The sequence below is a fragment of the Amphibalanus amphitrite genome, unplaced genomic scaffold, assembly GCF_019059575.1.
Source record: "Amphibalanus amphitrite isolate SeventyFive unplaced genomic scaffold, NRLGWU_Aamphi_draft 000609F_arrow, whole genome shotgun sequence".
NCBI classification, from domain to species: Eukaryota; Metazoa; Arthropoda; class Thecostraca; order Balanomorpha; family Balanidae; genus Amphibalanus; species Amphibalanus amphitrite.
The window spans coordinates 238,397-299,344 of NW_024882103.1; the positions used below are offsets into that span (position 1 = coordinate 238,397).

At 46.9% G+C, this 60,948-nt stretch overlaps 2 protein-coding genes across 3 annotated transcripts; one reads left to right on the plus strand and one right to left on the minus strand.

Moving 5' to 3' along the window:
• Positions 1–7,516: 7,516 nt before the first annotated feature.
• On the plus strand, positions 7,517–12,545 carry LOC122363192 (nose resistant to fluoxetine protein 6-like). The gene is made up of 2 exons (XM_043332163.1): positions 7,517–7,815; positions 9,733–12,545. Exons 1-2 carry the CDS (start codon positions 7,548–7,550, stop codon positions 11,991–11,993), a joined length of 2,529 nt encoding a protein of 842 aa, XP_043188098.1. The 5' UTR covers positions 7,517–7,547; the 3' UTR covers positions 11,994–12,545.
• A 15,095-nt stretch (positions 12,546–27,640) lies between these two features.
• LOC122363195 (sodium-dependent dopamine transporter-like) lies at positions 27,641–60,619 on the minus strand. 2 transcript variants are annotated; one of them, XM_043332166.1, is made up of 12 exons: positions 60,273–60,619; positions 44,361–44,525; positions 43,762–44,095; positions 40,511–40,644; positions 39,838–39,977; positions 39,042–39,145; positions 38,693–38,817; positions 36,959–37,071; positions 35,520–35,660; positions 34,187–34,387; positions 31,461–31,631; positions 27,641–29,176 (listed from the first exon to the last, which is right to left on the minus strand). In XM_043332166.1, exons 1-12 carry the CDS (start codon positions 60,394–60,396, stop codon positions 29,078–29,080), a joined length of 1,851 nt encoding a protein of 616 aa, XP_043188101.1. In that variant the 5' UTR covers positions 60,397–60,619; the 3' UTR covers positions 27,641–29,077. The 2 variants fall into 2 exon arrangements, with proteins under 2 accessions (XP_043188101.1, XP_043188102.1); XM_043332167.1 differs by lacking the exon at positions 60,273–60,619 and adding an exon at positions 47,553–47,908.
• Between the last annotated feature and the right edge of the window lie 329 nt (positions 60,620–60,948).

Below are 60,948 nucleotides of genomic sequence, written 5' to 3' on the forward strand. Positions count from 1 at the left end.
TTGCGTTTTAGGCAAGCTGAATTTACTTTTTTTAAATTTTTTGACTACATTTTTGGTAAAAGCTTCTCAGATCATGATTTCATGTAATATGGACACATAAACAATCGGTGCACACATCAGTATAAACACAGACACACACAGACATACAAACACATATTATTGACCTTGACCTAACTTGACCTGAGATGACCTCAGCAGCAAAAACCTGGTCGGGTAGTGTGACAAAGAGGTTCTAGCTGGCTTGGCACCAGAAAACGGCATCGTCATCGGTATATGACAAGCAGCGCGCTTGATATCCAACGGTGACCTAAAACAGCAACATTTTTTAGTTTGACCTGACCTGGAAGGTCAATGACTGACCTGAGAAGGTAAAACTGGGTATCATTGGATTCGTCTCTTCCCAAAGAATCTTTTTGGTCCTTACCGCTAAGCTCTATCTCCAACAGGAACGAAATGGCGCGGGGGGTGGCAACCCCTCCCCCCATGTGCGTTCTAGGATGGGAAAATGGCATGTGCGGGCGAGGGTTAAACACTGCTGTCGCCACCCCAGCCCTTATTCAGTCAACGCAGCTCACTGCCTTGAGGAGCAGAGATCAAGTCTTGCAAATAAATCGTTCTAGGACAATCCTAACCAGCAAATTTAATATTTAAGAACAATCCTGAGCATTAGAATCGTACCCGTCCTCACTTTGAGCCCAAAATGCTCGCAATTGCCCGTGCTGTATAATTCCCATTGGCCCATGATGGGCGCTTTGCCCCACACCAAAGTGGACGTATTACCGCAACAGCATATTCAAAACAAAATTTACCAAAATTAAGCCTGTCACAATGGTGTTGCAAGCAAATAAATGCTCAAGCCTCAAAGCATAACTTCAATCTGCAGGTTCGAAATAGCTAAATTGTATTGCCTTCTTCAATCTCTATCACTTATCAGACAAAAATTTAGCACTAATAAAGTCTGTACGAGTCTCGTAATTCGTTAAAAAACGTCAGAAATATACCAATTTTTATCTTACATCCAGAAAATCCCACTTATGGAACCAAAAAAAGGGAGTACAAGCAGATTCTTGCGTGTTCTTGAAAATGGCTGTCAAGAATTCTTGGAAAAGTCGAGCATTTCACAAAAAAAGACAGGTGGGCTTTTTATCTATTATTATCAAGTGTATTATCAAGTATCAAGTAGTATTATCAAGTGTAGAAAGTTTAGTTCATTCACCCGGTGAAGTGGCGCGCAACTTACGCTATGACTTATGCTGTCATGACAAATTAATAATGCGTCACTCGTAAAACCGAGTAGCCCATAAAAGGCTCTCGTGCCCCGATTGACGACAAATGCTATTTTTGCCCAGCCGAACATGAGTCACTCCTACACGTCAGCTAGGCTAACTACGTGAAACGTATTGCCTCTTCTAATGCAGATAAGGGATATCAGAGCCTGTGACGTATGGTGCAATGCTCTTGAGTCAAGAGCATTGCACCATACGTCACAGCAAGCTCGTGCATGTAGGTATGCGTAAAAAATTGTGCTCAGCCTATGCAGCGAAAGCACTGTTCACTTAATAACCTGAATTTTCATGCCCTGCAGTGGTGGAGGATGAATAGAACACCCATTCTAACTCCGCTCAGACCGCGCATAGCAACACGCGGGATAGGCGACGTAAACCTTCGCCCAAGTTGGGAGAGAGGGGGCATATGTTACCATGTACTGTCGCGTTTTTTGCGTTTGAATAAAAAAAAAAACTGGGGCGCGTAGCGCCGCGACGCTTGGGGTAGCTTTTTGAACATCAATTTTGGACAATTGTGAAATTTTGGACCCCAGGTCATGTCAGGTCTGGTCACCAGGTCAAGTTAACTGACCAAGCCTAAAAAAGTTTGCAATCATGTCCAGCCTGCAGTATTTGTCAGAGAGGTTTTGAACTTTGTGGATTGGATGATGTTATGGGCACCTATAATTTGTATACCTATCTCGGATTTTATATCCTAAGATCAGGACAGTGGCGTGACCTTTCCATTACAAGTCAATGGAGAAAAATGAAAATGCCTCTAGATCCGTGTGTACGCATAGGAACAGTCCAAATATTTCAGAATCACAATGATTTGGACTACCCGTGACGACCAAGGTGTCTTTTTTGCTGATAGCCTCTAGAAAGGTCATCCGAGGTCATTTGAGGCTCCAAACAGATTTTTGTCAATAACTCTCGATTGGAAAGAGATAGAACGCTGAGGATGGCTTCATTGTGTTTGTCTTCTCGAGACGCATCGAAGGATGTGCAATGTGCAACATGACCTATTTGGGTCACCACGTGACCTTGACCTGAGGTCGAAATTTGACCTTGACCTTTCCAGGTAAAAAATATATGTTTCGAAGCGACTAAAGGAAAGAAACACGATAGTGCCATTGCCAATTATTCATCTTTGCTGGTTCAAAAGTTATTCGTTAAAAAGTTTTATCCAAAAACAGCGGTTTTCACAATATTTGTCCTATGGAGGCTTAACCGTTGACCTGAGGTCAATTTTGATGATACCTTATCAAAAGCAGAGTTCAAAAGCTATCGATTGCTTTTCCATGCCTTTTCTAGCTAACATAGTTACTGAGATAACGGCATGTTTTCTGAAAAATGTAATGACATTTGGCAAATTTTGACCTTTGATGACCTCTGGTGACCCCAATATTGCTCTAAGATGAAAATGGCCGAAATACTTTCAAACGCACCGTTAGGCGGCACGGGCGGACATCGATAGCAGCGCCTCTATCGGTCACTAGGGAAAGCTTGGCTGTAGGCGACGAAATACCGGCTGAGTTGTCACACGTTGAATAGGTTTATAGACATCCGTCTTGTGAAAAAGTTGAACTTTTGCCTTCAATATTTCTACAGGCAATTTTAGAAGTGTCTTCACATAGATTACAAAACCATTTAGATTATTCTATTCACTTCAAGCCTTTCCTATTGTTCTTGACGAGATGCGGGAACTATTTCTAATTAGTGTTTTTAGCTTAGTAAAAGAACATATTATGCAAACGATGAAAAAAGCATAAATGAAAGATTTTATATGCAATTTTCTCTAACAATTAATGGTAAATTATCTACATATCAAGGAAAAGATGCATGCTAACTGATAATTTAAAGTTCTTGGGGCCAGTTGTTTTCCTCTTTTCTTACGTCGCCCCAATGGCCGCGAATACACTAGTGATAACGCCTATCGCGCATTGAGAGCTATCGACTGCTTTTTACCGCGTCTTTCTAGCCCTCTTAAGAGGTGGGTGGTAACATATGACCCCCCCCCCCCCCCACTATGGCGAAGTTGGCTGAGACCGCCACTGGGCCGTGGGTTAAGGCGGCGGCGTTTGAAAGAGCGTAAAAAATCATATAAAATCTGCTCCGGTCATTTCTGAGGTGATGTCACCACAGTTTATGCAAGGTTAACCCGCGCCCCGCTGGGGGGGGGGCAGAATCTGCCCCCCTCCCGTTTTTCGCCAATAACTTCTAAACGCGTAACGCCAGCAACGTCAAACTTTCAGTACCTTATTATACATCAATTTGACACGTTCCCTGAAAATTTGAGCGAAATCCGTCGGAAATTTTTTGAGAAATTGACGTTTTAGTGACGTCATGTTCGCCATTTTCGCCTCAAAAACGGTAAAATTTCAAACGCCGCTAACATCTTCATTTTTTAAGGAATCAAGACGTAACAAAAAAGGTTATACGTGATGCTACTTTGTCTATCAAATGGCTATCTCGGTTTTTGAAAATTTTGGATTTTGGCCCAATTTTTTTTTCAAAAAACTGACTTTTTTGGGAAAATAACTATAAAATCCAAAATTTTGAGTTTATCGAAAAAACCGGAATATATGTCAGAGAAGTGGTCTATGTGCACCTACATACCAATTTTTAGAAGAATCGGTTCAAAAATGTGGGAGTTATTCAAAATTTTATGACGTCACGACATACAAAAATTTTGAAAAATGATTTTTTTTTGGAAGTTCTAGACCTCGTACGGGAACAAAAATAGCACCATTCGATTCGCCGTGAAAAACTGCATCAGATAGACACCTTTTTAGGCCTTAACAACCAACTTCAAAATTTGACCTCACTTGACCTGACCTTGACCTGACCTCGACCTGAAATTCATCCAGAAGTGGTCCATATCACTTATTGATTGTGCCTTTTGAGTTCTATGAGTAAAATGACCCATAAAACATGTGTCGCACATGCCCTTTCCTATATTTTGTTTTTGGTGACCTGACCTGACCTGACCTGACCTTGACCTTGACCTTTGAATGACATTGTATGCAACGAATATTGTTTTGGTAGTCTAAGGACACGTTTTGGGCAATCAGGCACAGTCCATTCTTCGGCAACTACGGTGCAAGGCCGATACTGTAGAAGCTTGCATTTTGTACCCTTGACCTGACCTTGACCTGACCTCTGACCTACTTAAGCAAAAAATTTTGGGCTCTTAAGATCCGCCTTGTTAAGAGCTTTCGATTGCCGTTTTCCCCGTCTTTCTACGACCATCGGTTCGGAAGTTAGACAGGGGGGGGGGGCAGAATCTGCCCCCCCCCCCCCAGCAGGGCGCGTATGGCTGAATAGCCCAGCGGGGCGCGGGTTAAATTTAGAATATTTGACAATATCAACAAATCAGAGCATTGCTCAAATAAGCATTGAGCATTCAAATAAGCATTCAAATAAGCAAATAAGCTCAAATAAGCATTAGGGCTACAGAGCCACTAACTAGAAATGGCACCCGGTAGCTCTTTTTAATTCCTTCCGCCACGTGTCTTCAGATTTGATGTAAGGTCAACGGGCAAAGGGCAAAGACTCCGAAGTGCAGCACTTCAAAATTGATGTTTTGAGGAAAACGCGGTTTCCCACAAAAACTAATTAAAGCTTACTAAGTCATTGCTTTTACGGTCAACACGTACCCCTCGTCGAGACATGTCGAATAAACTATTATTTGACATTACCCGGCAGGCGGTGGGCCTCCCGGTCACCTTCCGCGCGGTGGGGGGGGGGGAGGGGGGCATTTTTTGCCCCCCCCCGTATCTCCGAAACTACCAGACGGATCCGTAAAATTCAAACGGCGTTCGATAGCCCTGTCAAATTTGTTGAAAAAAAAATCAAATTTCATTGACCTCAAGGTCACTGATGACGTCACAGGTCAGGTCAAAGATAAAATGTTTCACCGTTCACGGGTCTTCTTGGGAATGCACTATAACACCGAGTAAAACGCTTTTTGTCGAAAATCAGCGATAGGGCGTCAGTTGACTAGTATAGTACACATGATGCTATTAGAGGTCACTGATAATACCAGGTTAGGTCACAGGTCAGGTCACCAAAGGTCAGCACATGGACCCAACTTTACTAAGGTTGTGCGATGCATGTTTTATGGCCAATTTTTCATTTCCAACTCTATGGTGTTGGTTATAAGGCCATCAGGTACGGTTTAGGTCACTTTCTGGTGGAGGTCAGGTCAAGGTCAGGTAAAAATGGTCAAATTTCAAAGTTGATAGTTTTGCACAAAATTGGTATTGATTCGATGCAACTCGTCACGGGGAGCCTAATGGTGGTCTTTGTTTTGCGCCACGAGGTCTAGAGTGGCTAAAAATTGAGTTTGAAACGTCATCGTCATCAATTTTGAACAGTTTTTCGCTATAACTTGGCCAAAACAGAGGTATCGATCTCAAATTTGATATGTGCATGAAAAGCGATAGGGACGATCACATATATTTCTTTTGTTGAAGTTCAAAAAACTTTTGGATTTTTTGGCTGTTAAATTCAAAAACTCCATTTTTTATTTTTGGGGGTCAAAATCCAAAAAAATTGAAAATCCGAGATAGCAGTCTTGTAGCCCTGTTAATTCTACACCTTTTATGTCCTAAATATTTTTCTGTATCTCTAAAGCTGTAGGCCTGACAGCTCTTTCCGCGAAACCTTTTTTTGGGTCGAAAATGGCAGAAATGGCGTCACTCCGACGGCATTAGCGGCCAACCTATCATCATAGCCTTTAGAAAAATGTTGGTCACAATGAGCAATAGCTGTTCACGGGAGGGTACTGAAATTTTGGTGACGATCGGCGAAGCAGTTCTGGAGATATCGAAAAACTAAAGGGGGGCAAAAAAATCCCCCCTCCCCCACCGCCTGGAAGGTTAACCCTCGGTCGTATGCGGGAGGGGGTCGAACGGACCCCCTCCTTTCGGTTTTTCGCAAATAACTCGCGCAAAAAGCGGCCGATCGCGACGAACTTTTCAGTACCCTCGTGTTAATCAATTTTACACTTACCCTTAAAATTTCATGACCCTGACCCAAATGACCATTGACCTGTGACCTACTTTTCGAGACCATGTTTGGCCGGAATCGCGATTCGGCGTATGTGGGCTCGCATAAGCCGCGCGTTTGCAGTCTTTTCGTGGTTTCATGCCTTCAAACATGATATATAATGTAGCTCCCATGCATTAGGGTGGGTGTCAAGGTCACCTGAAAGTCAGGCCAGGTCATTGGCCTATGATGACCTCGCTTTTATTTTTCGAGTTTTACATGTTTCCATGCTAGTTTTTTTAGCGGAATTCAAATTTAGCAACCATATGAACATTTACGAAGTAGTTTTGGTGCCTTCGTAACGTATCATGTTACGAAGCTGTCGGAGGTGGTTGACACCTAACAGGTCCGACGTTCTAACAGGTCCCAATTTTCCCGACTTTTGGGTCATTGGACCTGGAAGGTCAACCGATGACCTAGGACCTAGGACCTTGTTAGCGACAGAGGGCTCTCTGTCGACCTTGGAAGGTCCTTTTACCTCCCTGTTCCCTGTTCGTCTCTTGGGCTCAATGGGCCCTCTGGTTGTCTCAGAGGGCCTCTAGTTGCCTCCAAGGGGCTTTCTTAGCATCATATGGTTCCTGGTGACCTAGAAAAGGTCCTTTTTAGCTTGAACAAAGCTTGTTGATAAGTGGCCAAACGGGCCCTCGAAGCCATTTTGATTTTTCAAATAGAAAACATAGAAAATATGCACCAGGGGGATGCCAGGATCCAGAAGATCCCCCTTGGATGCGCCACTGATGTGTTGCCGTAGGCATTCCGTATCTGAGGCTGGCCCTGGTCGCATAAAGTATACATTCTTGGGCCAGCGTCACACGTCATAACTTTACGGACCCAAGAAACAAAAACCACACGCCAATGTAACGGAGACCTGTTACCATGTAGCTACGATAACTTCTTTCAGAAAAGCTCATTATTACTACCGAAGGAATGCTCGATGAATGTTTGTGAAATGAAGACAGCATCTGAACTTTAAATTTACATGAGAAAAAAAGAGCCGAAGCTTAACAATGCCTAAATTTTATCACATTTGATGGAAGCTCCATCAGCCCTAATGTCTATTCCCAGAACAAGCGCGTGCGAACGAAGATAACGAAGGTACCAACAAGTGCTGCGAGATATCGCGCTGTCTCCTCCCATACTGCGTTATGATAACAGAAAAAAAACTGTGTAAAAAGCGCGGTGACGCCTCTCGCCCGGTCACTAGCGGCAGTGCCGGGAGCAGCGGCAGACATGACGGCAGCAGCCAGCACCGCACGGCCTCGGAGCCTGCTGCTCCTGCTGGCACCACTGCTGCTGGCCTCCCTCCTGACGCCCAGTCTGGCCGTCTCAGACCACGGGGTACCTCAGACCACAGTCCCAGTCGGCGCCGACTGGGACTGGGAGTTCCTGAACCTGTGGCCCAGACTGCTGCACATCCGTCGCCAGTTTGACCGCGACGGATTTCCGCTGCAGACGGACGGAGAGCCACCAGCGGTGACAGGCACCGGCAATAAGTCAGGTGAGGCTTCATTAGGCAGTTTGTGTGCTGATATTTTAGTCAGTGAGTCGGTGCGGCTTGAGAATAAGTCAGGTGGGATTTTAATAGCCAGTTACTTAATGCTGAGTCGTGCTCAGTACATTTTTATTTTTTAACACGCGCACCGACGGGGGGGCGGATATCAGCCCCCCCCCCTGAGGTTTTTCGCGAATAGCGGGAAAACCGCGTACGCGCCGCGAAATTTGGTACGACTATTCTCTCATCAATTTTACACATGGTGTGCAAGTTTGAACCTCCTAACTTTTAAGGTCAGGTCACCAGGTCACTTTGAATGACCCAACCTCAAGTCACTTTTTTGCAACTTTGTCACCGTGCCAGAGCTACAGTAGATGTCGGAGGCCTTTGAAAGTCGCAGGATGTTATAAGGTCATCAATAGCTACAATTTGTATATCTCGGAATTTTGATGTCGGTGACCTAAGGTCAGGTCAATTTCGCGACCTCCCCATTTTAAGTCAATGGGGGAAAAATCAACTTCCTGTTTTTACCACTAAAACGGGTCGGAATGGCCCCATATACCATACATGACTTCATATACGATCAACCTTCACTACCTTGAGGTCAGTTTTGCTGTTGGGCAGCTGTAAGGTCATGTGACGTCATCAAAGGTTACCAAAGGTTTTTTGCCAATAACTCCGTACAGGAACAAGATACAGCCGCGCGGATGGGATGGTCTCATTGTGTTCAGCTCGTCAAGACGCATCGAATGATATACATGATGACCTCGAGGTCACGTGACCTGAGGTTAATCTTTGACCTTGACCTTTCGAGGTCAACATACATATCATTCGATGCGGATTGACGAGAGGATCACGATGATGCTCTTAGTTTGTTCCGATCTTGACTAATTCGAAAGTTATTCGAGAAAAACTCTCCATATCTAGCGCCGCCATTTTGACTTTTTGACCCCTGTGACGTCATATTTGACCTGACCTGAAAATGACCTTTGTAAAAATTGTAGACCTTGTCCGTGCGTATCCGATGCCGTTTACCGCTTGTCGCTATCTTGCTTCGTTCTTGAGATCTCAGGGGGGCGTTCATCCCCCCCCCCCGTCAGTACGAAGTTGGCGCAGACCCCCGTCGGTGCGAGTGTTAAAGGAAACATTCCACAACTTTCTAGCTTGAGCTGCAACTAACACAAGGGCTTTTACGGCCCAGCGATCACCCTAGGCAAAGATAGTCCATTTTTCGTTCCGAAATCATTCTCTTACAAAGGAATTTTTTACTTGCGGAAGAATGCCAGGAATGCAGCCGCCTGTGGTCGAGACCAGCCTCAGCCAATCAGAGCGCAGTTGATTTGAACTAGGGAAAATAATTGATCAAAGCGTAATAAGCTTCTGCTGTAAGTTGTAACGCTATCTTGCCTCTTTTAAAGATGGAAATAATTATTTGAAAATATTTGAAATTCCTTTCTACAAATAGTTAATATTTTGTTTTCTTATCATTTTAAGCATAAACAATAATAAAACTCTTGCAAAAAAACTGATTCAAGGAGGGTGGCATATTTCCTCCATTCATGCAATTTGTATTAGAGTCCAGACGTTGCACACAAAAACCAACGGCACTGTCGTGTTTTGATCGAATGTTTGTGTTCGACAGCTAAAAGCACTTAAATAAAATTGCGTTTTCAATTTGAAATAAATCTGAGTTCCCGCACGTTCTTGCAAAAGCTTTGTAAATCAGTTCCGGATGTACAGTTTTATTCAGTACATATGTAACTTAACGGTGTAGTTTCATTTCTAAGCCAAGTTCCTTACTGGAATTTTTAAGAAGGCTGGATGTCGAGTTACGAAATGGGTAAGTGTTGGTTTGACCTGAGACAAGAAATTTCCTGTTACTTGTCCGTACTGTAAGAATCATCCCATGCCGTTTGTTCACAGGTGTGCTGAGGACACTAGAGCTGGAAGATGAGGACGGCGGCTACCAGACAGCAGCCGTCGCCCACCGGCGCCCTCACAGTGACGGGCCCACACCGCGAGACGAGGCCGTCGCCCGCACGCTCGGACCGCTTATAACACCGATCGCCAACACCCAGCTCAGTGCCGAATGCTACAGAGACAGCCAGAAGTATATCCAAAGCATCTTCACTGAGCTGTGGGCGCTGCGCATGTTTGACGCTACTGGAAAGCTACCGGACGGTGTACTGATCGGCAACGTGTTTCCGTGGGGAAACTGGGATGAGTGTCTGAACACGACGGCGCACTACACCACAACCAATCCCATCACTAAAGAAAAAACTGAGCACAGTTTTGCTGGGAAATATTGTACAGTATATCTTTTCAAAATTACAAAAGAACAACTTTCTGACAGACCTTCAGCACCTTCAAGAGGTCGCGTCGGCTTAGCACCTCTTATTCCACTCATTCAAACACCGTTCCAGCCCACGGTAGGCGTTTGCATACCTTCTAGTTGTTCAAGTACGGAGCTGATGATTGGCCTTAATGGGGCATTGATTAGCCAGGGAGTTGCTGCTTACATCAATGATGACATGTGCTACACGCAAGACCAGAAGACTGAACTCTCCCCGGAAGCTATCGTCATGATAACCATTCTATCGATAGTCGGATTTTTTATGTTGGTGGGAACAGTATTTGACGTGCTGATGTCCAAGTTTGCCGATTGGACACCTAGTGTTTGGGTGAAACGCATGCCTGTCACGCTTCGCAAGGTCTTCACTGCTTTCTCAGTGTACACAAACGGACGGAAACTGCTAGACACTTCATCCACCAAGGAAACCTTGGGCTGCTTGCACGGGATTCGCTTCTTCTCCATGACGTGGGTCATTCTGGGACACACGTACTTCTTCTGTGTGTTTTTTGAACATCAGAATACCTTAAAGCTGTACACGTACTACGGAGATTGGTTTTTCCAAACTATTGGCAATGCCACGGTATCCGTTGACTCCTTTTTCTTTCTGAGCGGACTCCTCGTGGCATACATAGCCATGCGCAACATCGAAAGAGCGCACGGTAAGCTGAACATAGTGATGTACTACGTTCACCGGTACATCAGACTCACGCCAGTCATGATGGCCATAATCGGTTGCGTGGCCACGCTGGAAATGTATCTAGGTTCAGGACCCTGGTGGAGCTTTGCGTCTTCCGAAGACAGTGGTGCTCAACTCTGCCGTGAGAACTGGTGGAAAAACATGCTTTACATCAACAACCTGGTAGACATGAACCGACAGTGTATCAGTCAGACCTGGTACCTCGCTAACGACATGCAAATGTTCCTGTTCTCGCCTCTTGTGCTCCTTCCGCTCTACCATTGGCCTGTGTTTGGACAACTGTGGATCATCTTTCTCGTCTGCTTCTTCACTGGCATCAATGCCATGGTAACAGCTATCCACAAGCTGGGCCCTAGTAGTTCGCTGCCGGGTGGCGACGATTTAAATCTTCGCTACATGAAGCCCTGGACGCGGGCAGGTCCTTACCTGGTCGGACTCTACATGGGCTGGATTCTACACAAAATCCGCGGCCGCAAGATCGTTCTTCCGGCGCCCGTGGTGGCCATCGGTTGGCTGACTTCGTCGCTCACAGCCTGTCTGATCGTGTATGGGCTCTACGGCCAGCCGGCTGTGCCGCCCCAGACGACCAACATCATCTACCCCATGCTCAACCGCACTGCCTGGAGCGTCTGCCTGGCCTGGGTGGTGTTCGCTTGTGTCACTGGCTACGGCGGTGTTGTCAACTCCATACTGTCGTGGAAGGCGCTCATTCCGCTCAGCCGCCTCACATACACGTCATACCTCGTCTCCATAGACGTGCAGGTCGTCTACTGGCTGGGTAACAAGGCGCCGCAATACTTGGATCACCTGGTGATCGTGTACCAGTTCCTTGGGTCGTTGCCAGTCATATTCACCGTCGCCACAATGTTCTCGCTGGCGTTCGAGTCTCCAATGCTGGCTTTGGAGAAGTTGATATTTCCTCAACCGTCTCAAGCGGCACCAGCTGCAGCCGCCTCCAAAGGACCGACTGCCGACGACGCGCTGCTGAAGACCACTGAGCCGGGACCGGTGAGAGGGCTGGAGCACGTCAACAAGGCCTTCGAAGGGGAGGGAGACGGCCCGCCAGCGTCAGCCGAGCTGCATCATGACGAGCCTGGTACCGCGGCCACTGCAGGAACTGAGGTGAAGGGGTGATGTTGGACCTCGTGTTGGTTAGAGTTAATTACAGGCAAGAGTAAGGCAAATATTTTAAGGTTCAGTGGTCGTGTATCAGGCTTCTGGCCTTTGTCTGACAGAATATGGATTAGGACCAATAGAGACAGAGAACTTATATTGTGATTATTGCATAGGATACGTGTGGCTGTGTCCAATTTTCATGTACTGACGTACCGTTTAGTCCAACGGCTTCAAGAATGGCTAGAGGCTTTCTGGAGATTGCTTTCGTTAGCATGGTCGCTTTACGGTAGACGTTCCTTGTGCACTTGTAATCTTGAGCGTTGCCATAGCTGGAGAGAAATACAACAATGACTTATTATGATATCATCAAGGTGAAAATAAATACTAAACTGAACTTGTAAATAACTCGAGATTTAGTTCTGAACGTCCAGCGGATGTGCAGTGGAAACTGTGGTGTAGGTGATGACAATGTACACTGTATAGGGTGTCCCAAAAGTTAAGGTTATCATTTGTTTTGATCACATCTCCGAAAATGTGCGATGGATAGAAATAAAAAAGATATCATATGAAGGGACAGTTTGTAAAATTTGATTGTGATACAACCTTGGCCGGCCGAGGGGGAGGGTGAGTGCCCCCTCCCTAGATTTTTTCGCGATAGCTCGGAACACGCCAGAGATAGAAAGCTGAAACCTGGCATGACCTGGTGACCTGGCAGACCTGGTGAATCGAATGATATGCGATATGACCTCTTTCAACCAACTTCGCGACTTGATAGGCTCTGACCTGACCTTGGTCCGAGGAGGTTAGCACTTTAAGTTGACCTCAGCCGAACAAAAAGTAGTTAGAATATGTCTGAAAAGTAGGTACTGCCGTCTGCCTATGCCTTGCTCTCCAATTTTAGAAAATTCAGTTAAAATGTAGGAGGCATTCAAATTTTAATGACGTCAAGAGGCAACAAAGAAAAAAGTATTTTTGAAGCTCTACATAGAGCTCGAACGCGAGCGGGAGCGAAAATTGAACCATTGGATCCGTTGTAAAATAAACAGAATCAGCTATACAACTTAAAGGGTTTTAACCCTCGCCGGCCGAGGAGGGGGGCCGGTGCCGCCGCCCCCTCCCACCCCCCCACCCCCCCAAGGGGTTTTCGCGATAGCACTCAACACACTGGTGATAGAGAACTGAAACTTGGCATACCTGACTTGTGATCCAAGCCACATCTTGTGACACAAACCTGCATTTTTAGGTCAGGTCAAGTCACTGTTCTGTGACAGCACAAGTGAACCTCTGCACGGTCTTCAGAGGTCGCAACTTCGCAACCCCCTGAGTACCAGAGGAGCTTTCACAGGGAGATGAAACTTTCGGGATGCAGCATCCTCGAGAGGTGTCACAACTTGTATATCTCGGAGTTTTCCTAAACGTCACATGAGGTCAGGTCGGTCACTTAACCTCACCATCATACTCGTAAGTCTGGGGAAACATGAAAACTGCTATTTTAGCGCCGGGAACGATCTCAAAATATTTCAAGCAGTAAGCGCAAGGAATCGTGAAATCCTGCACTCCTTGCAAGTTCCGATGCTTCACTGTTGCATTGTTGACCTTGCGTGACGTCATTTATGACGTCACTTGGGTCACAACAGTTTTCGTCAATAACTCCCGATCAAATTGAGATAGCGAGTAGGGAAAGCCACCAATGGACTCAGGAAGACCTGCCGAATCTAATGGTATGCGAAATACTCTCCTTCGATCAACTTCGTGGCCTGGGGGGCGCTCACCTGACCTTGTGACCCGAGGTCAAGACCTCAAGTTGACCTCACCCAAACAAAATGCATACCATTCGACGCGCCTGAGCGAGGGGAACACGATGATGCCAGTCACGACTCTGCGACCGTTTTTTTTTTTTGCGAAATTATCTATGAAAAACTGAACCCGTGCCCTCGGTCACCTGGCCTGACCTCAGAGGTCACCGGTTGACCTGAGGCCTTAAAATCGGGTACTAGTCGCTGCGTCTCGTAACGGCGCACATGCTCGTTTTCCGAAACGCTCTAGCTCCATCAGGGACGAAACGGCGAAGGGGGTCGCACCAACCCCCCTCGGCCGGTGCGTATGTAGAAAACCAACAGGTCCGGCGAGGGTTAACTCTCGCCACCATCAGTTCGTCGCCAACCCTTCCAACCATCGGTTCGTAAGTTAGACGGAGGCAGAATCCCTCCCTCCCGGGAATGCGTATGGCTGAATATTATAAGGCAGGTCGGCTCCAACTCCGACCCAGACTCCTGCTCCGGGTCACTGTTTCAAAATAGGGTCAACGCTCCGACACCTTTTGTGGTAGCCAGCTGAAATTATCAGTAAAGTAATGGACTCTCCTTTCCGGTATCGAATATATTCGAATGCATTTGTAATAATTTGTTTATTATTTACATCATCATCCATGTAGCCATAGCGCCATTAAAGAAACAACATTGCAATTGAAATGAGTAATAACTGACTGAAGGGCACTACGGAAAGTCAAGTTTCGAAGTGAACTATTTGGGGTCAGACGTTGCCCAGGGGTCATTGTATACCACGGTCCAATAGCTGATGGATATCGCCGATGAATCCAAAGGTCAAGGTGATGTGTGCCTCTTACCTTTATCAGATGAGACGATTATAGTTTACGCAGCTGAAGTTGATAGGGGTGACTCATGGTCAGCATAGATAATATCAGACGTCAATCGAAGCACTAGAACCTTTTTCAGAGATCACGTGTAAAGATGTTGTTATGTCATATGTGTGACCTTTGAAAGGCCTTCACATTCACAAATCAATTTATCATGACGCTATGAACACATGAGCTGTATGTAATAATGCATTATATGCTTTGGTAATTGTCCTCAACAGCTCGCTCATTAAACTATGCATTATATTACTCCTCGCCATATACATTCTACGTCCGTTGTCTAAGGCCTGCCGCAAATATTTATAAAAATGAAACGGTGGTGATAGCCTGTCTCTTAAAGGGACCCTCCCACCTTCAAAAAAGTTAATGAATTGGCATGAAAGTGATGTCGCTCGGTTCAGAAAGTGCAAAAACGAATATCTACCAAATTTCATCGAAAAATATTCACCGGTTTTCAAGATATTAGACATCTACTTTTGTTTACTTTTTGGGATCTCCGCTGTTCCTAGCGACTTTATTTGAAAGTGCGGCATTTGTTGCGCGCAAAGCAGCATATACCACCGCGTGCTATAAAACGTTTTAGTCAAACATTTAACGGACGTTCGAAAGCCTGATGACGTCATCAGATTTCCGTAATGGTTAAGAGATAGGGACCACGCTGGTCCCACCCTGCAAGTAAAGGGAAGAAATTTCTTGAACACCATAAAGCTGCGGGGGTTGCGACCAGGATAAATGGTGGTTTCTGAGCCTGGCCGCAAACTTGGCTATCTCAACTCAAAACTAATGTTGAGGTGGGAGGGTCCCTTTAATATCTCAACCTTTCCCCATGCATCGTGAAAATCCCGGGGGCTCAAAGTCGTGGACACCAGTAGCCTTTCTCATAAAGCTTTGTCTAGTAAAAAGTAATAGTAAAAAGCACGATTTTACTGTTGACCAGTAAAATTTTGTTTCATAAAGCAAAAATTACTTTTACCTGGAGTTGCAAATTTACTAGGTTACTATAGCGCAGTTTTACTGGTGACCAGTAGGAAGATCCTGGGTTGTGTGTTATCCATGACAGATATATATAAAAAAAACGACAATGTATTCAAATACACAATTAAAAAACAGAGCTTTCGGTAACAAATACCTTGATCACTGTGTGTATGCTAAAATGAAGGAATATTTTCAAATATTTCAAAAGGCAAATTGACTTCATCGCACGGGATACAGTTCAGGGACTACCTATTACTAGACGAACAGCACCAGACGCTAAAGGAATGAACCCACTCCTAGTATTAAATGTTTCGCGTGAGATGATATGAGCGGCTTCGATGATTTTGCGTTTTCGTTTTGTCATGTTCTTTCCTAAGATATGCGTCCCATCCCAGTCAGGCAGATGGTTACACTTTTCAATGTGAAGTACGATCGCATTCGATGTGCGATGGAACCTGACGTCATTCTTGTGCTCCTTTACCCTTACATCTACCCCCCTCCCCGTTTCCCCCACGTAACTTTGTCCACACCCCTTACATGGAATTTCATACACAACACTTTTCGCATTCGCTTCGGAATCATGTTTCGTTTTACGTCGTTCGATCAGTTCGCCTATCTTCTTTCCAGAACTGATCGCCACGTTCACACCTCCCTTCTGTAGAGTTCGTGATATTTCGTTGGCTTCTTTCGAGTTCGGAATCGTTATCCATCTTTTCGACTTTGGCCTCGCTTCCCTCTGAGACCTGTTTCTTATCTTCTTGGCCGTTTCTTTTTGTCTGATCAAAAATCCTTTTGGGTACTTTGGGTGCTGTTCGTCTAGTAATAGGTAGTCCCTGAACTGTATCCCGTGCGATGAAGTCAATTTGCCTTTTGAAATATTTGAAAATATTCCTTCATTTTAGCATACACACAGTGATCAAGGTATTTGTTACCGAAAGCTCTGTTTTTTAATTGTGTATTTGAATACATTGTCGTTTTTTTTTATATAATCCTGGGTTGTGTTTCATAAAAGCACGTGCCGTAGTAAAAAAGTCGAATGACGTTTGCTTTCGTTCTGTCAATAGGGTTGGGACCTATCTGCATGCTCTGTATGTTTTGGTAAAATAAAAAAGCTCAGAATTTTTAATGATTTAATTTAAAATCACTTTGTTATAAAAATGCCTAGTTAGTTCAGAAATTAATTATTTGTGGCTGAAAACAACTTGCTTCTGATTGGTCCGGCTAATCATGACGTCACATGTAGGTATATAACTGTCTGTATATTTGGCGCAGTTGAGACATACATTTTCTATGTATTTTCCTATGGTAAATCGGAGTGATTGGTCGTGTTTTCAGTGTCTCTTTATTTTGCGCTGGTATTGCGTGGCTAAGAAGTTTTATCAAGAATGGCATATACTAAAATGTTCCTTTAATAATGGAGCTTCAATATCTGTGAGTTTTATTGGCAAGCGAAAACTGATTTCGCTGTTATTTTATCTGGAAATTACTCATTTTTTTAGGTCAATATTCAAAATATTTTACGGGAACAAGTTGGCACTTTTCTTGATTTTTGCACTCAAATCGCGTGCGATTTAACTGTATTGGAACTTGCAAAGAAGCTTGGTGATTAATTAACTGTGTTGTTATGGCACTGTTTGCAAAGCATGGATAATGAAACTCTGCCAAAGACTTAGCTACATAGCAATGCCTCAAGTAATACGCAGGAGGGACAGAATTCAGAGTCCGATCGAGAAGAATCGGTGCAAATGCTACGAAGACCAGGCAGCTCTGATACAATAGCTAGTCGTCTCACTACTCTCACTCCATTAGACCAGCTGATTCCTGACAGCACCGACTCGGATGCAAAGATGGAGCTCATCTTCCAAGCCAGAAACCAGTTCTTTGATGGAAGATGTGATGCTGCTTCTGTCTCTGCTTTGTTGGCCACTTTGGACGGGGCGGAGCTCCGCTCCTTGCGTGAGCGGTTATTCGCCTGTCATCCAGAAATAGTTCCTTCGTTTGCTGGCCGTTCCCTGATTAGGTGCAATACGGGGAGCTGTAATCAGGGAAGTAACTTTCCATATGAAAGGGGTGCAGGTGCACCCCCGTCCCCCATCCACTAGAAGTGCACCCCCATAGGATAAGCGGCGCCCCACACGCCGCCCCACACGATTAGCTCTAGAGCAGATGGCGAGGGTGATTTCTCGGCTACATTCCATCTCGGCGTCGTGATGCTTGTGGGCTTGGAAAGCGTCCAGTCGTAGGTATGTAGGGTAGTGTAGGGGTAGGGTTGAGTTCAATAAGGTCCTTACATTTGAAAGGTTTGAACAACCCGCAATCAGCACAACATACCACAAGTTAAATAAAAAACTACCAAACTCCGCCCAACTAATATTAATAAACATTACAGCCAAACTAATGGCCTAAATAAAGATATATCTCAAATCCTAACAGTAATCGCGGGTGATGGCGCCATGAGTTGCTACTTGCTATTATCCAAAACAGATGCAAATAAACATGTTTGTATGTCCTATGTATGTTTGTTTTGAAAACGTTGCAGCGGCGCTGGGAACTGCAGTCTTAGATCTGGGTATGTTTGGCATCTGCAACTCTTCATATACACATTAACCCTATTTCGGACGGGGAGACCTTTCAGGATTTTCTTGTACAATTGCCAAACGCCGCGAGACATTCAGCTCATATTTGGTGACTTTTCCTAAATGCTCATTGCGCACATCTCAGCAAAAAAAAAAATGCCGGGTCAGGTCAGGTCAGGTAACCAGAGCGGGTTTGTTGAACCCACCTCAGAAAAGTTTGCAAACACGTCAGAGCTTGAGTTTTTCACGAAGTTATTTCCTCTCAGGTATTGACGAAGTGTCATTTTTAATCTTCCTCAGGTAAATGATAGTAATTCGTATTCGTTTCGGGCTACACTGAGGTAAAAAATTGTAAAAATTGTAACAATTTTTTACCTCAGTGTAGCCCGAAACGAATACGAATTACTATTTCCTCTCATCAAGTCTTCAAAACAGTACCTGCAGCATGTGTCGTTTGTATATCTCAGAATTTTTGATCTGTGACCTGAGGTTAGGTCAGAGTCGTGACCTTTACATTGCAAGCCTATGGAAAAGTATTGAAATGCGACCTGTACCTCGAGTAAACGAGTCAAAACCACCCAATTCTTTAAGAATTATGACAAATTATCTTATCTGTAATGATCCAGGTGCCATTTACTGACAGGGACACCGGAGAGGGTTATCTGAGCCGAGATCATGTGAGGTGATGTCTACCATACATCAATGCTCACAATACTTACAATATTGACAATGCTTTTGCTTACAACACTTACAATACTTACGATGAGACCAGCAAGCACTCTGCCGTTACAGTTCTAACTTCTGTTTCGAAAAACGACGTTACACACATTCGCTGCCAGCATAACATGTATTGTTTGACAGGAACAAAATACAATTGACATCTGAACCCCAAACGGACCGCCATCCACTCAAATTTTATAACCCTGACCGGTCAGGGGGCGAATGGAGGTCATTTCCTGGGCATTACACTCAGCCCTTGCACAAAATATCTCACCTCACAGTGATCATTACAACAATAGCACCGACTTGATAGTGGATTTCAAAGTACTTGCATCAGCTCTTCCTGCTATTGCAGACGATCATCTCCTCAGGGTAATGTTGTTTGGGACATGAACGAAGATCGTTTTCGGAGTTTCATAAGTGCTACTGCAACAGCCTGGCACAAAACAGGACTTGTACGCTCTTCTCTGCACTTTGCCCTTCAGTATATCACAAAAGAATTGTTTAGAATCCATCTTACGCTTCTTTCACAGTCTCCCTTGTCACCGTAGGGCGTAGATAGATTGCTGTTGCTGGTAAGTTAAGGCACGGTAGATAGAAATTACCTCGATTCTCAACGCCTTAAGTTATTTTCATAAAAAAGAACAAATAAATGATCAATAAGATGACAGGAATGTAAACATTTTAATCGTAAAGTAGTCCAAATATTGGAATGAGCTTTTGCTTTTCAGCATCCTCCGATTCATCATCTTTATCATTTGAAAATTCGAGGTACATAAAATGTTTATCACGCGCTCATGTTAAGTGGGAATATAGTACACGGCAGACACATCAATTTTTGACACTGAACATTTCATCCGTAAATGTTTTAGCATAATTTAAAGTTAAAAACAGCGCGAATGGCAGAGTGAAGCAAACAACATCTTTCACCCATTGATATAACATGTAATCTGTGGTGCGCCAGATGCGCCATTATTTGTCAACCGCAGAAGGTGACATGTGACGTAACAGCATCAAGAGCATCTTTTTCAAGAACTTTTCAAAACAAGTTTCCTATCTTTCTTCCCCCATTTCTCTCAGCTTATTGATTTATGAGGCAATGGTATGCACCATAAATTCTGTGAAAATAGTTTGATCATTTTCATGCATTCTTAAAAAATCGAGTTCCCAACCCCATTTCACCGAATTTCACCCTTGCTCTACCTTGCAGTAAAACAGCTTAGGAGTTTTGCTTTTAGCTTTAATTGTACTTTATGTCTTAATGCATGCCCTGAGTTTTCGGCATAAGCCTTTATTGACAAATAACAAACTTCATTTTTTCTTTAAAAACATCTATTGTTGCTAAAACCTCACGATAAATCACATGAAAAGTTGGCTCTCCATCCTGGCAAACTGAACGAGGTCAAGCGTATTTCTAGCAAGCTAATGTGAAGTGGAGATATGTTCAAAACGTTCAAAATGTGAACTGCGATGGATTTTCATTGAAGGAGAGACATTAATTGAAAAAGGACAAGACACACGGACAACGGGCTATCACTGAAACATAATAAAGGAAGACCCAGTAACCGAAGCATTTTCGATGTCGGCATAGAATAAACCTATAGAGCCTTGGAATAAACGCAAGTCCAACATTATCCTACTACTTGAACCTGAACCTGAAGTGAAAGAAACGTAATTGGTCTTGTGAGTACAAAACAAATACGACGCTGAATACTTTGTGGGTGCTGAACACTTAGATGCAACTTGAAGCAAAATAGCGCTCACCGCCGTGACCATTGATGGTTCAAGGGGCACGTTGGAGTATTTGTCCCCCTCTGCAGCGCCCAAAGGTACGAACTTACGCATTTTTCCTCGCATTGAGAGGGAAATCAACAACTTTTATAAGAAGTTGATTTAAACAGCACAAATAGGCATAATCACAATACGAGAAATTTTTGAAAAAGCAAAAATGAAGCACATTATTGGGGAGCATGCCTCCCCCAGCATATCAAATAACTTCTGGATCTTCTAATGACTTTACCGGTTGGTCGGACGGAGTCATGCATTACATCAGTGATGCCATCCACTGGGGCTATTGTGTGCGACGTTCTCGTATGCCCACCTACAAGCAGCGTTGTAGGTAAGTGACGGTCAGCTACGAGCGGGATCTGCCGGCTATCGAAGTCATGTGCCTAACCGTGCACACTGCACAGTGTGAAGGAGAAGGCCGACGAGCAAATAGCAACTTTGACCGCGGCGCGGGAGCGCCCGTACGAGCTCATATTGGGCCGTACTGGCGGCACGTGGGAGATCTGTTTTCTCGCCAATGTGTTGTAGATACGTAAGTGTCTGTGTGCGGTTGTGGCTTGTGCGTTTGTAATCTTTGATATAACCATGTGAATATGTAGCTACAACAAAATACATGCAACTGAAATGTGATGGGCATTTTTTAAAGCCACGTACAGATTTGGTACGGACTAGGCTAGCCGAGGCAGGGAAATCCAACCCAGGGAAAGTCATAGTCCAATCCAGTGCCCGGGTCTGGGGGTGTTTCCCTTTCCTTTGCATTGCTCTGTAAATGAAGCAGCTACCGAAAATGAAATTTTAGTGACCAGACGAAAGGTCGCAACAAAATAAATCTCCACATTAAAAATTGAGCTCTAGCCAATTTAGGTCAAAATTCAAAGCCAACTTGATTGCAGGATCCTTAACTTAATGGCAAGAAGCGCACGGAATGCTGAAATATTTTAAAAGTGGGTGTGCCGTGGGGGCCTGCTTTAAAAACTCTGACCCCCTTCCATCGAAAACAATATCTAGTTGCGTCAGCTATCTCTAAATCGCATGATTCATCAAACATTCGCCGGTTCCTTCATGGCATAAACCGATGTTATTTGATAGCTCGTCAATTATCGATACGTGGATGCTGGTCCCGTGCCGATCATTGGTCTAGCTACCAAGATATATAGCCAGAACTGCAACGGTGTCTACCGCATTTCGACGGTCAAAATAAAATTAAAAAGATATCTTCCACACGGAGGTCCCATGACTCGTTTTCAAGCGTTACTGAGCTTCGGAATCTTACTCTTTTACTAATTACTTTTCACTATTGTTTATGAGACAGAGGGCAACAGTGATTAGTAAACTTGAAATCACTATTCTACTATACACCAGTTATAGTAAAAAATGTTTATGAGAAAGGCTACAGGTCGAACTTGCCTGTAAGCATTCGTACGAACTCACTGCGTACCCTATAGCTGCATTGATTAACCCGCGCACCGACGGGGGTCTGCGCCAACTTCGTACCGACGGGGGGGGGGGGGGGCGGATGACCGCCCCCCCCCTGAGATCTCGAGAACGAAGCAAGATAGCGACAAGCGGTAAACGGCAAGGGATACGCACGGACAAGGTCTACAATTTTTACACAGGTCATTTTCAGGTCAGGTCAAAGATGACGTCACAGGGGTCAAAAAAGTCAAAATGGCGGCGTTAGGTATAGGGAGAGTTTTTCTCGAATAACTTTCGAACTAGTCAATATAGGAACAAACTAAGGGCATCATCGTGATCCTCTCGTCAATCCGCGTCGAATGATATATATGTTGACCTCGAAAGGTCAAGGTCAAAGGTTGACCTCAGGTCACGTGACCTCGAGGTCATCATGTATATCATTCGCTGCGCCTTGACGAGCTGAACACAATGAGACCATCCGCGCGGCTGTATCTTGTTCCTGTACGGAGTTATTGTCAAAAAACCGCTGGTGACCTTTGATGACGTCACATGACCTTACAGCTGCCCAACAGCAAAACAGACCTCAAGTTAGTGAAGGTTGATCGTATATGAGGTCATGTATGGTTTATGGGGCCATTCCGACCCGTTTTAGTGGTAAAAACAGGGAGTTGATTTTTCCCCCATTGACTTATAATGGGGAGGTCGAGAAATTGACCTGACCTTAGGTCATTGATATCAAAATTCCGGGACAAACAACTTGTAGCTACTATTGACCTTATAACATCCTGCGATTTTCAAAGGCTTCCGACATCTACTGTAGCTCTGGCACGGTGACAAAGTTGCAAAAAAGTAACTTGAGGTTGGGTCATTCAAAGTGACCTGGTGACCTGACCTTAAACTTAGGAGGTTCAAACTTGCACAACATGTGTAAAATTGATAAGAAAATAGTCGTACCAAATTTCACGGCGCTACGCGCCGCGGTTTTTCCGCTATTTGCGAAAAACCTCAGGGGGGCGGATATCCGCCCCCCCCGTCGGTGCGCGTGTTAAATTGTGAAACAATGCGTTTAGTTTAGAGATTAATGAAGTCTACATGATTTATGTAGCTATGTATCTCGGATTTCGATGCCAGTCAGTGGCTTATCGGGAATTAACCCGCGCCCCACTGGGGTCTGTGTATAACACGCCCTACTGGGGGGGGGGGGGCTATTCATAGCCCCCCTCCTAACTCCGAAACTACTGGGCCGATCGTCAAAATTCAAACGGCGTCTGATAGCCCCGGAAAAACTGTCGAGCGAAACCTAATTTCATTGACCTCAAGGTCACCGATGACGTCACAGGTCAGGTCAAAGTAAAAATTATTAGCACTTTGGCTTGTTCACATTTTGGGCTCTGGCCGCCGTCTTACAAGTCAGATCAGGCTCATTTTTGGTTTCCACACTCGTGAACAGATGCTCTAGATACCTTGAGGGTACCAAACTTGTACCTTGATTTTCAGGTCAGGGTCAGGTCATCACAGGTCGCGAAAATATTATATCATGCGTCGGTCACGTGACACATGTTTATGGTCCATTTAGGCCATAGATTTCGAATTTGATGTCGTGTGTGTCATTCGAGGTCATTTTGAGTCGAATTTAGCTTAGGTCAGGTCACTTTCAGGCCGCCGCGCGTGTGCAGCGGCGCGCTGTCACTGCGCCCGGCCACGCTGCCAGAGCTGTCGGCGGCGCTGCAGCGGATGAGCTCTTCGGGCGCTAGTGGAGCAGATGGGATCACGGTTAGCCTCCTCAGAGCTACGTTTCCCGTTGTTGGTCCCCACTTACTCCGCGTTATAAACAGTTCCATCGTAACGTGTGAAGTACCGCCCCAATGGAAGTCGGCAACAGTGATCCCTTTGTTGAAGAAGGGTGACCCCAGTGATCCATGTAATTACAGACCAATATCTATTCTCCCTACTGTAGCCAAGCTATGCGAACGTGTGGTGTGTGACCAGCTGATGGACTATTTGTTATCACACAATATCTTGTGTCCTCAGCAGTTCGGTTTCCGTCCCGGCCAATGCACTGAGTCGGCTATGCTAGATGCCGTCATGTACGTGTCTGATAACATGGATCGTGGCTTGGTTACGTCGCTTGTCACCGCTGACACATCGAAGGCATTCGATAGTGTTGAGCACGACCGACTGTTAGATAAACTAGGGTGGTATGGCATAGACGATAAGTGGTTTGGCGCATGGTTGCGGGGTCGCACACAGTCGCTGCGTGGCGGGACTAGTACTCTGAATGTGACGCACGGCGTGGTCCAAGGTTCAATTCTGGGCCCTGTACTTTTTTTGGTGTTTACCAACGACTTGGCTCAAAGTATTCCTCACGGGAAACTGATAATGTACGCTGACGATGCCCAGTTTCTTGACGCTGACCTGCCTCAAAACACTTCAGATCTTCAGACTCGCATTGAACAAAACTTGGCCATTGCTGTAGATTGGTTTTCTCAAAACAGCCTCAAAATCAACCCCATTAAAACAGAGCTAGTTCTCATTAAGTCGCGGCGGCTCGCCACCAACGCGCAGTTCTCGGTCAACTTCGATGGCAGCTTTATAAGACCGTCACACAGCGCCAAGATCCTGGGCGTCGCGGTGGACTCATGTCTGTCGTGGGAGCCACACATTTCAGCCATTGTGCGCCGCTGCTACAGCTTTTTGATCGGATTCGCCAGAATGAGGTACCGTCTCCCCGCTGAAACCAAGCGACTGCTGATCGAAGCCTTTGTATTCCCTCATGTACGGTACTGTCTGTCTGTGTGGGGAAGCTGCACTGCTACCCAGAGGCGTCGTGTGCAGAAGGCTTTGAATTTTGCCGCGCGCATTGTCAGTAACGTTGGCTACCGCGAGCGAGTGTCACCGGTGTTACACGAGCTTAAATGGCTGAAAGTTGACGACCTTATCTATGAACATGATGTCTTGTTAGTACGAGCACTCCTCATGGACGATCGAGCACCGGAGCCTCTGCGCGAACGAGTTGTTCGTCGCTCTGACGTATCCTGCCGCATCACCCGCTCGAGCATGGAAACACTGCTGGAACTGCCGCGTGTCCGCACTGAGTTTGGCCGCCGCTGTTTCTGGCCTCGTGCGTGTAGAGCCTGGAACGATTTGCCCACGGACTTACGAGCGTCGGCCGCAGGTAGCAGCGGCGCTTTCAAAGCCGCTTTGAGGTCATACCTGTTGGCTAGATGAGGCCCACCGAAGTAGTACCTGTCGTTTATGTGCCGTGTCTTTTATGTGCGTTTTAAATCTTGCCCTGCTCTTGTCATACGCATTTTAAACCTGTATTTATGTTAACTGACGTGAATGCTCGAAAACCCACCATGTGGAAGCACCTAAATACATACATACATACATACATACATACAAAAAAGGTCAAATTTTGAAGTTAAAATTTTTCAACAAAAAAGGTGTCTATTGGATGCAGTTTGAGCTCAGGAACACGATGGTGCCATTTATATTGGTGTACGATGTCAAATGCGTACTGAAAAATTGATTTGAAAAATTAATAATTGTATTTTTTGCAATAATGCGTATAACTTGGCCATTTTTGAAGATATTTAGCTAAAACTGGCTAGAGTTAGTCATAATCATGCGTTCTGTCACATATATTCCGGTTTTTTCGAAAAGTCAAAAACGTTTTGAAAAAAATATAAAGATATAAATTTTGAATATTATTATATAAAATTTTCGTAATTTTCAAAATTTTGAAAATTCGAGATAGCAGTTTGATAGCGCGGTCAATTCTAAGTCCTTTCATGCAAAGAAATTGGATCTAGCTTAAAAACTGAGCTCTTGGGAGCGATTGCCGTGGTTCAATGTTTTGCGTCGAAATCGGACGAACATGACGTCACTCTGACGTCATTTCCAGCCGACCTATAGTAGCTACGAAGTTCAAATTTTGACACAAGGTGTCAAATTGATGCAGCCGAAGGTACTGAAAGTTTGGCGTCGATCCGTCAAGCGGTTTGGAAGTTATTGCAGAAAAACGGGAGGGGGGCTATAAATAGCCCCCCCAGTGGGGCGCGGGTTAACTGGGGACTATAGGATAAGTTTTCTTTAGACCTGGTAAGGCCCAACCGAGCCCTGCCGATTACATCAAAATTTTACCGTCTATGGCTTTTCATCTTATGGAAGACGAATGAAATAAACCGTTAGAGTCTTACTAATAAATTTCGTTAAATAGCGCCAGTGATTGCGACCTTTTCATTTTAACCCGCGCCCGGCTGGGGGTCCTGGATTTGCACGCCCTGCTGGGGGGGTGTTTGAACACCCCCCTTCTAACTCGGCTCCTGGGCCACGTAGCGATACGCGGAAGGCGGCGTTCGAAAGAGCGTCAAAAATAATGAGGAAATCACTTCGGTCAATTTTTTGGTCAGGTCAAAGGTCAGGTCACCAGAGGTCATTGAAGGCAAAATTTCGCCGATTTCCAGGTCGAATGTCGAAAATTTCCAAGAAGCCAACGCATAACTCGGGAACCAATAGAGCTACAGCGCCGCGGAAAAGCGCATTCGATAGCCCTATTAACGCCCTTTCTAAGTAATTCTCTCAGATTTGACCTAACGTCAACGGTTTTGCCTGCAGGAAGCAAAAACTGCAAAAATAGCCGATTTTTTTCGGAAACAGTTTTTCTGCAATAACTTTTGACTCAAGCCTTTTACGAGCTTACTTTTACCGGCATCGTGTTCCTCTTGTCAAGACGCATCGAATGAACTATAACTTGACCTTGAAAGGTCAACTTGAAAATTTGACCTCAGGTCAAGGTCATGACCTGACCGGAAAGGGTCATGTTGCATATCAGTCGATCCGTATCGTCGAGCTGAACACATCTAAGGCGTTTTCATCGCTCTAGCATGCCTCTATCAAAAGTTATTTGCGAAAAACTGTTAGATACCATTCGTGACCTAAGATGACCTCAGGGCATAAACAGGGGTCACGGACACCATTTTCATGTTCAGTGTGTCTAAACCACTTGTAATTCAGTGTTTGGGAGTGTTTATAATGTATTTCGTCCAAAAGAGGCGCATTTCAGTTTTCTCCCATTGACTTATAATGGGGAGGTCGCAAAATTGACCTGACCTTAGGTCATCGATATCAAAATTCTGAGATCTACATTTTGTACATGCTATTGCTCTTAGCAATCGCTGAAAGTTTCAAAGCGATCGGTCACTTGGTGTAGCTATGACAGACATTGAAACTTTTATGAGGTGAGGTCACTTCAAGTGACCTGGTGACCTGACCTTGAATGACCTTGGTCTGAAATTTTCACAACATGTGTAGAATTGATGTATGATAAGGTGTACCAAAAACGGCGGTGCTCCGCGCCGCCGTTTTTGAGATATTTGCGAAAAACCACAAGGGGGGTGTTCAAACACCCCCCCCAGCAGGGCGCGGGTTAAACGAATGGAAGAAAATAAATGTGTTTCTTTGGCGCCGCTCAAAGTCCCAAGCTGCCTTCATATATTCGGTGCCACTAACCGCATTCTCGCCAAACCGGATACAAAGAGCTGCCTGTATTTTCGCAAAGCATACATCGAACAGCAACGCGTCGACTCATCACAGGACACAGAGGACACACGCAGCCGAAACAACAGCGGCCCCACACGATGGCCGCGGACACCTCACACAGCACGTGTCCGCCCGTCTCCGTGGCCGTAATCCCACCACGCGCTGGTGTGAGACGGCGCATCTGCTCCTCCTGATAGCTCTTTGAATCCTTTCCTCCATATAACTAACACTTAACGACACACGAGCCTCCAAAGAGACGTAACAGTAAGTACGTTTCGACGCCACTTTGCGACACATCAGCACATTGAGACAACAGAGAGAAGCGGACAACTGGACATCCGACAACTACTCCACGGCGGGCTCACCACGGGCTGCGTAAAGCGCACTTCACACCGCTGCACAGCGCCTTAGCAGCAAAAAGCGGGGAATACGAGCGGCATGGTCCCTTTACTGCGCAATGTGCAGGTTCTTGTGCGTACTGAAGTGCCGCTTGGCACGAATGTCGGGACCTACAGGGATAGGCGTTGCCTCTCACACGGTTTCTATAGTTTTCAGCCGCAGCTGACCGATACTGAAAGTGAACGTTTAATGGTTTGGCCGAATGGACACGAGTATTTCAGTTATCCCTGGTACACGAAAATAATATGCGTAGGTACTTATGAGACGAAAGTACCTACTTATGAGACGAAAGTAAGCGCTTATCTTAGGAGGCTCTTCAGAATTCAATTCATATTACAAATACGAAGCCATATGAGGATTTACACATAGCCCGTCGCTCATTGGGAAAGTTCAAAATACCTATGTAACACTTTCAACTATTCTTTGTTCTACAATAAATCATACAAATAAAATGGTCATTGACCTGTACCTACAGATCAGCTTCATGAGACAAGGATCAGTCACACTGCTAGCGTAACAGGGCAGGTACCGGGCACAACACAACGGCGGCAAAGCTCCGACAATAAGAGCCGAGGTTACGGTTTTAGCTCTCAGCCGAGACGCATAAGAAGTGAATAACCCTGTATGTCGCAGCCCACAACGCTGGAACGCGCGAGTGTGTCCCGCACTTGGCAACTCTGTTCGATTTGCTCGGACCTGCAGGCTGCAGTCGACTCCGCTAGAGATCTGGTCCCGTTCAAATGCGAGCAAAGTGGCCCTGCATCAGCCGTTACCTACTGGCTCCAAGCCACTTGTCTAGCCACGAGTGACGACTGATTGGCAACAGACCGGCCGGAGAGGGACTGACTTTCGACTATTATTCTCAGCTGCAGTGACCTCTACTTATCTGGGGACTGGGGTCACACATAGGGTCTCTCTCTCTCTCTCTCTCTCTCTCTCTCTCTCTCTCTCTCTCTCTCTCTCTCTCTCTCTCTCTCTCTCTCCTCTCTCTCTCTCTCTCTCTCTCTCTCTCTCTCTCTCTTCATTTCTTAAATGCTCAGCCAGTGTCTCCAATTGAATCTCACTGGTCGCTCGCCGTCTTTGATGGCCTTGTGCTCCACCTCTGGAGAGATGCTGAGTGCAATGGCCTGCAACAATGCAAACAGCATGGTGATAGTGATGAAACATGAGAAATTAAAAAGAAACAACATAAATATGACTGCAGAGGTGCGACATTTCAATTAGCTATGTTTACCAAGGCAATACCAGAGGCACTATGATTAACAATATAACAATGCGATGCAAAAACAATATTTGAAGCTTTGTAAACTCGACGCAAAGCTCTTAGGCCCAAGAGCCTTAAAGAGCATGGCCAGAGTCCAACGAAGGGCAACTTTGTAACAGATCAAACAACTGAATGAACACTTTCTAAGAAGCATCATGTTACCACAATTGGGGTCGACATCGGCTGTGCAGTACTCATTAGAAGTATGACGTGTTTTCCATTGCCATATTCGGACGTGAACACATGAACGATATGATCCACTTCCTACAAGCCTCGGCGCGGCGCCTATCACAGCTGACCGAGCCATTGTGTCTTTGAGAGGTGCTCCGATAGTGGGCTCTCAAGGCCACGTGGGCGGCTCTGACTAACTCTAGTCTGAACTACCCAGCGCCGACCGGAGCACCGATCTCCAAATTCAGTCATCCTTGGCGCCTATCTGCCAGTGTCATTCACGTGCTCAGGTGCTATCAAGTATCAGCCCAAGACAAAGAGGGCAAACATGTCCTTCATCCGCCCACGCCTACGGTGGTTTCAAGGAAACGCTCGCCACAGTGTTTGTCTTTGATTTAGAAAAGTTTGGGGAATTCAAGCTGAGATCATTGTTCCGATAACATTAATTAGAATCGTTATAAAGGCTGATCGCCCACGACATGACCCTTTCATTTTTCTTAACATAAGTCGATAAGTGCGAAAACGGTGACATACGTGTATAGGCCCTCGCCGGCCGAGAAGGAGGACGGCTGCCGCCCCCCCCCCTTTTCGCGATAGCTCCGTACATGCCCGCGATAGAGCTGAATGTTGGCATACCTGATTTTTCATTCAAGCCAGACCTTGTGACACCAACCGATTTTCAGGTCAGGTCGGGTCACTGACCTATGACGTCATAAGTGAACCTCTGCACGGTCCTCATGTCGCAACTTTGCCACGCCCTCAGTGCCAGAGGAACTTTCACAAGGAGGTCCAACTTACAGGACATAGTATGCTCCAGAGGTCTCACAACTTGTATATCTCTGATTTTTCCAGTTTCCTTAAGGTCACATGAGGTCAGGTCAATCACGTTTATAAGTCGTTATAAGACTTACGATTATAAGTCAATGGGAAAAAATGAAAACTGTTATTTTAGCGCCGGGAACTATCTCAAACTATCTCAAGCACACGAAATCGTGATTTCATGCACTCCTTGCAGGGTCTGTTGCTTCACTTTTGCATTGATGACTTTTCATGACGTCATTTATGACGTCACCAGGGTCATAAGACTTTTTCGTTAATAACTCCCGATCAAATTTATAGCGAGTCAGGAAAGCCACCAATGGACTCGGGAAAACCTGCCAAATCGGATGATATGCGATATGACTTTCTTTTACCAAGTTCGTGACCTGGGAGCTCTGACCTGACCTTGACCCGAGGTCAATACCTCAAGTTGACCTCACTCGACCAAAAAGTATACCATTCGACGCGCCTGAGCGAGGCGAACTCAATGATCCCAAAATCGCGGCTCTGCGATGGTTTTTGGCGAAGTTATGCATCACAACCGAACCCGTGCCTTGGCCACTTGACCTAACCTCAGACGCCACCAGGCACCAGTTAACCTGATACCTTAAAATCGGTTACCAGCCACTGCGCCTCGTAACGGTACACACCCTCGTTTTATTCGGCGAGGCTTTAGCTTCATCAGGGGCGAAATGGCGAGGGGGTCGCGCCAACATAACTCCCCCCCCCCCCCCCACCCGGCCAGCGCGTATGTGGAATACCAGTAGCTCCGACCAGAGTTCAAAGGGAAGGATGACAGGAATTAAGGGAAGATTTTGGTCTGGACAGACACTCTAGAGAGTCACCGGGGCTGAGCCCGTCCAAATGGACAGACCGATCAGCCCCCCCCCCCCCCCAGCACTCTCTGCACCCGGCTACAGGGTGCACTCCCTCGGGAGCAGCGGTGCCGCTCCAAGGGAGCAGCCCGCATGAGATAAATCATAAAGGTGCCTGTTCGGTCCTGAGTGGGTGTTGCAGCGTGGAGGGGAAATATTTCAGTATCTTGAGGATGGAAACGACGGAACGGAGGTGACTGGTGAGCGTGCCATTAATTACATCGTCAGATACTGCGCCAGAGCCAGAGTCACCTGCTATTGCTGAGAGCGGTAGGCCTTTACCTGTGTCACTCCGTGGCCCCTGTGCTTCCAGATGGTCTTCAGTGCCATGGCAGGCACGAAGAGTGCCGGCACAGAGGCGTACGTCCAGCCCACCGCTGTCGCCCACGTCGGGTAGGTGAAGCCCTCGTAGGATATCGGGCCCGAGTAGACAATGCCCAGCACCAGCACCGTCTGGGGGCGATGAAGTGAACGTCAGCTGTCTATAGATGACGCCTCAGTAGCACTACGATCGTAGCGAGAGACGATAAAAAGGATGTTGCTGCGACTTGGGCTCTACACAAAAGCACGGATCACCTAACGGATCGGCAACTCTCCCCGATTCCCTTTGTTATCGGTGTACCCGCGGAGCGGGCTGCCATCTAGCGGCGCGGATATCTTCACTAAGGAGGGGAGCCGGCCGCCCGCCGCAACCAGTGTTAAAAGGCACGGGGAAACGGGTGTGAACGCAACACCCGTCTGTCGTTTCCATCCTCAGGATGTTCAGATCAAGTTCAAATCCTTTTCCTCCACGCAGCAACTCTTGATCCGGGCTGGACAGGCAACTTTATCTCATGCGGGCTGCTCCCTTGAAGCGCACCACTGCTCCCATGCAGGAGCACACCCGTAGCCGGGTGCAGAGAGTGCTTGGGGGGCTGGTCGGTCTGTCCATTCGGATGGGCTCAGCCCCGGTGACTCTATAGGGTGCCTGTCCATACCAATGTTTACCCCAATTCCTATAATCCTTCCGGCTCTGCAATGGTCTCAATGGACCGAAAGGGCCTAACCCAACAAAACAAAAACAAACAAAGGTTAAGAATGGATTAAATTACGGAGTCTCTCTAACAGCTGGAATGTTACCATAACTTGGAAATGTTACATACTTCATTCCCTAATCAGCTGGAGCATGCATAATGATCCAAATGTTTCTAGTTATGCTTGAGTTGTATGAGCAAGAAGCACGTCCTCGCAACTTTAACGTCGTTTTTGGCCGCAGGTACACGAAGACCTTTCCTCATCCGTCTGCCCATAGTACGAGTTCATCCCCTGTTCCTATCTAGACGGTCACCGGCTACCAGTTGGAGTAGATAACATCGGAGCAAATCCAACGAGCTGGCCATTAACGAGACTATAGGTGGACCTTGGCCCCTGCTTCACGATACGACCCTCCCCGCCGCTAATAATATATATAATACTAATGATAAGTCAATAAGAGCAAATTGAAAGGCGTCTCATTTGGTCTGGGCGGGTCATTCTTAACACCCTCAAACATCGGGTTACATGTTAACAGTGGCATGAAAACGGTCAACAGCAGTTTCTTTTACTATAACTTTTGATAGACGTGCTAGAGCGATGAAAACACGTCAGATGTGTTCAGCTCGACGATACGGATCGACTGATATGCAGCATGACCCTTTCCGGTCAGGTCATGACCTTGGCCTGCCGTAAAATTTTCAAAATGGCCTTTCAAGGTCAACCTACGAGTATAGTTCATTCGACGCGTCTCGACGAGAGGAACACGATGCTGGCAAAAGTAAGGTCGTGGCTCGTTTAAGTCAAAAGTTATTACCGAAAAAAAGTTTTTCGTAAACACGCCTATTTTTGGAGTTTTTGCCCTCTGGAGGCTACACCGTTGACCTGAGGTCAAATCTATGAATAAAACTCAGAAAGACCTGTGAAAGAGCTATCGAATGCGCTTTTCCGCGGCGCTGTAGTTCTATTGGTTCTCAAGTTATGCGTCGGGTGTTTCGAAAACTGTTGAAATAGACAAAATTTGCCTTTAATGACCTCTGGTAACCTGACATTTGACCTGACCTAAAAAATGACTGAAGTATTTCCGCCATTATTTTTACGCTCTTTGGAATGCCGCTTACCCCGTGTGGCTACGTGGCCCAGAAGCCGAGTTAGGGGGGGGGGCGGGCGGGGGTTTCATACACCCTCGGCCCGGCGCGGTTGGTACCGTGTACCGGCCCGGCGTGGGTTTTTACTTTATGCAAGTATATTTGTGAAAGTTACAGGTTTAATTTAATCGGCAGATGAATATTTATCAAAAATATACTCATGAAATATATGTAAGAGATGACAGCGATCGGAAAATTACCCATTTCACGATGGACGCTAGGTCGCCCACGTGGGTATGAAAACAACGATTTTCATGACAAAGGATACAATCTCAAATACTTAACCTGTCTCTAACGATTCTTGCCATTCTCATTTATACCATAGGTATCTTCTAAGCTAGCTGAGAAACCATGTTCCGCAGAAAAATCACTTAATTAGCTCCGACACGACGCCCTCAACACGCACGAGGCCGGCCGCTTCCTTAGTGAAGATAGTTCACCTAAATGCCCACCAGGTGGCAGGGGAGACAGGTCGCGGGGGGGAGTTGCCGATCCGTTATGTGATCCGTGACAAAAGTATGGTAATTTCAGATCAGTTTCGAGTTTTAACCGGACTAATCTCGAATATGGTAATGCTCAAGAGAACCTTTGGTTTCCTAAGTTTGGGCCGATCTGAGCAGAATCAATTAGCCTGAGTGAGAGCTGAGCTAGACAAATTACAGGTGAGGTAACCACACCAAAGCTATGTTATGAAGAGCGTAATGACTTCACAATGGGTTACGCTGGTCTGGCACAAAGCTTAATTGGCAATGATGCTCGCACTTCGAAACCCGACGAATCGCATGAAAAAGAACCAATGGAGACCATCCATGCCTCAAACGTCTACAAACTTTATCGCGAGAAACTCACCCCGAGGAAGAGTGGCGATATGAATTTCCAGCAGCATCTCCAGAACAATGCCGGCGTGTGGCCAGTCATCTGGTGAATGTCTTTGGCCAGAACGTGGCTGCCGTACACCCAGCCGACTGCCAGAGCCTCAAACAGCGCCGAGCAGAGCAGCGCAAGGCCGGCGGTGTACGTATCCAGCCAGGTGAACACGTAAATCCCGCCCTGCGGGGGACATCGGCCAGGTGAACACGTAAATCCCGCCCTGTGGGGAGCATATGTAGGTCAGGTGAACACGTAAATCCCGCCCTGCGAGAAACATGGGTCAGGTGAATACGTAAATTCCGTCCTATAAGAAACAGGGGTCAGGTGAACAGATGGATATTTGTAGGAGCACGCTGCAGTGGCCAAGTGAACACGTAAATCCCGCCCTGGGGGAACATGGGTCAGGTGAATACGTAAATCCCGCCATGGGGGAGCATGGGACAGGTGAACACGTAAACCCCGCCCTGCAGGGACATAGGTCAGGTGAACACGTGAATTCCGCCCTGAGCTGGGGAAACATGGGTCAGGGGAACAGATGGATATTTCTAGAGGAGCCGCTGCAGTGGCCAAGAAAACACGTCAATGCCGCGCCCTGGGCTGGGGGAACATGGGCCAGATGAGCATGGTATAGATAGTTTACAGGTAGCACGTCACAGTATTTACTATTTACTGTCAGGTGAGGGCAAGTTAGATCTACCATGGGGTACAAACGAAATGGTGGAAAGATTTATTCCAGCTTGAATACTCATTGACAAAAAATACACATAATGAGAACGGCTGACTCGGACTTACATAACACCACTGAACCGCACTGGTATATACCAGTAATACCCGCAGTTCCATGTCCAACAATGGACAGGCACGCCGCCTAACCTAATTAACTTGACACTGAGGCCGCGGCGTGGCAACACTGATCGTCGTTCCGGCTTGGTGCGACGCCTCTTCATACTGCCGCTAATGGGGTTCCCTGGGGGAGGCTGCTACCCCACCATGCCGAGCCGTCCCTTAATACTGCCAATTGGCCATGCACGCGCACAAACACGGTTCTCCCCCGGGACCCCGGAGTCCCAGCGGCCGGGAGACTGAATAGCAGGGGTTAGTGGGGACTGGAGATTGCGGATCGAGACGGTGATGTCTCCCTACTTTCTTGTTGGCACCTTGGAGGCAGCAACACAGACAATCCTTTCTGTCGCCCCAATAATGAAAAAAAAATGTTTTCAGTGGCACGTAACGTCCCATGAGTAACCGGAGGTCAGAAGGGTGGATGGTACGGAACTGTGTGAGAGCCTCTGCCCACGAAATGACGTATTACCGGTGTGAGTGACGTCAGAGCCACCAGGAATGACGACACCACGATCAGAAGGGTGACGAGCCGACGGCTCAGGTGCCAGCGCTTGAAGCTGTCTCCGAACTCGTCCACGATGCCGGTGATGACGCACTCCAGACCTCCCATCTGTAAAGAAATGGAAGCAGAAAGACGATATGAATTGCTTACCTACCTACTTATTCAAATTTTCTTACGAGCATTATGTCAGCAATGTGCTAATCACATACTTATAACATAATGGATATAATGATGAAAAAAATCACCGCCATCATACGTGATCGTACCATTGTTTTTGTGTTCCCCTCTATAAAATAACCATTTAAAAAGTAGACATGTCTCAACATATCCAATAAAAACACTCAACCAATTCGCGAATCAGGGATTGTGAACAAAATGCATTAAATCGATTTTAGTGACCGGAAGAAATCGAATTTTGAATCAAAAGAGATTCTTACGACCCAACCGCTCAAGAAGCTTCCCCATTTCCATCGTCCTGGTTTTTGGACTTTTAACTGTTTTAGTTTAATAACAGAAAATGAACGTTCATCTAACCACTCTTGCCCATAGCAGAATGATTTTGGTTTTGCTCATTAATGTCAGCCCTGATAAATGTCAACGCTTATCAAGAATGTTTAATCATTTTCAGTAGTTAAATATTCCGTGCTATCCATTATGTACATAAGGTGATATAAGCTTTTAGTATACAACCTCTAATGAAAATTGCATATCTAAACCGACAACTCATAGGGCTAACAAACTTGAAGCTAAGGTTCGGTGTATAGGTATGTACACCTATAGGTACCATGGCAGTAAGGTATATCCTTTTACATTTCCATTATGGCACCCGGACGTGCCAGGATATTTATGGCATGTCTCTGACATGGCCGTCATAGAGCGCGTAACTAAATCCCGGAACTTTTTTCATAGCGAACAGGATGCATTGGAAATATAGTAAGTAGGTTTACATGTTTGTTACATTCATCCATGATTGTTACAAAGGTAAGCATAAGGGAAATATGCAGGACGTGACTCGTGAGTCCACGTCCAATAGATTCTCAACAGAAGGTATTAATTAAAACAATTAATTAAATTAATTGATATTTGATTAAGGTAAGCATTAAAAACAATAAAACATATGATAAACACCATGCCTATGCACATTTTCATACGATTCGCAAGTGTGCAGTAAGCAAGCCCCATATGACTGTCAAACCATGGCGAGTAGGCGAAGCTATGAACTTAACAGCACCTTTCGTTTCATGGCTCTATCTTGATTCACATCAGGATACTGATTTCGTCACGTTTCCCTCGATGCCGTCACTCAGTCTTCCGTACCTTATATCGCTTTTTACGCAAAATCCACGAAACTAAGTCACTAACTAACACAAGCTCACGAGAATGCCGCTAAATCACGTCCTACTCACGCCGCTGTCGATGCCGAGCATGATGAGCATGCTGAAGAAGAGGACGGCCCAGAGCTGTGGATAGGGCAGCGTGGCAATGGCCTCTGGATAAACCTGGAACACCAGGCCGGGACCTGGACCCGACGGGGAACCCGTCAGTGGGGGTAGAGGCTGGGACATCTGGACAACACTTGGAGTGTACTTCCAGGCACTGCTGTGCTGATAAGTGATGGGGCAGCACGGCGGGGGAGGTGAGACAGCTGACGGCTCGAAAAATCGTAAAGAAATTTATTACGCATTTGAAATTAATGGTGTGAAGTGCTCTTGCGAGGATCATAACGAGTATAAATATGTGAAGAATCATTCACCTTTTCCTCGAACAAAGAAAATCAAAGCCAAAAGCAGTATTGAATACAGTATTGCCGTGCGTTAAATGCTGTAATTACGAGCGAGCGAGCGCAGCGAGCGAAGTGAGTCTTTTCAATATAACGGAAAAAAATCTCAGTATGAGCGGCCCGGCCCGGCCCGGCCTGTAACGCTTTTGAGAGGCTTATATCTCAGCAACCGCTGGACCAATTGGCCTGCGGTCTTTTTTGCTGGGTGGCCCCATCCCTTCTACTCCGTAATTGACTACTTTTGATACATCTCAGTGACCGTCGTGGCACGTGCCACGTGAAAAGTCAAGGGTGTTTATTGTTTAAGCTGTTTTGCAAAAGTAGTGATTTTGAGAGGCCCATATCTCAGCAGCCGCTTGGGCGATTGTCTTGCGGTAATTTTTGTAGGGTAGCTGCATCCCTTCTACCAAAGGTCGGATACTCTTGATCTATATGAGTGACCCCCACTGCACGTGCAAAATGCAAAAAGAAGAGGTGCCAAATTTGTTCCCATTTCAATAACTCGGTAATTACTGGGGCGATTGGTTAGGGTGCTACTGCACGTGCGCACGTGCTGGGGGCACTCCCAGATCTCGAGAACGGCTGGGCCGATTGCGCTCAAATTTGGTAGGTACACTGTTGGGGACCAGTTAGTAGGGTGCCGTGCAAAAGTCAGTTTGGACTCCGTTTGCACGTGCGCACGTGCAGAATGCCGCTTCCAGATCTCAGGAACGGCTGGGCCGATTGCGTTCAAATTTGGCACACCGCTAGCGACCGGTTAGAAGGGTGCTTTGCACAAGCCCCGTTGGAAGTACCCTCTTGCCCTTCCGCACGTGCAGGGCTCACTATCTCGCTCGCTCGTTCTTCGCCCAAAAGGCGTTTTACTGGTACCGTACATATTCAACGAAACTTTCGGCTCCGATTTTATTTGTTCGAGGAGAAGGTCAATAATTCTTCACACGTTTATAATTACGGTAAGAATTATGCATTATGTATTTAGAATAATGTATTTGATAATATGCACCAGAACATGATTATTTTCAATAGTTTTCTTTTTAATATCAAATTATACAGTATGCACATCGGGCTAAATCTACAGACGTTCTTCATGGCAGGAACAATTATTACGGGTTATCGGGTAAGGTTATGTTTCACATCTTAGTTGTGTGCTGGCCGCAGAGCAAGTACCGGTAAGATAATCCGATCGCGTACTGACACTAAAAAGACCGGTCGTGGAGAGATTAACAAAAAAAAAAAACGGTTCAGAGTCAGATAGCGTGAATTCTCATGACACTTCGCACAAAAGTAGAGAGTCGCCACAGGTTACAGCTTTCTCTAAAAAGTCCACTGGACAACTTAGTCGCATTTCGAGGTAACTGACCTTCGGTAGCCACCTGGTCGATTGGAATACCCCGCTGGTGACTCATGAAGCCCAGGTAGATGAAGATGACAAAACCCGATAGAAATGACGTCATTGAATTCACCACTGTTGCAATAAGACAATCCCTGAAACGGAAACAGCTAGCGTCAGCTTGTGAATCCGAACATGCCGGTAAATTTGCGCTTTTTATGTGCGATTTATACAGTAAAAAAATGTCACACGAAATAGTGCACTATAAGAGCTATGGCACCGAAAGAATTATAGCGTAACTATATGTCTCCTTATCGGTACAAATTAGAATGATAGCCTTCACGCTGCGTGTGTGTGTCCTGGACTTTTCCCATCTGACCTGTAGCAGTTGTTGTTGAACTCGTTGTAGCTGGCGTAGGTGAGGTGAACCCCGAATCCAGCCCCAACCGAGAACAGGATCTGAACGGCCGCGTCATACCACACCTGTGGAAAGCGACGGAGCCCAGTTTACATGATTGAGCGCTTAATAATCTGGATATGAGCTCAGATCAGTGAGAACGAACCGACTCTGTCAATGCAAGCTTCGGGAATTAGCGTAGTTTATTGCATTATCATTTCACACAATTATGAGCGAGATACGATAGTGCTATTCCATGCTAAATTAGACCACAAGTCCCGACGTGAATGCGTGTCACCTCATAGCAAAAAGCCATTTGTAACGCTGTACCGAAGTGAAAGGCATCACTATTCGGCTGCACGACTCTCAGGCCTGGGAAGCATGACCTGTCGTACTCGTAATGCAGTCGGAAGAACGGTGGAAAACGGCTCAAGTTTGCCTGGCGGCTTGTGCCACTTGCTGAGGCACGCACACGACGGTCAAATCGGGTCATGGAGGTCATCGGGGTCATGGAGGTCATGTGTCTCAGATGACATTCAAAAACGGCCGAAACACCTGCAAGTGCTTGACCTCGCATGCTTTTTTTATAAGGCATAGTCGTGCGGCCTTTTTCTCGCAAACCATTCATTTATAGATAAGCTTTGAAGGAAGTTACTATATTTATCGCCGACTCTGTCTCAGGCCAATGGGTTTGAGGTCCGTTTTGTTTAATGCGGAAATATGCGTAATAGTCATGTGTAAAAAAAAAAACATGTGCGAGGTGCGTCTCAGTCCTGACCTCGGTTTTTCCGAGCCTGCTGAGGTCAGGCTCCAGGTAGAACCGGACTCCGTCAGCAGCTCCATCAAGCAGCACGCCGCGCACCAGCAGGATGATGATGATGACGTACGGCATCAGCGCCGTGATCCACACCACCTTTCCTGCAGCACGTTCAGGGACCTCACATCACACCACTTCCATCGTTAAGGACGTTCAGGGAACTCGCATCACACAACCTTCCCTGTACTCGTATGGGGTGTTCGGGGAGCTCACATCACCACATCATCACTTCGGAGGGCAGCTTGCACACAGTCACTGACACAGTAAAGACAGACCACAAACCAGATATCAAGGCATTCACCGATGAAAAATAGATACTAGAACTATTTGGGCTATTTGTTTCAAATGAAATAAGTAAAAAAGACTTTACAAAGAGTAAAGGGAATTGCCGTACCTACAGAGATACAGATTATGCCTGCCTACCTCACTGGACACGAGGCTAGCCCGAGCACATGATAAACCTGTTTTTGTCTCTCGGGACTTGATGACCTCATTTAATGACCAGTCAGGTCTGATGGATGTTGATCACTCGTTATGCGCGGCGGTCTGACCAGCTCCATGTCCAGCCTGACAGTCTGACGGCATTACCTTGCAAGTTTTCCGGTAAATGACAGTTTGTCTGTCTCTGTCTCACCTGACGACTTGATGCCTTTGAAGAGGCATCCGTAGAGCACCGTGTAGACGATAGCCACACAGAGGACCAGCTGCGGCTGAGGCGGGCCCAGCAGGTCGTAGTCGTCGGACCTGTGTGTGCCCAGCACGGCCCGACTGCGGGCAGCACGGGGCACCCCCGAACGCCGTCAGTTAAACAAGAAATGGTCACCGAACCCCCGTCAGTAGTCAGTATTCGTGAAAGGAATGTGTGAAACAGTCTGAAAAGGCTGTTTTTAACCAACGCGTGACTTTTTCAGTGCAGTTCTAGCGCACTGAAACGTTTCAAGCGCCTGTGATTATTTGTTTATTCGCTCGTAATCACGGTCCGGTGCCTCCCCGCATGCCACTATGAAAGACACCACGTCCTGCCTCGATAGGACCGACCGACAGAAGCCTCGGGCATAATACCGGCTCTAGAAACGAGCTCAATATGAGGCCCGACCTTCAGCGAGGCCCACTTCCTCTGTGCGTCGCGAATTGAGCCAGGCACAAGGCGCATTTCCTCGCGCACAGGGCTCAACAGCCGGGACATGTGAGCGGAATACCGGAACGCCATTAATACGGTTTGCGAGAGCCGATTCCGTAAACAAACGGTGCGCCGTGAGCGGCCGTTTACCGGCGGCCGGTGGGGGTCCGTCGTCACCCCGCGGGGGGGGGGGGCGCTGGGCAACTAGGTCATCCTCACGGGGCGCGGGGAGGGAGAAGGAGCCACGATCGCCAGCGGTGGGTCATGGGCCGCGGAATGTCGGCTCATATGGCCGGCGAGTACCGGTGGCCGGCGCGATTGCCGCCTAGCCGGTCCTCGGTCGAGCCGCGGCATTCCTACACGACACCAATCTCGCGGAGATGAGCGGCGCGCGGCCGGACGGCCGGTCAGGCACCAGGTGACCGACCCCCCCCCCGCCCCCCTCTCCGGTCCTAACTCCCCGATTTTTCCCGAACTGTGCCGCTGGGCTGCTCCTTCAAAGTATCTCACTGTGGGACACAACTTTTCGGGCAGCGCCACCAACCGATGCATAACTAAAAACACTTGGCCGTCATTTTAACTGTGTGAACTAGCTTCATTCATTTTCATCTAACTCGAGTTTTTTTCCAAAGACTATTAAACACGTTTGAATTAGGAAAATAGTTCCAAAGGTGCCTTGGAGGTCAATGACAGGGACAAAAAAAAAAGTAATCCAGCTTGCTTTTCAATGGACTACCTCAATATGAACGCGTAGGTTCATGCAACTAGACAAGAACGGCGTAAGACGACGTAAGGGATCTCCATGTGCGACTTACGAAACGGAAACATCGCTTACACGGTTGATAGACTCGTCAGGCATAATGAACATGAGAACATGTGCATTGTGCAATGTGCATGCTCATAGCTCACCCTCAATATCTGACTTAATCTTGGCACTCCCAAAGCCTGGATAGACGAAGATTTACATATTTCATTTGTAAATGCTTAGACTGAGACTGAGGCAATTGTTTAGTTCAACCGTACTCGATCTTACTACTGTTTGCCATGGTGCCGAGGCGGAATCCTGCACTGATGACATCAGGCAGTTCCTGAATGACGTCACAAGTTTCTCAGACCACACCCAGTTTAGTCAGCGGTCATCGGCATTCGACACCCTTGGCGGTCTCCTGTATTTATAAACTGCAGCTGCAGGCTCGAGCAATATGGGTCAATGTCAACCTATCTAGACTGTGACGAAAGCCTTCAGTGCAACGATTAGCGGACGGAACACCGAATGGTTCTGGCGGAACTTCACACTGCAGGCATTGACCAGAACAAAATATCGCACATAAATAGTAACTCCCCATGGCGGTCGGAAAACAGCTAGTTGTTATCGTCGAAGAATGACAGTGCGACGTTTCCGTCGTTTCGGAATGCAATCTTTCAATTATTCAAATATCATTTATACAATTTGCAGTCCTCCAAAGGTCTGTCTACCAGGTAATGCGATCGTTATGTTTCACCAATGCTAGTGGAAATTTGAATCAAATATGATAAACATGGCCAATCAGCGGATTGTAAAAAATAATAATTTATGCTAGCGAATGGTAATCAATTGTTCGTGGTGATTCGTCCACGACCAATGACGTCACGCTCATGCTAATGTCCCGCTAATGTGTATTTAATGCAGTTATTGTGCGCTGCGCGCCAGATAATGTCTCTGGGTAGCTGACTGTCGCTATTGACATCAACATCCGACTCTAGGGACGTTAAACGCTAAACAATATAATCCAGAAACGTTAAACGTCCTGCTCTGTGGGCGTTAAACGTACTGATCCAATAACGTCATGCGGTACTAGAGGCGTCGAATGGCACAGGCGGAAGTAAAAAGTGCCGATTGCATTATTGGAATCAGAGCTTGTTCGTCGAAAATAAATGGTGTCGTGACGTGAGACTGAAGTGCTGTGACAAGAGTGTTATTTTTAGTTTACCTACTTTCAGCTTTGTTGATTCGGTGCTGATTTACGAGGTTAGAGGCAAGGTCTTTTCACAAATGAAAATACTTAAGTTCGCCGCCTCATAAGCTTACTTATAAGTAAAGGATAGGGTCTGTTAAATTAGTTTGATTAATTGATCAGTAAGATCAATGCAATTTATGAATGCAGCCACCAGTAACTGATCGCAGCAATAATTGACATGAATTATGGGAAATACGAGCATAGGTTGCAGTGACGATGAACAGCTTACATTTCGGCCAATGATCACTGCAACCGCGATGCACATTAGAAATTAAGCTAGATAATTGTGACTATTCGTCTCAGTTGCAATCAACGCTTGACCTCGAATAAGGTTATCCAATTAATATTTGATATATGCAATAGAATATGCAATTGTAATGGTTTATTGGGGCGTTGCGTGATACGGCCGATACGGGCATTTCAAAGATGCCTTTTTCTGGCATATTGACGCGATGCTCTTCGCTGAGTGTACCTACCAGTCATTTAGTGGTGTTGTCAACTTCCACAGCCTGAAGATTGCATATTGCACAACCTTTTAAAGCGCTCTCACAACTTAATTTCTGGCCTCACCTGACGAGCTCCTATGAACCCTAAACTCACCTGAAGAGAAGCTCTGTGAAGGACTCTAAAATCACTCGAAGAGCTCCATAGACCTAAAGGAGAGACTCTGCAGAACCCTTGCCGATGACTTTGAGACACCTGAAAAACGCCTGCGGTGACTTTGTATGACTCACCTGAAGCGCTCTTGCCGAGTGACTCTGGACTCACCTGAAGAACTCCTGCGACGGGCTCTGTCTGGAGGTGATGTTGGCCGTCACAGAGCAGTTGTCCGTGTTCCACTCGTGGTTGCAGTCCTTCCACGGCAGCGTCGACGAGAAGCTCCAGTAGATAAAGTACACCGACCAGCCGATGATAACGTTGTAGTAGAATGAGACGAAGTAGGAGACGGCCACCGCGCAGAAGCCCACGCCCTTGAAGATGGGGCAGATCCTCCACACGGTGATGGGCCCCTGCCGGTTGAACTGACCCAGCGCCAGCTCCATGAAGAAAAGAGGCAGGGCGCCGAACACCAGCAGAAGAAGGTAGGGCACCAGAAACGCGCCTGAAGAAGAAAACCAGAACTGGTCAACATCCCTGTCCACTGATCAATCTCCAATGAGACATTGAATCAGTTTGCATATAGGAAGTATCTAAAATGCAATTTATAGTTGTGTATCATCATCATCATCATCATCATCATCATCATCATCATCATCATCATCATCATCATCATCATCATCATCATCATCATCATCATCATCATCATCATCATCATCATCATCATCATCATCATCATCATCATCATCATCACCATCATTCTCTCTCACCTCCGCCGTTCTTGTAGCAGAGGTAGGGAAAGCGCCAGACGTTGGCCAGGTCGACGGCAAAGCCGATAATGGAGAGGAGGAAGTCCATCCTCTTGTTCCAGTGTTCGCGCACCTCTGGCTGAACAGGACGGCCGTCGGCATCCGACTTGGCCTCCACGTGCACCACTGCAACAGCATGAGGGTGGTGGTAAATGGTGGGGGTCGTAAGGATAGCGCCGTGCTGGAGACGGTGATGGATATTGTGGACATGCTGGATATGGTTGTGGTAACGGTTGATGTGACTGTACTGGCAATAATTGGTGGTCATGCGTGGCGACAATGATGGTGAACGTAAAGTTGGTGTTGGTAAAGACTGGAATGATGTTGAGGACGATAACCCGAATGCGTAAGTGTAAAGTCGGCTATCTTCGGTACCCTTTTACGTGAGAAGTGAAGCAAAACAAATTATAAAGACTGTAAAAAGCGGTTGAGTTGGATATTTAAGACCATTGCATTTGGCAACGTCGTCCCGTAAGTCCTCAGTGGAGGAGCGTAGAGAGGTTGTAGTGGTTATTGGCTATTACCATTTTCTGCTAGGGAAATAGTCATATTTCAATATCATTGATGATCATTGTTTGTTACTGATGTGTTACTGCTAATCACACTTTTATTTTCAGACGAATGCATGACGCATGGATCTTAGAAAACGGACCTGGCCCTGGGATCAGATCCCACGGATATTTATAAATGTTATCGGATCCGTACAGAATCACAAATGCAGCGATATCATTTTGTCGTGAGATCTATTGAGCCCATAGATAATTGTCAACATTTTCCTATAAACCCAGTGAGATCAAGATCCTGCTCCATTTCCGTCGACATGCCTAATTATATGTTCTATTTAAGAAACACTTACTACAATGCGCATTGCGCTATGGTTCTGTTTTAGGAACCCGTGCAATGCACTTTTGTCGCTATGAAACCACCTTAGACCATGGCTTTACAGGTTGCGAGCTGCGGGATCCACACGATTCATATATCCTGCTCCTGGTTCATGGCAAGATCATACATGGGTTATTCTTACCATACAGGATCCAATGGAATTATAAATATCAACTTTCAGTTTGCCATGGGATCCACTGAGAATACAGATCCGTCGCTCGAATACACGGACATGTTTGGTTATTTTTTGTCCGTGCCATTGATCTAGCCGCTGGCGCAAACCATAAAAGGCATTGCTTGTATATGTTACAGGGAGTTTGAGAAATCCGTGAGTTTGCAAACTCCCTAATGAGTTTGCAAACTCCCTGACCCATCAGTGAGTTTGCAAACTCACTAGGGAGTTTACAAATTCACTAGGGAGTTTGCAAACTCACTGACCGGTCAGGGAGTTTGAGAAATTTCAGAGTGATTGGGCCAAATAAAAACAAGTGTGCACTGTGCAGCATATGGGTGGCATACGTGCCGTCCGTGATGTTAAAACAATGGAGGCTAGCTCTAAGGCCTCGCACGCTGACAAAAAGCTTATAGATCATATGCACACCATGAATACATTTTTTTATTTTAAACTGCTCAGTGATTTACCCATGCATGTACCGCCGCTTCATTTAGTTATACATTTATTTAGTTCACGTCCCAGTTAGACCCGTTCCACTCAAGTGTGGCTATTCCAGAGTCAGGCTAAATATATCAAAGTAGAAACAGCTCACTGTTGGTCACTTATGCTAAAGTACAGGCACACGCATCAATTCACGCCCATTCCCACTCCGCCATAGACGTGTCATCGAGAGCCGGCGCTGCTGGCAGCCAGCCCAGCTACGACTGGCGCACACTGCTTGTTTGTTTTTGTTTTGTTTTTTGGGGGTTAGGCCCTTTCGGTCTGACAAGACCATTTCAGAGTCGGACGAATGATAGGAATTATAGGGGGAGACATTGGTCTGGGCAGACACCCTATATGCAGAGTCGCCGGGGCTGAGCCCGTCCGAATTGACAGACCGACCAGCCCCCCAAGCACTCTTTGCACCCGGCTACGGGGTGCGCTCCCTCGGGAGCAGCGGTGCCGCTCCAAGGGAGCAGCCCGCATGAGATAAAGGTGCCTGTCCAGCCCGGAGTGGGGGTTTCGGCGTGGACGAGAAGGATTTCAGTATCCTGATTCCTGAGGATGGAAACGACGGAACGGAGGAGCACGTTGCTCCGAACCTCCCCTTTACATAGCCGCGAGTAGCATTTTTTCGGTAGAACAATGAAGGATCTGTAAGCTTTTTGTCAGCGTGCGACGGTTATGTAGGCCGTACCACTAGTCGCTTTTGTTTTCACATCACGGACGGCACGTATGCCACCCTCATCTTACACATTTGATTTTATTTGGCCCAATCGCTCTGGAATTTCTCAAACTCCCTGACCGGTCAGTGAGTTTGCAAACTCCCTGGTGAATTTGCAAACTCCCTAGTGAGTTTGCAAAGTCACTGATGGGTCAGGGAGTTTGCAAACTCACTAGGGAGTTTGCAAACACACGGATTTCGCAAACTCCCTGTAACATATAGATATCAAAACGTGATTATGTAAATAACCAGTTTGACATCTCTCTTGCAGACCCTATATCAACAATTTCAGTAAAGGCATAGCTTGTATATCCCCAGAGACAATGCCGATAATTGTGATACCGTATGCCAACTGTCATCGGTACGTGTCTTGTTTCCCGATTTCCTCTAAATGCACAAATGCGGGAATGATTTCGCATTTCCACTCTCATGATTGTTTGAGGATGACTAACCAAAACCTGTTTCTATTTATAAATCGGGACTAGATTATGCGGCCGCACTAAAAATAGATTAACGGTTGTTCGGTGCATAACTGCATAACGACGTGAGCATGCGAGCACGGGTGACACTTATCCCAACGATGGGGAAACGGTTCGTTGCTTATGTATGCAGGGTTGCTGGAATCGACTTGAACAGGATGTAGAAAAACGAAAGGTGGTGCTGAGTGGAGAGAGGAAGAGAGAGAGAGAGAGAGAGGGGGGGGGGTGACAGAAAGACAGAAAAAGAAAAAAAGTATTTTTCTGGAAGCGGTTAGATTAATTGTAACGAAACGTTTCAAGCAATTTTGCACAAGTTCTATGAAGTCCGAAATGAGCTTGTGTTCCACACTTAATCATTTTCAATACGGATTGTCATCCAATTTATGCGTTGTGAAGTCAGCTTGACGTCTTACCATCATTGTGTCGAGCGGTAGGCACCGTATTGTGTCGAGCAGCAGGCACCGTATCAGTATCCTCCGCAATCCCACAAAACGCGGGATTCTCCATCACTCGCAGCCAGACAGCGTCACTCACGTCAGTTGCTCGCTCACTGATATCCCTCACGTCAGTCACATATACCACTATCTAAGATTTCCAACATCAGCACACAAATCCATAACGTCACTCACACCAACCCGCCGCTCTACCCGCGACATCACACACATCACTCGGAGTGACCTCACGTCAGTGACATCAGCTCCACACCCCTCCATGTGATGCTGTGCACATCAGCTCGACGTGCACACCAGCCGCGCTTCACTGCAGTCGCCGCACTGCGGAGTGCGGACCGGCGCGGGCACGGCCGGGCGCCGCGGCGGCAGCATCCAGCAGGTAGCGGCGAGCATAGTTTGACCTTGGTCGGCACGACCCGCCCAGGTAGCTTATGCAGTACAGCGGGAGCATCGCCAACGGCGTAAAGAGCAGCTACGACGGGGACGGACACAATGCAGGTGGGGAATATGTGTGTGTGGAGGGGAGGGGGAGGGGGTTGTTCTGGCTGAGAAAAGTAAGGTCTGAGAGGTCAGGCGGTAGTGGCAGTAGAATGCAAATGGACTAAGGTCAGTGCTCTCCCTGGGTCGTGAGCAATGAGCATTTTGAGGATTGTTCGCACGTGAATGGCACGTGATGAGAGTGAGCGCACGAGCACGTAGATGGCGCAGAATCCGCTATGATGCTATAGGTGAGGAATTTCGGATAAGATGACAGGCAGTCTATGAGCCGTCCTCCCATATCATTCAGGCATGCTGTCGCTGCCGGGATATGCTCCGCGGCGCACGGTGTATTGATGTTATCATAAATGTTCCTGCTTGTTACATATAAGTGTGCACACTGCACAGCGGCCCATAATCTGAAGATGTTTCTGCTCGCGCCTCGCGATTCCGGTGCGCGGTTAGATGGTCACTGGTCTGTATGACTGAATTAGTCAGCGACCACTCCCAGGAACGGCACTCTGCCGTGATATCTTGCTTGGCCTCTAACAGAGCTCCTGTCGCTTCTATAATATAACCGTTGCAAACGGTGCGTGCCGTGATCACAAACGGGAGGTTGGGTGTGCAGTGTCCATGGCGTGAGTCGAGTTTTGGGAGGCGGGAGCGCATCAAAATCGCATAGTTTAACGTTAGACGCCGTGACGTAGTGTAGGTAATGTAGGTAGCTGACACTTGTTGAGTGGATGTTGACACGTGACATTGCTGAAATGGTCGGATCCCATATATGTAGCGGAGAGAATACCGTGACGCCGATGCCTGTCTCAAGGCCTGTTCGAATCGCCGCGGAGCAGACCAGACAGATGGACTGGTAGGCTGTGCCGGATGGCTGCTTGTGCCTCATATCTATAGCTGTGATCTGTATCTAACTGCAAACGCACTGCGAGCAGTTGTTTGTGATTAGCATTTGCAGGGCTGGGTGACACGGTGGCAGTCCGAGCCTCAGTGCCAGGGACGTTGTCCTAAAAGCGAAAGCCGACCTAGTATAGGTCATTGACCTGACCTTTGATATACCCGATTGACCTGAAAATATATTACGTACGTATGAACCTCATAGCATTTAGTGGTTGGTTAGCCGACGTGTTTTGGGAACAATAACTTTGATTGGCAGAGACTCCAGTAAAATGACTAAAAAGAAATGAGAAGAGGCTTGGCGTGTACGCTGCGGCAATGTTTATCAGTAGCCATATTGACGTATTCACCAATACTGATCGATTAAGCTGCTGCCGAGCACATATAAAAGCATCGTGACGGGAATTTAGCCTCGCAACTTAGCATTTTTTCTAAAAAAAATTAAGGACGGGGGTGGGACGCAAAACGATGAACGGGTTCATAAACCCCTCTCTTAGGTCAGGTGTATCAATACAAATTCGCTAGGTCTTGCGAAGGCTGAAGCAGTACTTGCAACTGCGCAAATGCATGAGCAGCGCGTTTCATCAACTTCAGTTTGTTATTGAATTGATGGCAGTTGTCGTATGTGTAATAGAGTGTGTGTTGAGATAATTGATGATGTCTTTGCATTACCCTCAATCAAAATAAACAACTGGGCAGAACACCATGACATCAATCACTCTTCTCCATGACAGAATATGCGCCTTCAGATCATGATGTTCTGAGCTTTGCCAGCAAGAATACGCCGATCGCAAGGTGGCGAGAGAAATCCTGATCATTATGGATCTTTACATAAAACAATACCTGCAATGCGTTGTCATTACTGAACATTGTAAAAAGCGCTTTGACGCACTCCAGTCTTCTCGCTCGCAATTGTTATCTTCACTGTTCTAGACAAATCAACCTCGGCGCAGCGCATCTTCCAGGAGTTTAGGACGCCGCCTAATGGTGTGTTTCGTGACGTCATCAATGGGCCATTAGCGAGCGAGCGTCACGGGCCGTCACCTCTGTCACGGACGGCATCACTGATGACGGTGACCGAAGTCAGGGGGCGCGCACTGAGCGCCGCCCGAGCGCCCGCTTTATTAGCCGACTGTGAGAACTGTGTGTTGTATGATGAGAGGATTCGTGGAACGCTTGCTGCCGCTGACAAGGAAGAAAACGTCGATATGGAGCGTCTTGTCGTGGCAACCGGATCGGAAGGAGGAGAAGGAAGTAGGCACTTGTCGTGTGTGAGTTAAAAGCTTCACTCATCGGCTGCTGTCGACAGTTGCAAGGCAAAGACCTTTCTTCAGCTTCGACGGCAAACGCCGGTTGCTAAAGGGGAATGCGATAGGAAGATACTGTAACGGTGCTGCTGGGCGGCTTGGCGGTGCACACGTGCCGTGTGAGCGACGGGTAGCTGTTAAGCGGCGGTATCGTCCGCCTCGGAGGACGACACCGGGTGGGCAGGTGTAGCGTCTCCTCTTTAACGCCCGTCTGATTCCCACATGGCACTGGCTCCGTCGTCGTGCAGTACAAATTTATTTGAGAGGCTTGCAATTTCCTTACAACATATAGTCTTCACTGCTCGGGGAGGAATGGGTTCAATTTGGAAGGGATGGGATTTGTCACCGGCTGATGGAATTGCTTGGCTTTAAACCCCAGGGCAAGGCCTTCCCATGTTCCCATTTCGTATCCGTTCGATGCCAAGGGCTCCACCCCATCGAGAAATTTATGCAATTCGAGCGTGAGTGTCTAGCTCCCACTGGTCCTTAATATAGCCATTCATCACTCCCTTTCACCCGCACACGCGTCATTGATTCGGTCATGCATACACCTACGAAGAACATTCGGCTAGACAAACCGACCCTCCCGTTTCCATCTAATCCCTCCAGTGGCGCTGAATTGGCATAGTTATCTCCTGAGGTGAGTTTATGCCCTGTTTGATACTTATGTGCGTATAAGGAGGTGTTGACCCCTTTAAAATCCCTGAATCCTAAGCAAATTGGCACTGGGTGTCCTTCTGACCCCATGTTACGTTATTACTCTCTTCCGTTGAAGCTACGTTTCTCACGCGCTCCCGGCCACTGCCTGCTCTTCAATCACGTGCACTGCCACAGTGCATACATTTCCATCGACTACCTCTCTCTCGCTCGCGCGCACTGCCACAATGCGGATAATTTCGCCCAAGCTCAAAGGAAACAACGGTTGTACGCACCTCTGCCGGTCTGTCGACTCGGTGTTGTGGGTGGTCTGGTTGTGCCTCAGTTGAGGGATAGGTTCCTAAATGATAATACTCTCGGCGGAGCCATTCCGCATAACGACTCTACATTTACATCGACCACCTCTATCTCTCGCGCGCGCACTGCCACAGTGCGGATAATTTCGCCCAAGCTCAAAGGAAACAACGGTTGTACGCACCTCTGCCGGTCTGCCGACTCGGTGTTGTGGGTGGTCCGGTTGTGCTTCAGTTGAGGGATAAGTTCCTAAATGTTTATACTCTCGGCGGAGCCACTCCGCGAAACTATAACTGCGTTTCTACTGAACACCTCGGCGGAGCCACTCCGCGAAACTATAACTCGGCAACATTGCCCTCGTTTATCGCTCTTACACTCTTACATATTAGCCCTAGCCCTTCAAAGTCCGGTCGACACGGACGGCTAGCCGCTCGGTGCCTTTGCTATACTTCACGGAAATACGCAGTAGAATTCATCGAGTCACGGAATACTTATTTCCCATCTCGCAGTGATGGACGGCGTCAGCAGAGTCAAAACGGGCACAGGGGCCTGGCTCGAACCAGCCTCTCTCCGGCTAGTTGAATTGTCTAGGTCTCTGACTTACTGTGTTGTAGTATGGTTTAGGCTAGTCGCGTCGATATATGGCACAATCATTGGGGGCAAGATAGTGAATACAATCTAGAGAGGGAGAGAGAGAGAGAGAGAGAGAGAGAGAGAGAGAGAGAGAGAGAGAGAGAGAGAGAGAGAGAGAGAGAGAGAGAGAGAGAGAGAGAGAGAGAGAGAGAGAGAGAGAGAGAGAGAGAGAGAGAGCGAGAGCGAGAGCGAGAGAGATCGGAGTATAAGACAAATTGTCAAGAGGTGGTCCATTTCGATGTTTCCCCGTACGCGCTCAGTTTTGGCTAGGTATTCACGCCCGTTAAGTAAATGTCGCCCTTATCGCCCTTGGCATCACTCCTGATCCTTCTTACACGCATGCCGCTAAACTTTCAGGGTTTTATTCACGCAATACACCTCAGAGTAAAATAAACCAAATTCAAGCGCAAACCTCATGATTTACCAGACGCACCCTCGCTTCAATTTTGTTCCAAAATAAAAATAACATCGCGCTATCTGTTACCCAAACCCATACACCCGCGTAACAAACCTTTCCATCGCGCAACATAATTTGTCATTCCGACCAGCCCTGACGCAATGATTCGACAGTGATTCAATTAAAAACTGAGTCCCCGAGTCCTATTGAGACACCCAATAAATTTACCCAATCAACGCTTTGCCCCCCCCCCCCCTAAAAAAGAAGCTTACATGGTGTTGCCGTTACGCCTAATCCTCACGCTCAGCCCGAGAAAGGTAGCCCTGAACCATCAGCCGGTTGGTGCGAATCACGGAGTGAATATGTGAGGGGCGGGAGCTGAATGATTGCATGTTGGCAAGGATTGAGCAGACTTCCTTTCTGTGGCAATTCTTACTTGAACGGCGTTGTTGACCAAGCCGGTCACCGAGAGGTCGATGATGATAGCAGTTTGTCCGTTGTCGATGGCTGAGAGCGTGCACTTTCCTCGATCCAGCTCTCGATCACTGTCGTACTGGATCTTCCCTCAGCTGCTGCCCGTCGCGCTCCTCCCGTCGTGCTCCATCCTCCGTGCACTGCAGTGTCCTCTGCCCCCCCGCCCAGTCGGACTCGATGCTCCGTGCACTCCGGTGTCCTGTGCACTCCTCGGTGCCTCCTCCATGACTGCCTCGTCCTTTATACCCAGATTACTATCGCGTTGGTGTTCCAGGTGTGATAAGCATGGCTAGATAATTCATCGGTGTGGCGTGGTAGGCCTAGTATCTTTATCTGTATGATGACTCATGAGTGGCATCGGTCCTGGTTATTGACTTTATCCCAGCTGGTTGTAATTGGGCCGGGTGCAGTGCTTATCACTTTTGCTATCTTCTTGCCATCTGCCGTGCACACCTTCGTTCTGCTGGGAAGCTGAGGTACACTGTCCGGTGTCGGCGCTTTATTGCTTGGTTTGGTCGTAAATCACGATATCTGGGGTATTGGTTCATATGTATGGTCCGCCATGGTCATTGAACTTCCCAGCTGTTCCTGTTTTGGCCGAACGCTTGTGATATTAGCGAATTCGTCAGTTATTACTCTGTTTGCTGGACGCTCATTTGTCCCAGCTGCCGTCCAGTATCAGTAGTACCCGACCGTCGGCGTCGCTGCTCGTCGGGTGAATGCCAGATATGGGCATTGGCGTGCCCCACTCTCAGCATGGAACATCTGCTCTTCTGGACGTACATATTTGCACCTCCGATTCCGCAGGGAGGGGTGATTGGAACTTTTGGTGAGCGTCCGTCGGCGGCTGATAACTTCGTCGGTGTGAGTGTAATTTTGATGGCTTGACGCCTTCTATTTGCGGCACTTGCGGCATGATACGGCCCGAGGGGTCCCTGCGTCAGCTGTTTCTTGTTTGACATGCTCACACCGGTGTCGATCCACTAGGTCGAGGCGGTGCCGGTGGCGATATCCCAGGCGCAGGTGCAGAGGGTTGGCGCACAGGATGCCGGCCGATTTCGCTTTGGAGAGATAAAGTTCCGTTATGAGCTTTTCCTGTAGATGCGGGCGGGGAGGCGGCAGTGTTTACACCTCTGCAGTGCCAGGTGTAGCCCGTTTTTGACGTGGCCACCCAATTGGCGTGCGACCGATAAGAGGGGTCGGCGCTACGTCGGGTCCAGGTGGGGTAGGCCATCTGCCGCCTGCGCCCTGTTGACCCGCGTTATCCATGAAGGTGTCGGGAATTGAAGCGCCGTTCTTCTCAGATGATTTCACTTTTGCGTGTTTGGCTTTTAGTCTCACACCAATATGCATGCCTTATGATTCTGTCAATTCCTGTAAGCTGTGATTCGAAAAAATGTGGCTTCCGTCACATTTTCAGGCTCATTTCTTTTAAATTGTGCCCCCACAATTTTGTTTCTTCGTGTGTGTGTGTTTGTGTGCATGTGTGTGTGTTTGTGCGTGTGTCCAATGCAGGCTGGGTTTCTTCAGTCATCGTCACGATTTATCTGTTTTTGACTCTTGTTGTTTTGTTTTCTCTTGTCTGTGTTTGTCCTTTGAGCATATTTTTTTCATTGACTCCTTTCTTCTCTAGCTGTGTTCGTGTACACTAATCGTGGGCTGATGCCGGCTGATGGTTCATGTCTATGGTTACTGTTTTTGGGCTAACATACATACATAATTAAACCATCTAAACATTCTTCACGCAATCAATTGTAACATTGCTTTTAACGCCGACGCAACGATAGAGCATGCCATTGTTCCTATGCTCTTACACGGAGCAAACAGTAGGTGTGTTTTACCTAGTAACAATAAAGCAAACAGTATTTTACCTAATCTCCCTACAGCTCGCCTTCACAAAGCCCCCTTTTTTCTACTACAACGCCGCAATGACATGTCACATGATTCTATCCTCGAACACTCCACCCCACCTACTGTTTGACCGCTGCTGCTCCAGCTTCCGAGAATGCCGGCTGGTGTCCAGTGTCCCCCGCGGACTGTTGAAGTCCAGCGATTCTGCGTGGGCCTTCTCTGGCACGTGCTGCATGCCGCATTCCGCCACGTCTGTCGTCCTCGGCTCCAGTCGGCTCTCGTAGTGAGGCGGCAGGGCTTATGGCGACGCCCGTGCCTGCTGTTAGACATGAGAGAGGAATTCTGAGCAGATATTGAGCCGCGGTTCTTGATTGACGGATGGTTGGATATTCCTTGGGGTTGGAAGGGCTGGACCTTCGCATCGTGGGAAGGCTGGAATAATTGGAAAAGATGACAGATCAGTAAATTAATGATGGCGTGTTCGGCTGAGCTGACTAGATGATTTGCTGTCACGGCAGGTTGCTTCTTGATTTCCGTTCTTGTTCAAGAAAGACGGAAGGAATACTGTTTTTAAGGGACATTGCATTGAAGGGGAAAATTTGCTGCTTTCGCTGACCGGATCGGGATTTTGGTAATGAGTAGTGATTTAAGCAGAATGCGAGAGAGCTGCATTCCTGCCTATATATGGAGACTGCTTGCTTGTCTTTTCCAGTCGACTGTCATCGGAGCGGAGATAAACTTTGCCTGCTCCATTTTGCATCTTTTACCTTCTCTCTTCTATGTGAAGAGCTCCTTCCGGAAGCTGTTCCAGTCGCTCGCTATGACAGCCCTCTGCATTTTTCGTCCCGATGGCTTTTCAAACTTGTTTCAGTACATTTGCTTCCCAACATCTTGCTATTTGTGGAATCCAATTTGCTTTATGTGCATCTTTCCTTAGCATGATACTTGTCTGCGTTTGGTGTCGTGTTTGCATCTTCGTTTTCTGGGTTCTTCGGTTCAAGCAACTCTGCTGCCTTCGTGTTGAAATTCAATTGCAATGCCCCACGTTTAGGGCGCCAGTACTGTAACGGTGCTGCTGGGCGGCTTGGCGGTGCACACGTGCCGTGTGAGCGACGGGTAGCTGTTAAGCGGCGGTATCGTCCGCCTCGGAGGACGACACCGGGTGGGCAGGTGTAGCGTCTCCTCTTTAACGCCCGTCTGATTCCCACATGGCACTGGCTCCGTCGTCGTGCAGTACAAATTTATTTGAGAGGCTTGCAATTTCCTTACAACATATAGTCTTCACTGCTCGGGGAGGAATGGGTTCAATTTGGAAGGGATGGGATTTGTCACCGGCTGATGGAATTGCTTGGCTTTAAACCCCAGGGCAAGGCCTTCCCATGTTCCCATTTCGTATCCGTTCGATGCCAAGGGCTCCACCCCATCGAGAAATTTATGCAATTCGAGCGTGAGTGTCTAGCTCCCACTGGTCCTTAATATAGCCATTCATCACTCCCTTTCACCCGCACACGCGTCATTGATTCGGTCATGCATACACCTACGAAGAACATTCGGCTAGACAAACCGACCCTCCCGTTTCCATCTAATCCCTCCAGTGGCGCTGAATTGGCATAGTTATCTCCTGAGGTGAGTTTATGCCCTGTTTGATACTTATGTGCGTATAAGGAGGTGTTGACCCCTTTAAAATCCCTGAATCCTAAGCAAATTGGCACTGGGTGTCCTTCTGACCCCATGTTACGTTATTACTCTCTTCCGTTGAAGCTACGTTTCTCACGCGCTCCCGGCCACTGCCTGCTCTTCAATCACGTGCACTGCCACAATACACAACAAAACTACCTGCGTATGTAATATAATTTGCAAGGTGTGATCAAAATATATTAGCCAGGCGCTGAGGCGTATACAAATCAAGTTGTAAAATAAGACATAAAAACAAAAACAAAGCAGAAGCTATCGAATAACCAGTAACTGATCAGTGACCAAAACCTTTATGAAAACTTGTTATTGTAGTGTATGCTGGAGTTGGAATAAGTTCTTGGACTGTTCTAGCTCGAGGAAACTTTATTCACCTAACTATTGCACTTATGTATAAGGGGTCGGATGTACCTTCCACGTTTTTTCCACAAATAATTCGCGTACAAAGCGGCGCATCGCATGACGAAACTTTAAGTAGATAGATAGATAGATAAATAGATAGATAAGCTTTATTTCAGACTCTGGGTCCATACTTCTATCATCCTGATGATTTTAGCCAGTGGTCAAACAGCCAGCTGTCACGCATATATTCATTCGTGCCTGGTTCAACACTCGCGAAGAGCTATGTGCTAAAATGAAGATATGTACAGTTTTACATTTACACCTAACATACAGTTTTAACATACAGTTTTACACCTTCACTTAACTCTAAGCTATAGGTGTAAATCTGCTAAGTACTGACGGCTTATTTATTTTTAACTCGCGCCCTGCTGCCCCCCTCCCGTTTTTCGCCAATAACTTCTAAACGCGTTACGCCAGCGACGTCAAACTTTCAGTACCTTATCATACATCAATTTGACACGTTCCCTGAAAATTTGAGCGAAATCCGTCGAAATTGTTTGAGAAAATGACGTTTTAGTGACGTCATGTTCGCAATTTCCGCCTCAAAAACGGCAAAATTTCAAACGCCGCTAACATCTTCATTTTTAAAGGAATCAAGACGTAACAAAAAAAAAAAAATATACGTTATTCTACTTTGTCTATCAAATGGCTATCTCGGTTTTTTGAAAATTTTGGATTTTAGCCCAATTTAAAAAAACACTGACTTTTTTGGGAAAATAATTATAAAATCCAAAATTTTGAGTGTATCGAAAAAAACGGAATATATATCAGAGAACTGGTCTATGTGTACATACCAATTTTTAGAAGAATCGGTTCAAAAATGTGGGAGCTATTCAAAATTCTATGACGTCACGACACACAAAATTTTTGAAAAATGAATTTTTTGGACGTTCTAGACCTCGTACGGAATCAAAAATAGCACCATTCGATTCGCCTTGAAAAGATAGACACCTTTTTAGGCCTTAACCCTCTCCGGCACAGGCCATTTTGCGTCCTTCGACGGCATAAGGGGGGGGGGGTTGGTACGACCCCCCTCGCGTTTGGCCCCTGATCGAGCTAGAGCTTCGCGGAAAAAAAAAAACGAACGTGTTGCCCGTCACGAGAGGAAGCCGATGATACCCAATTTCAAGGTCCTAGGTCATCGGGTGACCTTCCAGGTCAGGTCAATGACCCGAAAACCGGGAAAATCGGGACCTGTTTAAAGTCGTAATGCGTGGCTGCTATATGGTTTTCCGGGGTGCTGATCACGAATATCGTGTTAGTTTTGATCAGAGATGATGTTTTTAAGCATTTAGACCAGGTCAGGTCAGGTCAGGTCAGGTCAACCGGTAGGGGTTGTGACGGGTATTCGCAATACGTGTCAACCGCCTCTGGCAGCTTCGTAACAAGTTACGAAGGCACCAAAACTACTTCGTAAATGTTCAAATGGTTGCTAAATTCGATTTCAGCTCCAAAAACTAGCCTAGAAACATGTAAAACTCGAAAAAGTGAACCGAGGTCACCAAAGGTCAATGACCTGACCTGACCTTCAGGTGACCTTGACACCCACCCTAATGTATGGGAGCAACATCAAATCACATGTTTGAACGTTTGAAACCACGAAAAGCTTGCAAACGCGCGGCTAATGCGAGCCGACATACGCCGAATCGCGATTTCGGCCAAACATGGTCACGGAAAAGAGGTCACAGGTCAAAGGTCATTGGGGTCAGGGTCATGAAATTTTCAGGGAACGTGTAAAATTGATCAATGCGAGGGTACTGAGAGTTTCGTCGCGATCGGCCGCTTTTTACGCGAGTTATTCGCGAAAAACCTTAGGGGGGGGTTGCCCTGTGCCGGCGAGGGTTAACAAACAACTTCAAAATTTGACCTCACTTGACCTGACCTTGACCTGACCTCGACCTGAAATTCATCCAGATGTGGTCCGTATCACTTATTGAGTGTGCCTATTGAATTCTATGAATAAAATGACCCATAAAACATGTGTCGCACATGCCCTTTTCTATATTTTGTTTTTGGTGACCTGACCTGACCTTGACCTTGACCTTTGCATGATATTGTATGCAGCAAATATTGTCTTGGTAGCCTAAGAACACGTTTTGGGCAATCAGTCTCAGTCCATTCTTCGGCAACTACGGTGCAAGGCCGATACTGTAGAAACTTGCATTTTGTACCCTTGACCTGACCTTGACCTGACCTCTGACCTACTTAAGCAAAAAAATTTGGGCTCTTAAGATCCGCCTTGTTAAGAGCTTTCGATTGCCGTTTTCCCCGTCTTTCTACGACCATCGGTTCGGAAGTTAGACAGGGGGGGGGCAGGACCCCCCTTCCCCCAGCAGGGCGCGTATGGCTGAATAGCCCAGCGGGGCGCGGGTTAAATAACCTTGAAATTGCATTTCGCAAAGCCAAATGATTTTTGACCAATGATGTCCATCTCACGACCATGTAAGGTCTGAATGGCAATTCGATTCATGCACAGCATCTGTGCGTTTTCATAAAGACTTTTGTGATATGAAACGTGCCAACATGTGAAATGTTTGTCCTACGAATTTAAATGTGTTTGCAAGGTCCCATGAGGATTAGGCCGAGGTCGTTAACCTTTGGCATAGGCGGCGGAACGGGGAGGGCACCGGGGCACCGTGCCATCCTTTGATTTTGGCATTTTAACGTTAGCCCTGTGGGCGTTGCATGGAAAGAATGGGACCAAAAGTCGGCAGTGCCCCCCCCCCCCTCTTAATTGAAGGTGTTCCGCCGCTACTGACCTTTAGTGACCTTAACTCACCCTTTTAAATTTTACAGCTTTTCGAAAGTGGCTTCTGGAGCGGATTTCGAGTAGGTATACCATTTATTTGAGCATTTGTGAACTAGTTTTTTTTTTTTTTTGCCAATGTCACCTGTTGCAAAACTTTAAGTATGTAGGTAATGGTAAACACTTGCTTTTTGCTAAAGACCCGACGGAATGCGTATCTATTGCGTAAAGTGGTTGACCAGCCCTGACCAGAATTACCCGAAATGCACAAATACATTTTTATTGAACATGTGTCCGAAATTCAGAAGCAGGCGTAGCATACAACTCAAGACTTAGGTGCGTTTGAAGAAGTTCACTTTATGCAATTAAAGCAGGACCCCAAGCTCCCAACTGTAGAGTGACTGACCTGAACTGGAAGGTTAGCCAATGACCTAGGGCTTTGAAAATTAGGCATCATCTTGTAACGAGCAATACGCACTACTGCTCGATAATCGAAATGCACAGAAAATTAAGTTTAACAGGAAGATGCCGTTTTAAAAAAGTACTAATAATCCAGCCGTCACCAAATCAGTCCCATGAAATTCATAATATGCGCCGAAACGCAAGGGAAGTGAGACACACCGTTCCCCACATTCACTATCAGTAAAGGGTCAAAATGTTGGACGACGAAACCAAACCAAAAGCGGTACGACCTGGCTGAATTTCTTTCGTACGACGTAAAAAGTCCGCAATAACCCTTCCATTCCGTTCCTTTCCGTTTCTTGCTTCTTCGCTCCGTTTCTGTTACGCCCCCCCACACACACACACCTGTTCTGCCACCCCTCCGCTGACCGGCTACTGACCTGCGTGCTCATGAAGGCTGCTGCTTGACGAACAATAGCCGTCGTCTCGAATCGTCATCCAGAAGTTCTTGGGCCGCTTCAGGCGCGTGCCGGTGCCGACGGGTGGCGGCTTGGTGACCGGCATGGTGTCCGATTCGCTGCTCGCCAGGCTGTCTGACTTGTCTGATCGGATGGATGGACTGTCCGCTGGCTGTCTGAACTGTCTGCCAGTCTGTCCGGGCTGGCTGTCTAGACTGGGTCCGTATGACAGGCCTGGTTATATGAACCGTCTCTCCGCCCTCTGCCGAGCTGTCCGAGCTGTCTAACTGACTGTCGTCTATCCTCCCGTCCTCTCGTCCTCCGGTCAAATAATCTGACCGGCCGGCTGGCCAGTGTGGAGGCTGTGGCAGCCCGACTCGGAGAGGACCGCGCCGCGCCGGTCCCCACCCGAGCGCCACCTACCGACCGCTAGGGGCGCTAGTGTCGCTCCGATGATTGCCGACCGTTCACAGAAGAATGGGCCGGCCGGCCAGTGCGGCAATGAAGCCCGCTGATAAATACGCGGTCGGAATGCAATCTGAGGCGTATGACCGAGCATACAGACGGGGGCGGCGGTGGGGCGGCCGACGACAGCGGCGGATGGAGGTGGCAACGGCGCCGGACTATAGGGTGAAGCCAGTGACCGCCTCAGAGCCGG

Coding starts and splice junctions, on each gene's coding strand:
- LOC122363192 (XM_043332163.1), top strand. CDS start 7,548: ATGACGGCAGCAGCCAGCACCGCACGGCCTCGGAGCCTGCTGCTCCTG. Junction 7,816..9,732: donor AGGCACCGGCAATAAGTCAG/GTGAGGCTTCAT, acceptor GTTTGTTCACAG/GTGTGCTGAGGACACTAGAG.
- LOC122363195 (XM_043332166.1), bottom strand. CDS start 60,396: ATGCCGGTCACCAAGCCGCCACCCGTCGGCACCGGCACGCGCCTGAAG. Junction 39,978..40,510: donor CAAAGGCATCAAGTCGTCAG/GTGAGACAGAGA, acceptor AACGTGCTGCAG/GAAAGGTGGTGTGGATCACG. Junction 29,177..31,460: donor GGGGCCACGGAGTGACACAG/GTAAAGGCCTAC, acceptor GCATTGTTGCAG/GCCATTGCACTCAGCATCTC.